The sequence below is a fragment of the Rhea pennata genome, chromosome 2 (assembly GCF_028389875.1).
Source record: "Rhea pennata isolate bPtePen1 chromosome 2, bPtePen1.pri, whole genome shotgun sequence".
NCBI lineage: Eukaryota > Metazoa > Chordata > Aves > Rheiformes > Rheidae > Rhea > Rhea pennata.
In genome coordinates, this window is record NC_084664.1 from 69,049,665 (window position 1) to 69,121,753 (window position 72,089).

Genomic DNA, 72,089 nt, shown 5'->3' on the forward strand with positions numbered 1-72,089 from the left:
CATATTTTCATTGTTAGGCAATTACAAATTCAAAGAAGTAGGTATCTCATCCTGCAATATTAATTTTGACTCATACTCGCTAGCTGTTACTGTCACAGTATTTTTCCTTCATTCAGGTGAGTCACCTATCAGGGACCACATTAATGTCTCTCTTCCCAGGGTGTGATAGTCAGCAGTGCAGCCAAGCAGCAGAATGCTACAGAGCTAATTCCTAAATCTAATTCCTAACTCGAATCTCTTCCAGATTATACAACGGAGAGAGACAACCCTCCCAATTTACCTGCTCTTCTAGGAAAAAGCAACTAGTAAGACTATTCACTATTCAAATAGAAGAGCAAGTTGAACTAGAAATGGAAGTGGCTCTCAGACTGATGTCAAATTATTGTTTCCCCTTTTCTGTCTATATTTTTGAAAGGATGTGGAGAAAGTGGAAAAATACTGTAAAATAAGAAATCTGAAGAGATCAATTAGGTTATCAAAATGAAGACTGAGAAGTGATATGAATGGAGTATCACTACAGGCAGAAAATATCAGATAATAAAGAACTTTTAAAAATCCAGTGTAGAAGTATCTAATAAAAAAAGGCAGGTAAAAACAAATTGAGATTATCTCAAGAAACAATGGATTCTCCATCTTCATACCAAAACCTCGTGTATTTCTAAGACATATGCTTTTGTCACACAGGTAATATGTCTAGAGAGAGGGTTAAGTGGATCAAATTTTAGCAATTGTGTGAAAAATGGTGAAGGAGGACCATGATCACTGTAAAGCTCCCTCTAGTTTTAAAATTTCTAAAGTTGATAGAGCTCAGAAAGTTGAAGAGAAGCTCTGCTGTTTCCAACAAGCTCAAGTGGACTCTTTCAAAAAGCAGTGTTTACATTTTAATAATATTTTCTTACTGATAATAGAGTATCTACAGGCATCCGTTACAGTATAAACCTTAGGGCAATGTAGTAGTTGTGACTTCTGTCAGGAACAAAAACATGCAATATAGACATGATATAGAACAGATTTTTGAAGATAGTTTTGCAGAGGATAAACAACAAAAATGTAAAAAGAGCTAAATTAGCACTAACAATGATACTATGATACAGATATTCTCATACATATAAGAAAACTATCTTTTTTTGATCAGCTTTGAAGACTTTTTGGACTAAAAATCTAAAGATATTTTAGATATTTTTAGTGGGAACAAAGGGAGGATGGAAACTCTTAACAATGTTAGGGAAGCATGAATAGCTTCAACAGCTCCAACAGGAGGAACACTCTAGAAACTTTACTTCTTTCAGACTGGGGGAGATCAAATAATCTCAGCTCCAAGGACTGGCAAAGGAATCTCTAGTTAAAGTCTCACAGGAGAGATTTTTCAACAATCTTGCTATCAGATGAGGAAAAGGATATGGGTAGACCTAGTGTTGGGATGACTGAGCATATGATTGAAAAATAGTGAATGTAATGCTTGTTTTTAAGAATGAAAAAAATGTGATTTAAAACAATTGTAGGCATATCTCAACATATTTCTTCCAAGAATTTTTGAAGGAATGGATGAGAAAATATAGAGATAGAAAGAAAATGATACAAAATGCAACAAAAACTCCCCAAAACAAAATCCTGTGAGACTACTCTGTTGAGAATGATATACAGATCAAAAAAAAAAAACAGATTTTGTCTGTTTGATTTACACTAGAGGACCCAAAGAAGACCATGTGGGAAATCTCAAGTAAAATGGACAAAATAGGGGTTAGCAGAGAAGTCTAAGGCAAGTAAGAAGCAAGGAGCAGGGGTGAGAAATGGCAAAAATGGGTCATTCCAATAGGGCAGGCTGAATTATTACACAGGCTCATGAACCTTGGGGTCAACCTTGGTTAATATTTAATAAGTGAACTTAACACTTAGAATAATAGAATCATAGAATCAGTAAGGTTGGAAGGGATCTCTGGAGATAATCTAGTCCAACCTCCCAACTCAGCAGGGTCACCTAAAACATGTTAGACAGGGTTGCATCCAGGCGGACCTTGAAGATCTCCAGAGAAGGAGACTCCAACCTGTTCCAGTGCTCTGTCACTCTCACAGAGGAGAAATTCCCCCTCACGTTCAGGCGGAACTTCCTGTGGTTCAGTTTGTGACTGTTGCCTCTTGTCCTGTCGCATGGGACAACTGAAGAGAGTTTGTCTCTGTCCCCCTGACACCCTCCCTTCAGGTACTTGTACACATTGATAAGATCCCCCCTCAGTCTTCTCTTCCCCAGGCTAAAGAGGCCCAGTTCTCGCAGCCGTTCCTCAGAGGGCAGATGCTCCAGCCCTCTGATCATCTTCGTAGCCCTGCGCTGGACTCTTTCCAGTAGCTCCATGTCTCTCTTGCACTGGGGAGCCTAGAACTGGACACACTACTCGAGATGTGGGCCCCCCCCCCCCCCCAGGGCTGAGCAGAGGGGCAGGATCACCTCCCTCCACCTGCTGGCAACACTCTTCCCAATGCACCCCAGGATACATTGGCCTTCTTGGCGACAAAAGCATATTCCCAGCTCATGGTCAACTTGTTGTCCATCAGGACTCCCAGGTCCTTCTCTGCAGAGCTGCTCTCCAGAAGGCCAGCCACCAGCTTGTTCTCGTGCCTAGGGTTATTCCTCCCTAGGTGCAGGACCCTTGCACTTGCCCGTGTTGAACCTCATGAGGTTGCCCTCTGCCCAACTCTCCAGCCTGTCCAGGTCTCTCTGAATGGCAGCACAGCCCTCAGGTGTGTCAGCCACTCCTCCCAGCTTGGTATCATCAGCAAACTTGCTGGGGAGGTACTCTGTCCCTTCATCCAGGTCATTGATGAAGAAGTTGAACAGATGGGACCCAGTGCTGAGCCCTGGGGGATGCCACTGACCACAGGCCTCCAACTAGACTTCACGCCACTGATGACAACCCTCTGAGCTCTGCCCTTCAGCCAGTTCTCAATCCACCTCACAGTCCACTCACCTAGCCCACACTTCCTGTGCTTGCCTAGGAGGATGTTATGGGAGACAGTGTCAAAAGCTTTGCTGAAGTCAAGGTAGACAACGTCCACTGCTCTGCCCTCATCTACCCAGCCAGTCATTCCATCATAGAAGGCTGTCAGATCGGTTAAGGCTAATTTCCCCTTGGTGAATCCATGCTGGCTACTCCTGATCACCTTCTTATCCTCCATATGTCTGGAGATGACATCCAGAATGAGCTGTTCCATCACCTTTCCAGGGATGGAGGTGAGGCTGACTGGCCTGTAATTTCCTGGGTCCTCCTTCTTGCCCTTTTTTGAAGACTGGAGTGACATTGGCTTTCTTCCAGTCCTCAGGCACCCCTCCAATTCTCCAGGACCTTTCAAAGATGATGGAGAGCAGCCTGGCAACAACATCCGCCAGCTCCCTCAGTATCCGTGGGTGCATCCCATCAGGGCCCATGGATTTGTGGATGTCAAGCTTGCCCAGAAGGTCTCTAATCCCATCCTCCTCAACCAAAGGAAAGTCTTCCTTTCTCCAGACTTTCTGCCTTGCCTCCAGGCTCTGGGACTCTTGAGGGCTGTCCTTAACAGTGAAGACTGAAGCAAACAAGGCATTCAGTAATTCTGCCTTCTCTGTATCCCTTGTCACCAGAGCCCCTGCCCCATTCAGTAGGGGGCCTACATTTTCCCTAGTCCTCCTCTTACTGCTGATGTATTTGAAGAAGCCCTTCCTTTTGTCCTTAACATCCCTTGCCAGACTCAAATCCAACTGGGCCTTAGCCTTCCTTGCAGCATCTCTACATAGTCTGACTGCATTCCTATAATTCTCCCAAGTAGCCTGTCCCCTCATCCACATTCTGTGGACTTTCTTCTTCTGTCTGAGTTTTGCCAGGAGCTCCTTGCTCACCCATGCAGGTCTCCTACCCCCTTTGCTGCACTTCTTACTCATAGGGATGCACTGCTCTTGAGCTTGGAGGAAGTGATGTTTGAATATTAGCCAGCTATCCTGGACCACCCTTCCTTCTGGGGCCTTAACCTATGATACTCTGGTATGAGAATTATTCTGATGAAACCAGCACAAGTAGCCACAATGATGGAAAGCTCCATTAGCACTAAAGACTTCTGGGATATTACAGAGAAGAAGAGTAGAGATGAAGAAGGGCTAGTGTCATTGTATTTGGCTTGGTAAGACCTTACCTGGAATGCTATAGGTAATTCTCACCCAGGCCTTGAAGAAATTAATTCAGATTAGCTCAGATAGATGCACAGAGGATATTAAGATGACTAGCAAATTAGAAAACCTGTCTTTATGCAAAGGACACTGTAGAAGGTTGAGTCGTTTATCCAGGTAGGTTGGACTCTGAAAGAGGTTATGAATGCTATATATAAATATATCGAGAATGTAAACATGACTGAGGGGGAAATAACTGTTTAAATGAAAGACCATAAATAAATATAGGCCTGAAATTGGAAGAAAGTTCCTAAACACTATTCTAGTTCTTTCAAAGAAAACTGTCAATAAAAGTGTTGCACATAAAAAAGCCCTAATTCATCTTAAAATTAAACCCAATACGCTTACCAAATCATTTTTAAGATATAGTTGTTTGTGATATCGATGGCTTGGGCTCAAAGGAGGCCCTGTTCCTGTGTTCCAGTGAATTATATTTAAGATGCTTTCTTTAGCTACATGAGCAGAGTTATGGCTACAGGGCAGCATTTATATGCACCTTCCTCTTTGTATCTAGGAATATAAACATCTGTGATTACTAAAGACAAAACAGATTGTTTTTCACAGTGGGACTAAGGCTAAAAAATAAACATTTTTTTAACTAGAAGCATGCAGTCTCTGTCATGCTTTCTGCCACTGCAGCTTATTGATTTATTTGTTTATTTTTAGAGTTATTTGTACCAGAGGACTCCTGGTTATTGTTCCACATACCTCATCACTATGGAAAAATTGGCTGCAAAGTTTAGACTGGAATAGGAAGCACGAATGTAATGCCTGACAGATGAAAAAAAGAATGAAAACAGTACAAAAATGAAGTTAGCACAGGCATGAATTTTGTAAAAGTTAATAACTTCAGGGCCACTGTGTTTGACAATTCAGTTCCTGTGTCTTGTATAGCTAGACCTCTCACACATATATCATAACAGTCTGTGGGAAAACAGCAGGATGAACTACAAACTCAGGATTATTTGTGATATAGTGTGTTTGCCCTTAATGCAGTATTTTGAGAACTTTCAAGGACCATAAATTCAGTACCAGCAGTGAAAGACTGCCTAGGAGGGTAACCAGTGCATCCTCTAGAGCTGAAAGAATAGTGGATCGAGAAACGCAGGGAGTAAATGATATCTGTTTTCTTAATGACCATGAAAACTGGGAAGAAGTCAGAAAGATCTTTAAAGAAAGCCTGAAGGAGATTCTGAATAGATTTCAAAATTTACTGGGGAGATTGTATAAATTCAAAAGAACATACTTATTGTAAGTGGAATCAAAGCTACAGAGAATGTGCCAATTCCATGGAGCATTTGAGAACTCAGAGGCCTTCTAGCCACATTAAATTCATTTGGCAAAATTGATTTCAAATGTACAAGCTTGAAACATTCAAAGGTCGGGTTTAATTCTAATGACACCAGTTTAGACTCAGAGTGAAGTCAGAGGAATACAGCATATGCCATTTGTTCTAGAGACATACACAGCTCCTAAGCATGCCTTCTGTGCTGTGGGAACAAACAGGGCTCATTCACCATGCAGGTCCTAATTTTCAATTTGTGTTTTGGTTTCCCCTTTAAGATAGTGTAGTGTGATGGTGTAGTGCCGTGATGTTCAGCATGGATTCACAAAGGGAGAATCACAAAGGGGAGATCGTGCTTAAGTGACCTGATACCCTTCTATGATGGAATGTCCAGCTAGGAAGATGAGGGAAGGACAGTGGATGTTGTATACCTTGACTTCAGCAAGGCTTTCAACACTGTCTCCCGAAACATCGTTCTAGATAAACTCAGGAAGTGTGGGCTAGGTGAGTATCCACTCATGTGGACAGAGGTGAGATGGACTGGGAACTGGCTGGATGGCAGAGCTCAGAGGGTTGTCATCAGTGGTGCAAAGTCTAGTTGGAGGCCTATAGCTAGCAGTGTCCCCCAGGGCTCAGCACTGGGTCCCATCCTGTTCAACTTCTTCATCAATGACCTGGATGAAGGGACAGAGTACCTCCCCAGCAAGTTTGCTGATGATTCCAATCTGGGATGAGTGGCTGACACACCTGAGGGCTGTGCTGCCATTCAGAGAGACCTGGACTGGCTGGAGGGCAACCTCATGAAGTTCAACACGGGCAAGTGCAGAGTCCTGCACCTAGGGAGGAATAACCCTAGGCACGAGAACAAGCTGGTGGCTGGCCTTCTGGAGAGCAGCTCTGCAGAGAAGGACCTGGGAGTCCTGATGGACAACAAGTTGACCATGAGCTGGGAATATGCTTTTGTCACCAAGAAGGCCAATGTATCCTGGGGTGCATTGGGAAGAGTGTTGCCAGCAGGTGGAGGGAGGTGATCCTGCCCCTCTGCTCAGCCCTGGGGGGGGGGGGGGGGCCCACATCTCGAGTAGTGTGTCCAGTTCTAGGCTCCCCAGTGCAAGAGAGACATGGAGCTACTGGAAAGAGTCCAGCGCAGGGCTACGAAGATGATCAGAGGGCTGGAGCATCTCCCTGCAAGGAATGGCTGCAAGAGCTCGCCTCTTTAGCCTGGGGAAGAGAAGACTGAGAGGAGATTTTAATCAATGTCTACAAATACCTTAAAGGATGGTGTCAGGAGGATGAGGCCAGACTCTTTTCAGTTGTCCCATGCGACAGGACAAGAGGCAACAGTCACAAACTGAACCACAGGAAGTTCCGCCTGAACGTGAGGGGGAATTTCTCCTCTGTGAGAGTGACAGAGCACTGGAACAGGTTGCCTAGAGAGGTTATGGAGTCTCCTTCTCTGGAGATATTCAACACCTGCCTGGATGTGATGCTGTCTAACATGCTCTAGGTGACTCTACTTGAGCAGGGAGTTTGGACTAGATTATCTCCAGAGGTCCCTTCCAACCTCAACCATTCTGTGATTCTGTGATTCTGTATAAGTGCAGAGTCCTGCACTTAGGGAGGAATAACCCCAGGCACCAGTACAGGCTGGGGGCTGACCTGCTGGAGAGCAGTGCTGCTGAGAAGGACTTGGGGGTCCTGGTGGATAACAACTGGACCACGAGCCAACAATATGCCCTTGTGGCCAAGAAGGCCAATGGTATCCTGGGATGCATTAGGTTGAGCATTGCCAGCAGGTCAAGGGAGGTGATCCTGAGCCCTGAGGAGGCCACATCTGGAGTGGTGTATCCAGTTCTGGACTTCCCAGTGCAAGGGAGACCTGGAACTACTGTAGTGAGTGCAGTAGAGGGCTAAGATGATCAAAGGACTGGAGCACCTCTCCTATGAGGAACAGCTGCAAGAGCTGGACCTGTTCAGCCTGGAGAAGAGACTGCGGGAGATCTTCTCAGTGTGTGTAAGTATCTGAATGGAGGGTGTCAAGAGGATGAGGACAGACTCTTTTCAGTGGTGCCCAGTGAAAGGATGAGAGGCAGCAGGCACAGACTGAAACACAGGAAGTTCTGTCTGAACATGAGGAAAATCTTTTTTATTGTGAGGGTGACTGAGTACTGGAGTAGGTTGCTCAGAGAGGCTGTGGAGTCTTCATCCTTGGAGATACTCTAAAGCCATCTGGCCATCTGGACCCAGCCTTGGTGACACTTGAGCAGAGCGGTTGGATTAGATAATCTTTAAAAGTCCCTTTCAACCTCAGCTGTTCTGTGTTTCTGTGTCCTTCAGGTGTCATAGGTGAAAAACTCATCCTAATTTCAGAGCTGATTTTTTATTAACTAGGGCACTGTTGTTTAGCATTCTAGAAGAAGTACCGCATCTTTACACCTTGCCTGACTTCAGAATTATGTAACAATAGCAAAAAAGTATATAGAAAAAAAGACTAATTATTTTCTCTTAATTTAGCTGCATGAGTGTCTGTTAATATTAATACATCCACACATGGACACACATATACGCACACACACAAGCCTAGTGTCCTTGGGTACTGACTTTAACACTCTGATGCCATTATAATGGTATATGCTTAGACGTCTCATACTGAGAGAGAGGATACTTCCTCTCTCACATTGTTGGAACACAGAATTGGAAAGGAGATTAAAAAAAAAAAAATCGGAACAGTGATCAGTAAGAGACGGAGTGGAATTTGACAGAGGCAATCACAAAAAACTGAGGGGAAGAAGTTTTCCTTCCAAAAAAGACAATACAGTTCTTGTATATGTAATGGATATTAAGGGGAGATAATGATTTTAGTAATGCCAAGACATAAAAACAAACTTATATTTGGTTAAACAAAAGCTATGTGTGTGGAGGAGGCGTGGGAGGAGAATGAGAGTAGAAAAAAGAAAAAAATTTGTTAGAATAATTAACTTTGATTTGATTACTTGTATTCAAGTAATCTTCCTTTTCTCAAAATCTTCTTTTTCAAGAAATGGTAGTTAATCTAACAATGCTAGTATGGGAAAAATGGAGGGATAGATAGAATGTGTGATTTTCCCATTTGAAAGTATTTTGGTGATGTTTTCCATATACATCACATTTCCAGTTTAATTTCTAGCTGAACTTGGTTAAATTGTTAGCATAATCCAAGCATGTCTTTGAGAACATCGGAATGATAGGTACTTTTAAAGGCAAGTTACTTAGTTTTTAAATACAGTAATATGAAACTCTCTATAGGCAGATATTATAAAGGGAAATAAGAGCAGAGACAAGGCCTCCTCTTTTAGCAATCATTGGCTGATGCTTTTGCTCATAATATTTGAGGGTGCTGTTCTGCTAAAGCTGAGGTCTCTTAAGAGTACTGCACTTCTCTCCACCTCAGCCTTTTGCCATGCATCCCCTTCCTCTTCTTTGCATGTGCAGGGGTGGTCCTCTTCCACAAACTGATCTGCCCAAAACTTACCCGCTGCTTTTTTAGGGTTCACCTGGATCAGCTCTGTGGACGGGCTGGTCATCCAGGTGCATTAGTGCCGACACAAGGATGGAAAGGAGGAATGTACCATCAATTCTGCACTGAGCCTAAGTCTGAGCAGCTGAAACTCCCATTGGGCTCTTCAACGGTTCAATCATTTGCTCGGGTAGCTGGTAATGTACATACAGAAACCTTTCAAGAGGAGCGCAGACAAGTCTTATACTTCAACAGTGCCCAAATCACTAAGATGTGTCATATTTGGAGAAAAGGGAGTGGAAAAATTCTTAATTTCTCCTCTTTACACTTTTCCCTTCTCTAAAATAATCAAATATTTTATATGTGTGTGTGTGTGTCTGTGTGTATATATACAAACAAATATTTATAAAAACACAGTAGTTCCACTCTCCAGGTAGGCACCCTCCGAGTAATGGAGTCATTGGTCCTTGCCAACTCCTTTTCACAGTGACTTCAGATAAAGTGAAACTACTGACTGGGAACTGGAGAAACGGAGAAAGCAGTGCTTCAACGTACAACCTAGTTCTCTTTAGAAAAGATAGTGAAAAAAAGTAGAAGATCTTCCCATTATTGCCAGGAAGGGTACTAAAAATAGTGATATCCAGCTAGTTCCCAGCAGTAGCAGAAAGATACATGAGGCTTTCAGATCCTTCATTCAGTGTCCTGCAGTTTTTAAATTATGTAGATATAGGAGAAGGTCTAGACTGATTTCTGCCATTTCTAATATACAGAGGATAAGAGGAAAAAGGTAAGAAACCAAACCATATAAATGGAAAGACTGACTGCGATGGCTTTTGGATTAAACTTCAGACATTGTTTATAGATGCAAAAAAATGTAGTTTATTTGGTGGGTGACTTTGTAAATTTAGGTCTATACTGGGTAATGTAACATTTATCATTTGTTATGTTTTGTTACACCAATTTCCCAGGCAGTGTGTAACCTATCCAAATAAAGTAATGGCCTTCGTATATTCTGTGTCCTCTGCATGCCCTGCTCTCAGAGGGTGAAATCAGGATGAGACATCCAGAACGATTGTCTGTGACTCTTCGTGTACAGTCAGAACTACCCAGCACAGCTGTGCGTTAGCACTCGTAGCAGAACGGGCTCCAATGTTTCTGCTCGACTCCGTTACTAGAACTTAGGACCATACAACACAAAATGGTAGAGTCATTGGTGTTTATTCTCAACAAAGTTATAGTGAAAACAAATCAATTACTAGTTCCGGAGCATTCATTGTGATCTAAATTGATTTTTTTGTTACTTCCTTCAGAAAAATCAGAAGAAAGGAAAACCTTATTGAATAAATGTAGATTCTAGTAAATAAATCAATGAAAGTTATGTTTCAAGTGCATGTGCATCTGCTGTAAATATCAATTTAGGGCCAAATTCTTTTGGCTTTATATAAGTGAAGCCAGTCTCTGTTAAGTTGTTTGGGCTATTTATCTCAGATTTACCTCAGAATACTTAATAAATGCAAAGCATAACCCAGTTTGAATCAGCCATTCCTACTAGGAGCTGTGAAACATGAAAAGTGAGAATTCAGTCCTCTGAGGGAAGAAAAAGGAAACTTTATTTTGTGATTGGGAAATTATATTCTTTCAAGGTGAGAATCACACCATTTCAAATAACGTAAGGTGGTGCAGGTTTTGAAGTGCACGTTCTTTCTTCTCATCGCATGGCACACTTCAAAAAGGTATCAAGTGAGTCTGTTTACTTCACATTTGTCCTCCCTCCCGATTTTTTTTTTTTTTTTTTTTTGCATAATAGATTCTTAAGTAATAAGAAGCAGCACTGCAGCTACAATTTAATGGGAAACACAATTGTTTATTGAACCAGATACCCATTATTAATTTAACAACCGAAGACAAACGCTCCTGGCAATCAGTGCAATAATTCTGTTTCCCTGATTACTTAAGGTTTGCCATTGACTTCTCTGGAAGCTTAATCCAACCCTCAGAAGGGAAAAGTGCTGCTTTTTAACACTTGGAAAGAAAGAACAACTTCCAGCCTAATTCAGTCATCCCATTTGCATTCCCCCATCATCCTTTATAGATGTATACATCTCTCATGTAGTTTGAGTAAGAAACAAAAACTATTCTTTTTTTCCATCTGTTAAGACTTAGTTAGAATGCTAAATATACGTTGTAAAGAGGCTACAAATTTTTTTGTAATGAGTTATTATAGCTCATGATAAATGAAGAAAAATTCCATCTTTCCATCTTTGTCTTAAAACTGTATTATCTACTTTTTCAAGTGAGCATTGTATCATTCAGAATGGGGAGCTACATAATGGGGCCTATAAAACCATGTAAATTTTAATGCTATTCTGGAGAGAGAGGAATTACACCAGAGATTAATTTGGCCCAATAAGACTCTAGAGGGCAGTCTTGGTATAGTAAAGCAAATAAATATTTTCGGTCAGTAGAAACCTCAACTAAATATAGACAATACAAGATGTTATAATGTCATTAAAAAGTGACAATTTTTGAAGAAGACTTGGACAAAGTTATTTAAATTTATGTCAAATATGAATACCTTGTGATATATGAGATAACAATTCACAATAATATAATTTCAAAATTCAATATATTTTTTTCATCTTGTTAAGTTGGCTATACATAGGATATAATGTGTAAGAATCAAAAGCACAAAATATTGTTTTCTTTTTTCCTGGTTTAAACAAAAGTCAACCCGTATAGTGCATTTGCATCAGCCATTCAAAACCCTACCATAAGTCCAGCAAAAGTGCTTTACATAAAGAGAGTAGAATAAAATTCAATACATAGTGCAGATGCAAATTTAATGTCAGCTTTAAAAAGATGTGTTTTACTTTATAAGTAATTAATCTTTATACACAAGTTTTGACTATTGTCGGCAGAAATCAAAATTGCGTGCCTCATAAATTTTTAATTGAGTAATTCTTAGATTAAAAAAGTGCATTAGTCACTTTGACTATGTTTAATATTTTAAAAGAAGTTGTTCTGCAAAAAAACAAATCATTGGTAATGAAAAACAATGTGCAGCTTGTAAGTACTTACTGTGCAAACTTTTGAAACATGTAACCTTTGTTTCTTTGCTAGCAAACAATATTGCAGGGATGTTTTAAAAGAGGAACTTAGGTCCTATATAACACTTTTGTCTGTATACTTCAGAACATTTAGAAGGGAACAGAGAGTCTTTATTCCCATTTTACAGTTGGGGCATTGCTTTCTCTATTGGCTACAGCAGTCATATTGAAAACTAGGAGCTTTTTATCAAAAATCGTATTTAAAACACTTTCAAAAATAGCTGTAGAAAATTATTTTTAAAATAAATAGCAATTAGTATCATCCATGCATTCCATTTATAGAGCAAAATGGGTTAAAAAGTCTTAGCAAGCAGAAGAGAGGAGCCCCAGAAGCAGGGCAGCAGAACACCTCTGGGACACCACTTTGTCCCCCAATCTGCTGTCTTTCCTGGCTGCAGAGAAAATTAGATTAAAAGTGAATGGAAGGGAGAGGGAAGGAAGAAGGTTTTTGCCATAAAACCCACAGCAGAAGTAATCAGTGTAACAAGGTTAGTCAAACGACTTTAACTTGGCCACGTACATGAAGAAGATGAAAAGATTTGAAGTGGTGTTAGACAGTGCACAAGCCATGCTGCAATCCTGTAATCTTCTGTGTAGCTGTCTGTCCTTCTCGATGTAATTATGCTTCAGAGATACCTCTGTCTTTGCCTTAGAGATTTCCAGGAGCCAAGAGTTTTACTTCTGCCCATTCCCCAAGTAGGAAGGACTTTTTTTGTCTCAGCTCTGCTTGTTCATGTTCATGCTTGAGCAAGATGGTGAAACTACCTGCTTCTCTACCCAGCTCATGAAGAAGTTCAACCAGGTGTGGTCTCAGGGCCTCTCTACAGACTGTATTTGGTAGCAAAAAGCATAGCTGCATCCATTTAAAGCATGATTAGACTAAAAGAAGCTGCATTTAAGAAAAATTATCAGCTAGATTCTGACCTCTTTTCATCTGGTAAGTAGGGCTTTCACCTAGTATGGGAAGGTGGGCTCAGTTCCTCTGGCCCAGGAAGCTTTAAAACAAAATTTTGGGGAAGTGCGCTCACCCTATTTTAGTAGGATGTCAGCTACTCTAGAAAAGAAGATTCACAGGGCTAGTAAGAGAAATAGGGAGGAACTTAGAGAAGGAAACATTGTAGGAGTGTCATGCAAACCAAACACAGAACGGAAAGTCCTAGCTATTAGACTAGATAGGAAATATTTGCTGAACAATTCTGCTTTTTCCATGGCATTATTATCATTTTTAGCATTGTAAACCTGTCTTTATCCTGTCTTAATGCAATGTGTTAAAAAAAAAAAAAAAAGTAAAAGTGATTTAGTATAAAGAAAGTCCTACTTATTTTCTACTTGTATACGCATCTTTCACCTCTACCTGAAAATAGGCAGAAAAGCTTTCTCAAGTTATGGATGGTTTTGATTTGGTATTTGAGTTTCACAATTGGATCCACAGTCTTCATGGTTAATGTTTATGCTGTCTTTTGACATCTCTGAAATTAGGATTCTTTATCTCATAAATTAGAAAAATGTGAGAAAAGTCCCTGTATAATTCCTTACCTATTGGAAAGTATCTTCAGATTCCTACTGATGTAAGGAGCCCTCATAAATATTTTCCTCTGACATCTGATTTCTTAATTTGAATTGTCATTGATTTTGGGTAACACTTGATTGACCTTAATACAAAGGGGCATAATCTTTAGAACAAAATCAAACTTGCAGACCTTTTTCTGGTGTCAATTTCCTGCAAAGTTTGCTAAAGGATAAACCATAAGTATGAAAACTTCATATAAATTTGTTTTTGAAATTCACTTATCACATAAAGCAACTAACTAATGCTTTTGTTGATTTTATTCTTTTAAAGGGAGAAGTGCTTACTAAAGGTTGATTTTTAAAACATAGTGATCTGAAAAAAATGTAAGTAAGCCTTTTACAGGAAAATTTACTCTAGTGCATAAAGAAAAACTCTATAGGAATATTTATGATTTCCAATTAGTGAAGTAATTAGAATGAAAAAAATTCAATCCAGGAAAGCAATGTGCAGTTTACTCTTCTGTTATGATACATATAATTATAATAGTGTTAATAACCCTAACTCTCACAGAAATTAAAAGGCTGAACTAGCAAAAAGCTATAGCAGAAAATATAACAGGAAGTAGAGTATATGGAAAACAATTTCCTTTAAAAAAAATACTATTCTTATTATGCAAGGGTACTAAAACAGAGCAACCCTCTTCAAAGAACAATACTATTAGTTTATAAAGATGACTGTTTTATCCAAACCATAGCTCCTTGTGTTGCTTTCAGTTCACACAGCATTTTAATATTCAATATTTACCTGAAGTTCTCAGTAGTAGAACTATCTGAGTTTCCATACTGTGAAAATTAAAATGGAAAAATAGATAAAATTCAGAAGTTGTTTTATTTTCTTCTATGAGTGAAAAAGACTCATAATAAAATAATAAATAACATAATGAAATGACTGCATTTATCATCCTCAATCTTAAAATATGGACTTAGGAATATAGACTATTTTTGCTTGTTACATACCATTGAAATTCATGTTAGAAGGAACTGACCTACTGTAGATTAAAAACACTTGGGCTAGCAGAGCTGAGAGAAGAGGACAACATAGGGCAAGGGAGAGAACTGAGAAAGAAGAGCCCAAACCCAGCACTGCCACCAAACACTTCCCATCGTGGAATCACAGCAGAAGAGTGATTGTGTCTCACCTGGAATTTGCTTGGATTTTGTTGCATCTCATTAGTCTTGGCTGGAGGGTTCTCAGTTAGAAGGTGTCAGTTGTCCCCAACCATGCCAGCTGCTCTATTAAGACATACTACCTTTCTACACCAGTGTTGCTGTTAGATCAAGATCTCACCCGAGATATACATGTAATTTGTCTTGGATATGCATATAACAACGAAGTCCATAAGAAGACTTGAGCCAAATGCAGTCTCAGTTCTTGTCCTCTACGGACGAGAAATGAAATGCCTAAATCCTGATCTTCACAGCTTGTACCTCTGTGGGTATTCTCCTATTAGCAGTCAAAAGGGGCACATTTCACAGACTTTGAGGAAAGTGAAAGAGAACACTCCAGTCATCCCCTGAAAAGAAAATAAATGCATTTAGAGACATTAATTAAGAATACACAATGTGAAGGAGCTTAATATTAAATTATATCTGAAATAATAGTAGATTTTAAAAAATATTTTTGATAGTGTAGATCACATTATCTAATAAGGCACACATCATCAGGAATAAAAACATGTTAAAGATATGACAGTATTTGGTTACACCATCCTAAAGCAGCAGATGATGTGATAAGGTTTTGTTTTGTGGGGGGTGAGAGGGCTGAATTACAAAATTTTTGAAGATGAGTTAATCTTTTGTAGTAACAAAGTTAAAGGCAAAATTGCTGATAAAAAATTTTAATATGAAACAAAATCAATATAACTAATAAAAACTGAACACAAAGCTGTTAGATCTGAAATGGTAACTGTAAATGATGATAATAATCAAATAAATTTTCCTACATGGATTGGCTATTAGACTTTTTTGCAAGAACTGGGAGACAATATTTTACAGTGTCTATAACAATTACAGGTTACCTCAATATTGATGCAACTGCAAGTAGTAATTCAAATACATGGAACAACCAGATTTCTTTAGATTTTTGGTGAAAATTATCATGTTTTGGTTCAGATTAGCATAATATATATCACATAACATACTATACGGAAAATACATATATGGTGGAGATGGTAGTGTCATGAGGGAAGGGAGAAAACTGCATTTTGGAAAGTAGCAACTCAGTAGAATTTGCACACAATTCTGAACAGACAAAGGAACTTGAACCCTGGGGCACTGCTGAGGCTGAATACAGTTTTTACAGTCTTTTGCAGATAAACATTATCCATGCCACTTAGCCCACATTCCAAACAAAGCAAAAATTGGTTAGCTGCATTAAGGTACTGTTGAGCCAAATTTAATATGCCTGGTCTTGTTAAAGGCTTTTTTGCTTGCTCTTAATAAAATACTAACTAGAGCCACTAACTAGAGCCATGTGGCTACGAGATGCATTAGAAAGTGGAGCAGAGCTTGCTCATTTTTGTCTGAAAAACAGAATGTAACCATACCAAACAGACAGCTGCTTTGATCCTGGATGGAGAGATCTACCTCTTTTTATATGTAAAAAAAGTGAGAAATACTCACTAAATTTAAAGAGGCTGCGATACTGAGACCATCCGCCAGCTAAGGGCACCTACATCCCAATACACTGAGTTGTCAAAACAACAACTGTGTGGTTCAAAAAAGTATACCACTAAGTCTAATAACTGAAGTTTCCTCAAACACCCATTCTGTAAAATCAGTGTGCCCTAAAAGATAGTCAGACTCTACCTCAGCCTTTTCCCTAATGTCAAAGACAGTTCATCAGCCCAGTGCTTGCTACAGTTGCACTTGTTTTTTGCAGCTTATTGGCTTAGAAGGCAGCCCTTCCAAATCACTAGCAGGGTCTTCAGGTAAGAACTTTGTAGCTGCACAACTGAGGTACTGAAAGTTGCTTGTGTACACTATACGAGTACACTAAATAATTTTAACTGAAGGTATGGTTGCATCAGTCTGTCCAAGAATTTCAGTAGGGAAAAATTTGTTCTCCAATTTTTTCTCCTAGTCTTTATATGAAAATCACATGAATAGAGATGTAAGCACAGTAGATTGTCTCGTCTGCTGTACATTTCTACTTCTCTAGGAAAGGGAAACCTGCTTCTTCTCCTTTCAGGAACGAAGAGAAATATTTTAGAGATCTAGGTCCTGAGTGAAAAATGGAAACAATACAGAATGCCCATGACTTCTGATATACATAAACTCAGGTATAAACATGGCCTCTAAAAATGAGTGCTTCTAGTAAAGCACTTTTACACAGCCAACTATGCTGAGAGCTTGTGCTCCCAAACATCATCAGAGAGCATTTCAGGGGAATGTTTCACCCTTGGGGTGAAACCCTACTCACAGCAATGACTCCAGGATTTCACCTTCTGAGTGGAAGAGCTAAGTCTGAAGATATTCCAGTATGAATTGAAAGAGATGTAAATCACTGTCAAGTTCACAAGGCTGACAAAGTGGTTCAGAAGTTCAGCACTTCTCTCTGAAAGTGCAAAAACTTAGGACAGGAAATACAATTTAAATCTGCAGGACTCCTCTTAGGGGTCATTAATTGTCATCCTATAGTAAAACAGCAAGCTCTGCCCAGAGCGTGTTTACAAAAACTGAAAATACACATTAGTTTTAAATTGTAGAAAACCTCACAAATATTTAGATATACTTTTTTTTTTAAGATAATGACAACTATTTAAGGAGCGTTCGTGCTTGGACAACTACAAGATGCTAAATCTGAAATGCAAGTGTTATCAGTTGGAACAAAGTTAAGAGCCTTCCAGCAGGCTCTTCTCTGTGCAAGGGGAATCTGGGTTGGCAGAGGGCTATAGAATAAAAATTTCAAGTTTAAGGAAAATGTCTCAAATAATCATTAACTGGGAAGCAGTGGCAATCCTTCTATCAAGAACATGCTGGAGGATTAGGTGTCTTTTTCTTCCTTGTCAGGATGGAAGATTATTTGCGGTTGAAAAGATTTGAGTGCTAATGGTCAGCATTATTACTTTTGTTAATCTTGATGTCGTGCAATGTTTCTTATTTAATGCTTGTTATTTGCATACCTTTATGCTGTAAAAAACAGCTACAGCCTCAACTTCCAATTATGGTGTACGACAGATAATGTGAGTGGGACTACAAGAGTGGGAGTATGCCAGTACTGATGAATTCTTTCTTTCTGCCTTCTGCTGTTAAGCAGTTGTCATCTTGTTTACTCTCTAAAATTACTAATTGCCATACTGCAATCATGTAAAAGCAAAATCAAAACATTACCCAAGCACTTCCACAAATTATTTTGCTAATGTATTCAACAAATACCGGAAATAGTGCTCAAGATATTTTAGGGTTCTAAAGTTTGGTCACTTACAATTTACTTTCAATAAGCTCACAGAGTCACAGAAGAGTTAGAGTAGTAAGCGACCTTTGGGCAACAAGTTGTCCAATTCCTTTGCTCAAGCAGGGTCACTTAGAGCAGGCTGCCCAGGGTTGTGTCCAGTCAGGTTCTGGATATCTGTCTCCAAGGGTGGAGACTCCACAGCTTCTCCAAGCTTATACACATTGATAAGATCTCCCTCAGTCTTCTCTTGTCCAGGCTGAACAGGCCCAGCTCTCGCAGCCATTCCTCACAGGAGAGATGCTCCAGCCCTTCTTCATCTTAGTAACCTTTTTTCTGGACTTGCTCCAATAGCTCCATGTCTCCCTTGTACTGGGTAGCCCAGTACTGGACATACCACTCCAGACATGGCCTCATCAGGGCTCAGTAAAGGGGAAGGATCACCTCCCTCCACCTGCTGGCAATGCTCGACCTAATGCACCCCAGGATACCATTGGTCTTCTTGGCCACAAGGGCACATTGCTGGCTCACGGTCCACTTGTCGTCCACCAGGACTCCCAAGTCCTTCTCTGCAGAGCTGCTTTGCAGCAGGTCAGCCCCCAGCCTGTACTGGTGCCTGGGGTTATTCCTCCCTAGGTGCAGGACTCTGCACTTGCCTTTGTTGAACTTCATGAGGTTGCCCTCTGCCCATCTCTCCAGCCTGTGGAGGTCCCTCTGTTATAACAAGGCTCAGCCTTTATATTCAGGGGAAGCAGCTCTTACTGGGTGATATAGTCTATGTCAAAGTGAATGAAGATGTCTGCAGAATAGGCAGTAAGGTATCCCATATAAAACAATTGATGTAAGAAGAAATTTTACTGATAAATTTTATTTTTGTAAGAGCAGTCTAATTATAAATAACAAGCTACTTCATTTTTTTTAGTTCTTGTCTCAAAATAATGGAGAAACTTTGTCAACTTAAATAATCTTTATTCTCTCTCTTATGCTTAAAAATTTTCAACCAAGTGTAAAGGAAAGGAAAGTGTGCTGAAAAAACAGAATTGTGGATTTAAAATACCAATATATTGTATACAGGAGATTTGACCTAGGAATTTTTTAAAGTATATATAAATAAAAATAAATAAATAAACAAACAAACAAATAAATAATTTGAACCTGTTCAGAAATCAGCTTTGTTCATTGACAAATATATCAGATTTTCATGAAAATTCAAAAGGGATTGCTGAAATACAAGAAAGACACTTGTGAGTATTCCTAATGACAGTGAAACAGAAAAGCTGGAGGCCCAGAATACACAGCAATTGGCATTTCAACCCTAATGACTTTAAGTGAGAGCACAAGCTGTTTGATATTCCATTAAATTAAAAAAGGAGTAACTGATATGTTAATGAGGCCAACTATTATAGACAGAAAAATCTTTCCTTTCTCTTTGTTTTTTTTAATTACTATTGTGGGATCCTGGTCAGGGAGAACATGTGTGCTTCTTTCTGCTGTATCTTGGAACCATCAGTAAGATATTATCTTCTTTTAATTCTGAAGCAATCAGTCTACAAGGCAAATGAAGATAACATCTACATTTTCTACAGTCTAATTTAAAGCATTTCAACTGACAGCTGAAATCTATGTAGCTGATTGTCTTGTTTTTTCATGTTACTGCACCAAAATTATTCTGTTTAGGTTTTAATGTTGATATTTTTAGCTTCTCTTCTGATACTTACTGTAATCTCTTTCTCCCTGTTTTTAAGTTATTGTTACATGTTGCTGTTCTTAATGTTTCTTTCTTTGGTTAACTCTTTTTACTTTTGTAAACAATACACATTGTTGTTCAGTGTGTTCTGCAAAACCTAGTTAAAGCCAAGACTCAGACAGTATTCCAAAAGAAATTGTTATTCTTTTGCATTTGATTAAAATATATCTATTTTAACTACATTCAGAAATTTCTTGTAGTTCTACTTGGGGCAGAAACTTTGTGGAATACTTTGCAGCTTAAGCATGAAAGTTGAGAATAGAATTGTTCTAGAGAAAAAAGATGCTACATAATGGGCAGAAGGGGCAAAATAAACAGAAGCTTCTGTGTGTATCCTTCGTTACATCCTGTGCCTGGGAGACATACCAGTACACACCTCTATGAGATCCACAGGTCAAGCAGGCCAAGCCATCACCTTCGTTCCCCTGCTGGAGCCCTCTGTACAGGAGACTTTGAGGAGGGTCTCTCTCGCTGCCCTTTCCTGGATCCCAGTGCCTCAGTGTGACCAGGGTTAACTGAAGGGGCTAATTCCCTCTCAGGCCAGACCCCTAGAGGAGCTCTATTGAGTGCCCACTAGTAAACCCTTGAGCACTGAGCATGGATGTTTTACCCCAGCTAGGCTATGTCACCTTCTTGGCCAAGTCCTGGGGCAGCTGTATGCTCCTTCTCTCAGGGAGGTGGGCTGTGCTCATTCTGCTGTCGAAGACAGTCTCCATGAGCTGATCAAGTGCCATGGGCTGATCAAGTGATCTCAACATGATGTATAAGATCACAAAGGAAGCATTTCAGTACAGCAGAGATCCAGGTTGGGAAATGGAATCTGCTGAGATCTGTACTTACACAGACCACAAAAAAATCATCATTTTGATGATCTGTGCTCCCTCCAGGGTCTTCTTTAATTGACATATTAGGATCATTTGTCATTTGACCTTCTATACTTTGACCAAAAGAAAGCTACTGACAGAGTGAACTATGACTACTTACATGAGCATCTCTTCAAGGACTCTGATACAACTAGCTGCTCTTTTACATCCACCTTAGGGTTTCTAAGAGACCTTTCCAGGGTGGCATTCTTCTCTCAGGACTTCCTCAGTTTCTGGAATTCTTTTTCTGTGGCCAGGTCCATTATGAACAACTTAGGCAGGAAACTGAGGATTTCAAACAATAGTAATTCAATGTGATGAAGTAGAACATTTTGGTATCAAAAACAAGAGTCTATAAAATTCCTAATAACATGTAGACTTAAACAAAAAATATTCAGCTATTCCTTTTTTCCCCCTAATGTCTAGATTTTTTCTTTATTTCAAGGGGAAGGGGTGATTTGGGAAGGAAGAAAGATAATTTCTCAACTTCAGGCAAGTGTTGTCCAGATACTTTTTGCCTCAAATGAGTTTTATTTTTCTTCTACAGTCTTAAGATTCCAAGTCAGTTGAGTTTATGAAGGAAGAGAATTCTGCATTAAGAACGCTAGTCTTTCTCTTTGCCTGAGAAAGGCTTTTAATGCTTGTGTATTGTCGACTATAAAATATGGAGCAAAAGAGTGGGAACATTTAATATACTGGAGCTGAAACTAAAACCTGGACAATGAAGCATGAAATGAAGTATGCTTTGTATCACAGAGAAACAGAATTAACAAATAGGTAAGACAGAGAAAGTATGTTAAAGAACAATCTTTATGAATAGAAGGACACTAGAATGATTGTATCTTGAAGAGGACAAAATTAAAGATGCAATGCATTTATGAAGAAACAGGTTACAGCACATATAATCATCAGAACACAAAGACGTATCAAAAAAATCTCTCTGTCCTCTGACATATTTTAAAAGTGATACATGACTGGAATGCATGAAGATTACTGAGTGCTTTAGAGATGTAGGAATTTAAAGTATTGTATAGCAATTACAAATTACATTCATTACACTGTACTGTTTAATAGCATCACATACTTACAACTTTTGAAGGAAGGATGGTCTTTTGTTTCCAGTGACAAGCTTTTGTTAAAGGAAACCATAACAAGAGAAACATAGAGACTCTACAACCTTGTAATCACACATGTCATACACAATGTATGTACTATTTTCCCTCTTTAAAGCAGAAATGTTCAGAAATAATATATAGTAGATGCTTCAAATTACGTTTTGTGTGACAGAAGTTAATTCTAAAGTAACTATTCCCTGAAAGAGAAACAGAGAAAACATTTTTACATGTCTATCATTTGTCCTTAGAGGACACAAAACAAATATGTTTTTTAAAGCTTGACACTGGTATTATTCTGTGTGGCCTCCGGCTATATGCTTTTCTCAGTTTGTAGAATTGAAGGGATAAGAAAACAGCTTTGCATTAAGAGGAACACATTGTACAGGTTAATCATAACCATGCAGAAATCAAAATGCTGCCAACAAAATAATGGTGTACCGGTGCCAAGGGAGTCACCAGGATGACTGTGAGGGAAGCTGTGGGATAATAACTGCTCCTTCGCATGTGGGGAAGTATTTCAGGCATGGGCTTCTAAATTAATTATCGATGTGGCTGAAACAGAAGTTTTTACTACTGTCGACAATAGCAAATACTCGTAAAAATTTAATTGGCTAAAAGTTATTTTCAGTGTTCCTCAATCATGAAATGCATTAATTGAGAAGAGATTTTTTCTTAAGGATGTTTAAATTTTAAAAAGAAATAAAGCAGAAAAGCAGAAGCAGGCAGGGGAATTTAACAAATGTAAAAATGCTTACAGAAGTGGGAGTCATTGCTTAGTCAATATTGTATCAATTAACCAAATTAACTGTCGTCCCTATGGAGAACTAAGTAGAATGGCATAATTTTCTAGTTTGTCTGACTCATTCACGTTATACATTCTGTGTGTACATTAGTGTATACAAGTCACACAAACTAAAAGGCAGTGCCATATATAATGTGGAAGAATTAAACAAAATAGTGGTTGTAAGGATTCAAAGTGTTCTAAAACCATTAAATATTAAATTCATCTCGTGTTATACTGGTGACAGTTGCTACTTTTGCAGGAGATGGCTAGTCTGCTTCCAGCAATGAGCTTTCTTTAGGCAGTGCCATAAGAACATGAGAAGCGCTGCTTGCATGTATCGCAAGCAAATAGCATCATAAGCCATTGGTAGAAACATTTATGGATTGTCATTTAACTAATAGAAATGTAACTGCAGAAAATAAAAAAAATGAACATGATTAAACTCTTTGTTACAATGTGTGACATCAGGCTGAGACTGACTATAACTGCAACTATAATCTTTTTAGGTAATATTCATAGCAAGTTTTTATTCAGTTGAACAGCAAAGCTGAGCCATATTTCAATAATAATTGAAATGGAAAACTACCTATGTCATTAGAGGTAGAGTTTGTAAAGTATTTTCTTTTCACCTCCTGAGTTTATTTTTATATTTTTAGCTTTGAGAATGTAACATCTCTGTATTTCTGGTAAGCTGTTGTAAATATTACGTTCAGAGAGGACAACATAAAGGATAACAACAAGCAATTTTACCACTGGAGTAACAAACTCACAAAAACACCCACTGTAACAGAGGAAGGCCACCCACTCTCCTAATTCCTCGTATCAGAGATTGTGTTGTGATGCTTCTTTTGACACTGGTATGGAAACTGTCGAGGAGCACAGGAGAAAGTGTTCAAGGCACTATTACATTCACTATGACTTTCACATCTGCTGTTTCTTGACAGAAACGCAACACTTCAGTGAGCAATGTTGCTGGCACACAGCCACATTTGGTATGGTTGTGTCGCTACTGTATATTAGATATGCTAGCTATCTGACTGAAAAATATATAAAATGGATTGTATTTAGTTATTGCAATATTAATGGGGATAGATAGGAGGCATTTCTTAAAAGCTAACAATTCTGTCATTTTCTTACTGAACTTTCTCCTTTAAAACGAAAAGAAAAAAAAACTATTAGTTGGTGAGTGCCAGCTCTTAGTTCTGAGCTGTAACTACTCATGAAAAAAGTTGTTTGAGTAAACTGTACAGGAAATAGTTTTAAATTTGTTTCAGCATAGATAAAGACATGATCTTCTGATGCGGTATTGATTTGTGACAACTATGGGTATCCAATAGGTGCTACAAAGTTCTTTCCCTTCTTAGCTTAAATTCATTTTAATTACTGCAATGTACTGCAGTAATTTTGCCAAAAGTTCCTAGACCACACAGGGCAACAAGTCCAATTGGCTTTCACCCTACTTTCACCCTTTGGGCACTTGCACATATATTCATTTGTAAGACAGTTAAAAAAAATCAAATAATGTAATAAAATAAAAGAGTAGGAAAGTCAAGAGAAAATCTTGTGTTTGTATAGTTAAGCCAATACTAATAAAGCAATCAATATCACTATAACAAGATCTAATCAACAATATTGACCCTTGAAAATAAACTACATATAGTGTGAAGTTTAGTTTTTTAGGGGCAAATTTTTCTACTGTTCTTGTGAAGAAAAGAAATGATCAAGGCTACATTATGCAGCCAGTGGAAAAAGTGTTATGCAGTATGCATTGCTGTTTAACTGAGGCTGGATTACTTATTAAAAGAAAAGTCTTTTGAAGGAGCTTATTTGTATAGAAGCTCAAGATTTGGTCTGAAAAGGCTGCTGCATGGGTTAATGTATTCACCTATAAATAAAAGCAGTGACAGCTCTCCTGTCAGTACATGCTGATGGACGGTCCTTTTTTCCAACATTACAGCCTTGTGAATGTGGGAAAATTAATTTAAGTGGTAGTTAATTTCTAATGAATTCCATTCAAGCGGTTAATATGGTCCCTTGATGTTATGGTAACCTTCATGGATCATTGCATTATGTAAATAAATTCTACTTTATGCTGGTTTATTAAAAAAAAAAAAAAAAAAAAAAAAAAAAAGGAAGACTGGTGATTCCAGTCAAGTCTTTCATATACACAAACATGCACAAAAATTCTTAAGATATCACTAAAAACAGACTGTTTAAAAGCAATGCATTAAATTTCCTACAAAGCAAAAATTTATCTTTGTAAGACACCTACTTTTTATATAATTTTGGCAAGATCATCTACTATATGGAGCTGAGAATAAGAAGACTTTAGAAAAGGAAACTCTTCCCTCAAATTTGTATTACAAATGCAGTTCAGGTGCCCTTGAGGGTCTCCCCATCCCTTAGATCGCTGTTTTGTGCAGGCATGATTCACCAGGCAGACTTCACAGCTCTCATCCACCTTGTCCCCTGTCATGGGGCAGGAGCTCTGGCAGCACCCTACTCTGCGGAGAACGTACACATTGCACCTTACCCTTCCACGGCTCTCTGTTGAAGCCATTCAGATTCATTCCACTTAGATCAATGGGGTTTAGATTGGGCCTTTGCTACATCACTGAAATTCTAAAATCTTAATCAAATACATTATGCAAAATTTCTTTTCTACCATTAAATATTGCAGTATCCAAATTCATGCACCTTTCTGATAGGTAATAAAGCTTTTTTTTTTTTTTTTTTTTTTTTTTAATGTGTCATAAATATTACTTGAAGGATATAAAAATGCCTGCTTAAGCAGGGTGATTTATCTGATTGTGTAAGCTGGATGTCTAAGAAAAGCCTGGAGTTTTTACCAATCTAGCTGGCATGTGTTGGAACTACACTTCTCTTTTCTTCATCAGGAATTGGATGTGCATTGGCTAACATTTCAAAGACGCATTGTTTTTGCTTGTGAAAACCTGCCCCCTTATATATTTCTAAATTTAGAAGACTAAAAAAAAACCCAGTAAAATACCTTTCACTCTTATTTGCTGTTTCTAAGAAAAGGAAACAAAAGTTTTTGATCAGCCTTTCAGTAGTCTTACTGCCTGATGACAGATAGCAACTAGTAAGTATGTAGGGATAACTCAAAGTTGGTCCACATAATTTACAACTCTATGTCCCAAAAGATCTAGCTCAGGATATTTTGCTCTACTGATTTTATATATTTAAAAATATTCAAAAATCAGCCATTCAAACCATGTACTAGAAGCTTGTAAGCTAAATTCAACATTGTAGGAGGTTTTTGGCATGGAGAAAAAGGGTAAGTAATGACATGAAAATAAATGGAAAATGGGATAAAATGACATATGGCACAATGTGTGTACTTTGTCAAACTAAAATATCTTTCTTTGAAATTTCTAAAAGAGGAAAATACAATAGATCTATCTGGACTTCAGTAAAACGTGACACTTCATCTATGAAGTTATTTATTTATTCACTGGAGAAAATGAGGATTAGCACAAAGAGTGGGGCTGATTTAATAAAGTGAATAGGCAATGTAGGATTAGGAAACTAACATGAAGGGGAATGGAAATATTTGGAAACATCGTACAAGAGGAACAAAATCACCCAAGAACCAAAGGAAAGTAGCCTGCTGGTTCCTTGCAAGACAAAAACCTGGGTGTAATAGTACCTCAAGGAAAAATGCAGAACCCCTGATGTAAGCTGGCCACTGTTGGTCAAAGGTAGTCCTAAAATACATAGGGTGAGGTGTATTTCCAGAAAACACAGAGGGAGATACTTAACTGTCAATATTGGTAAAACCTGAAATATCTGGGAGGCCAGAACTGTTTAAAATATTTCAGGAAAGATTAACTCAAAAGATGTATGTTGTAGCTAATAACAGCTAAGAAAGTATGAGAGGTAACATTTGCAGGGTCTTTAATTAGACCAATTAAGAGCATTGAAAAACTTGTTAAGCTTTGGGCATACATGAAAATAACTTGTATGTCCAAAGCTTTTCCATCTTTTCTAACTGTATTAGCAATCTAATAAAATATATTACCTCTCCCTACAAGTCTTATCTCACAAATTCACAAAAGTTACATAAAAGGCCTATTAGGCTGATGAGAGGAGCAGAAAAATCTGTTTTTTAGAAAAATACTATTACATGATTTATTTAGTCTAGGAAGACAAAGACTGAGAAAGGACATGATTGCTGCCTAGAAATATACATTAGAAAGGAAAATACCATAGGAAGAGAAGTGCTATTTAAGATGGAAGACAACATTAGCATAAGCACAAACAAATCCTGAAAAAAATTTAGTTGGGGAGTTAGGAAAAGATTAGGAAGAGAAGTGAAATTCTAGAGTATCTTTCCAAGACGGGTAATAGCAGCAGGAGCTGCGAGAATGAGCGAATCACACTGACTCATGAGATATCTTATATTCCAAAACTCTAAAAAAATCCCACTAATATATGTGCATGAATTAAGAACTGCTTAAATGACAGATGTCATAATGTAACTGCTAATGGAGAACCAACACAAAATTTGAATATTTTGCATTGTGGTTCCAGAGGTATTGGGAGTAGTGATACTCTGTTTTTATTAGTGAACTAGGAGTGACATACATCAAGTGCAGATAATACAAAAATGAACAAAAGGGTAATAACGAGAGTTATGGGGAGTGTTTTATGCTGCTCAACACACTCGTTCTGCTCAAAAAAAATTTGTTACATTCAAGCACAAAATCGTATATCTAATAATCAGAAATTGCAGCCACACCTGCAGAAGGGTGGGCTGCTTGGGAGGCATGCATAAAGCATTTTAGTGGTTGTAGAAAACTGACAACACACATGAACTCTTAATGCAAAGCTGTAGCAGTAATGTGATCATCAGGTGAAGAAGTGGAGAGTTGGTGAGTGTAAAACTCAGGAGCAATAACCTCAGTTTTCAGCATCATTAAAGTTGATACTGCAATATAGTTCCAGTATCCGTATTTTTTTAAATCCTATTCCTACAGGCAAGAAAAAGCCCTGACCCAGAGAGCAGAAGAGAGTGGACAGACAAGGGCATGACTGGCATGAGCTTGGTGAGGTAAGCCATCCCAGCTCTTCAGAAACCTCAGGGACCATGACACTCAGCCTACTCTTGCTTAAGTTACTGGTACAGGTATTACTGGTACAGATACTAAGGTCTAATTTAATAACCTGATGAGCTCTGATGGAATGAATATAAGTATTTAAATGGATAACTAGTCTTATTAAAGTGAATGGAACTACTTTGTCCTTAATTTGTACCTTAAAAGTCATTTGATAGTTTTCATCAGTACATATAAAGGTATATCCAACCCTTGCTCATTCAGAACGTTAGAATATGGTGACACTGAGACTATATCTAAACTACCTTTGGTGATGAAACCTGTCTCAAATCAAATGTATAGTGCTCACTGAAAACCACAGAAAGACCTTGGAATTGCAGAGAATACACTCTGAATGATGCCAGCAATGGCACTGTTGAGCTCATTTGCACTGCTAAAAAAAACACCAGAAAGCTCTTCTCTCTTTTCCCCCCTCCTTGTTGAACAGTATTTGACAGAGTTTACCATTTTACTTTTTAGTTTATCTTTTTTTAAAAACAAATTTTCAAACGTAATTTTCCTATGAAGAGTCATAGACGTATTGATATTAAGGATGGAAAATTAATCTATTTCCTTTCCCTACAAATGAAGTTTCTGTTAATTTTTCACAAAGGCATTAGCAATTACTCTTACAGTTTGCTCTCCTCTGTGCTTATTTTTATCTTTCTGCTTCAGTATGCGGCATGATGAAATAATAGGAAAAGCAACAAGACATTTCCAGGACAAAAAAATAGCTGTTATTTCAGCTGGCTCTGGCAGTGTCAGAATCTGGAAAAGTCACCTGTCAGTCAGCTAAGCTCAGTATACCTCCTTGATCCAAGCCGACACAGTTCTCCAAGTAGTACAGTTCAGAAAGATTTCTCCTTCACCTGTCATTATTAAAGAGCTGTTGTCCTCAATTCAGCTACCAATGCAGTAATTCCCATACACACAGCCCCAGACGAAGTCTGACATTCGTTAATATACATGAGCGCTAAGATTCATCCTCCAATTGACCTAAATATATATCCACCTGTTGCGTATCAGGAATCTGAAAGACAATCTCATTTCCTAAAACAGTTTTGAGGAATTAAGCAAGTTCAGTCAGGCATAACTGCAAGATATTTTTGTAACTGTATTATGTAGACAGTCACAGGAGACCCCAGTGGTCATACTCCTACCCCATCATGGGGATTTGAGAATGAATGAGGAATTGCTGGAAGGAGTAACCCAGACATAAAACCAGCAGGAAACTAGAGGCTGAAAATGTAATTGGAACATGAGTCTTATTTCAGTTTAGTGCATCAGTTCTTATTTCTAGGATATTTAGTCCGATTTTCTCCCTAAATCACCTCCATTTTTGCTGTGTTCTCCTTATTATTTCCCTCTAACTTCTGCCCACATGCTATGCAAGAGAGAGAAGTAACAGAAAAACTCCATACAAACAACAATTATGGAATACTAAAAATACCAATCTGTATTAAGACTAAATTTTTGGCCTGGAGCAATTATGTACCCTATCCTTTGGAAAAAAAAAAAAAAAAAAAAAAAAAAAAAGCTATTTAAACTACACAACATTCTGAAAGCCTTTAACACCAACAACTAGGCTCACATTAATTCACCTCCTTGTTTTTAAAGCATTGTAAATAAGCCTAAAATAAACATGCATGTCCACTATCTCTAGTCACATTCATGGTTTCACCCAAATTAGAGAAAGCTATGGACTTTCAAACATTTTCAAAACATTTTCATAACAGACATTAATTATAAAAAGGTACTTGGAAAGAAGACTAAGATTCAGTACTCCCATTTAACAGAAGCAGAAATAGAGACAAAGGCAAAATTACTTTTTCAAGATTATACTTGAATTATATAATTGATTTTTCAAGTCAATGGCAGAGCACAATTACAATTCTACAATTCAGAGCCTTCTAGTTTCTAATCCTGTAATCCTCTTTCAAAATTCTGCTAACGCTAACAAATATCCATTTTCCATAATGGCTGTGAACACTACATTATTTGAAAACTCCACCCCAGGAATCAAACTGACCATTCAGATGTGATGAATAATTTACAGCCATATCAAACAACTAAAAAATAAGTAGGCTAAGAACACTTCAGAATATACTTGAACAGGCAACACATCATTAAATGACCACTTTACATACTAAAACTTAATAGATTAAGGCTTCACATTGCTTTACAGTAATTAAAATATCACCTCTCAAAACCCACAAAAATAAGCAGTAAGTTTTTTTTAAACTGCCATTACTGAAGCTGCATGAGGTTACGTGGGCTGTAACTCATTAGCTAAATTTTTACCTCAGCCATAAACCAAGCCAAAAGCTAGAACACTGTATCTCAGTGTAATATATTTGAGTATCTGCCACTTAAATCCCTACCCGAGTTTGACAGTACTGGCTCTGTATTACAGAACTTTCAATATCAGAGTTTTTAAAGAAAGACTTATACTACATTGTAATAATGCACCACCATCTGTATTAATTTTTAATTTCCTTTAATCAAGTACAAATACAACTCCAGGTCTGAAGACTTAACTTCACTCTTACTAATTCAGCAATGAGTTGACTGTTTGTGTAAATAAGGTCCAAGAAGTTGAGGCCTTACATTTCAGTGCTGGGTATCTATGGTTTGAAATGAAGTTATGGTAATCACTCTCAAGAGAAGAATTTAACTTACACTATTTGAGAGTTAAGTGCCAGAATTGTCACCTACAATCTTTTCTGGTTTAGGTCTCCAGTGCTCAGGTGTAAGAAGTCAGCTATCTGCCACTGAAAAAGGAATTAGTGTAATTCCACAGATGTAGGAACCAGGAGGCACAGGCTTACTCATGCATACAAAGACTGAGTTTATTGTTTTCCTTTCAAGAGCCTCGCGAGAGCTTTCTGTTTCGGGAGAGACTCCGGGAACCTGAGGTGAACCGACAAGCAGGGCAAATGCGCGGCTACATCTTCCGCTGCTTGTGCCGGGGGTTGGTCTTGCAGCACACGTAGAGCCGGCCCCGCCGGCGCACAATGAAGCAGTCCTTGCAGCGCCTCTTCAGAGACGTTTTTGTCTTCAGCCCCGCCAAAGGCACCACAGCGGGCAGTGGCGGAGTGGCGAGCAGGGCCCGAGCCGCGGCGGCGGCGCGCGAGCCGCTCCACACTGGCGAGCAGAGAGGCGAGCGGAGCGGCCGGGCCACGGCAGCAGCGGCCCGAGCCAGGAGGGAGAGCATGTTCCGTGCCTGAGAGGGGACACGAAAGAGCTGAAGGCGCCGCGCCGCCCCCCGAGCGGCGCGCCGCGTCCACCCGCCCGACCCCGAGTCACTAACCACAACCGCGCTCCGTCCGTTAACGGCAGCCGTGTGTAACCCCTGAACCGGAGCCCGTCACCCCACACAGGCGCGGGTCCGACCGTCAGCAGGGGGCGAGGCCTGTTGGGAGGGCAGGTCAGCGTGTGCGCATGCGCGCGCGCTCTCCCTGCGTCACGCGGCTGCCGCGACATGGCGGCGGCCTGTGCGACCTTCAGCTGTTTGCGGACATTGAGCCGTGCGGCTCCGTCGCGCCCGGTGGCGGCTGCCAGCGTCTCCTCTCGGCGCTACGGTGTGCGGGCGTCCGATACGGGCGAGCTGGTGACTCACACGGGGCAGGTGAGGGCTGCGGCGGGAGAAGGAGGCTGCTGCTGTGTCTCGGGGTCGATTGTGTCTCGGGGCGGCCGTCGAGCTCCCTCCGCCGGCGGTGGGTGCTGGGCTGAGCGGCCTGAGCCGCCTCTGAAGGGGGACGCGTTGCGGAGGGGGCTTTTGCCGCTCCTCGCTTGTCGGAGGGCGAAAGTTCTGCTCTGGGAGACACGGAAACGGCACAAAGATATTTTGTCTTTTGTACAAAGAGATCTTGTGTTTTAGTAATGATCTGTCTCGTACGCTCATCTCAAACACTTTTAAAAGATACCATTGCAATTTTGTTGAGGTTCAAAGCCAGGATTTGAAGTTAGCTTGAAGAGATGGGAGACTGTGCAAGAAAACAATTTTTGAAAATGGTTATGCTTGACATGGTACACAAATAACTTAGTACAACTTAGTGCTTCTAGGGTGACACTGTGGCATAGAGAAACATTGCATTTAGTGTAGAAACTGAGGTTTAAAAGCTAGGAGACAGCTTTGATTTATGTATTTGTCATTGATTTTAAAGTATAGCGAGCAGTTCTGTTATTCCCACGTAAGGCTTGATGCATAGAATGGATTGTGAAGTGTGTGCGTGGTCTTTTTTTTAACTTCCTTTTAAGTGTAGGGCAAAATGCTGTGCAGTAAGGAACCTAAAAATCTTGATCTACTTTGCTTTTCCAAAAGAAGCTTGAGATGCAGTTTGATGCTTCATTCTTTGGGGTGGGGTGGGGATTTAGATAGTAATGGTTTTTCAGTGAAATATGTGGGTGGAAGCTATATTTGAACTGGAAAATAGAGCATAAGTTATTGTTAGCGCCTTCCTTCCCAGAGATCCAAATTATCTCCATATTCTTTATTAATGTCTTATAGAAGCTTAGTTGTAGCCTAAACATTAAAAGCACAATGCTGTAATCCTGGTATGTCCTTTCTCTATTTTACATCTTACGCAAGTGCCTTCTAACTTCGTTTTACCTGTTTTTTAATGTAAAAACTGAGCATTGGAACATGGGAGAATTGGGTAATATTTTGTGGAGACAGGAAAGTTGTGACTGATTGGAGCTAATGTTGGGGTGATTGCTTGACCCAAACATAGTCATAGGAAACTTAAATTTCCTGGTTTATTTCACCTTCCAGATGGCTGTGTGGAATCAGGAAACTTCATTATGACTAGTAAGTCTTCTGATTTCCTCTGTGGTGACAGCTAAGACTTAGCTTTACTGGTTTAACACCACTCCCTACCCCCTTGCTTTCTGCTTTCCTACCTCATAGATATAATCATCCTGTGCAAGAGAAACGAAAATTTTCTTATGGAGTAGCTATTTATGAGATGATAATGATATTTGAAACTGAAAACATTATTTAGATCTATTTTTTTCTATCATCTGGTCGTGATAGCACTCTAAGCTTTTATGTCTTTTTTAGTCATTATGTTTTAAATAAAATGAAACTTATTTTGTATTTCAGGTATATGATGAAGAAGATTATAGAAGAATTAGATTTGTTGGACGACAAAAGGAGGTAACTGATTTTGCTTTCCCTCAGGGGAGGAGGAATGGTTTTTGCTTTTATGCTTGATATTGATGTCTCTTGATATTGTCATCAAAATAATTACAAAAGTTGGATTAGAGTTTTGCTGTTTATTTGATTTTAGTTTGTTTTTTAGTTTTTTGATAGAGTGAAAATTCTTTCAAGACTGCATAATAGCTTCTGTGTCCTCTCCTACTTCCATTTGATGATCTTTGTTATAAGGTGGCTTCTTTTGACAGGAAACAAAGGTTACAGTAGTTTGGTAGACTTAGAGTAAAACAGAGGAAAACAAGAGGCATGCAGAGGTTTATAGGCTTTTAAAGTGCTGTGGAGGTGGGCCTGGAAGAACTAAAGCTGCATTTAAAACCTTAAATTGCAGTATAGTTTCATTGTTTCTCCTCTTTGAGCTGCGAAAGTAAGTGTGTTGTCCAAACATACTTTGATAAAGAGTGGTGTGAAATTAAGGTCAAGATTTTGTGTTACACACATAAGCATATGAGATAAGAAATCTAGTAACCTTTATTATGTAAGTATGAGCCTGCTACTCAAATTGGCAGTATTTTTTCCTTTCAATCAGTAAGTCATATACAGTGACTTACTGTGACTTTCAGCTGGAAGAATATCCATAAATAGAGAAGGGGAGAGGAAAAAATTAAGTTTCATTTTAAGTATTTAATAATTGCTGCCCAGAAAATTAAATTCAAACAGTAGGACTAACATATGATCTTAGCATATTCAACATATGTTATTGCTAAGTAATGTACTGAGGATACCAGTAGCATTTTTATTTTTTTTTAATTTTTTTCTGCATACATGTTATAATACTCCTTGAATAATGGTCATGTACCGTCTATGACTTGTGCTAGAAAGTAAGATTCAAAGTAAACCATAGTGCTGTTATGGCTGTGCTTACTTGCATAACTATCCAGTAACACTAGCTCTGTTGAGTACAAGAGTTTTGGGGGTGGGAACCAAAAGATCCCCAGTTTTCTCTCTGGTTAAGAAAAATATCATTTAAAGATGACTTAATTCAGAAGTTAAAAGTATAGTAGTGCTGTATTATTGCTGAATGTAAAGGTTTGACAGTGCTTCTCTATAGTTATGGAGACTACATTCATTTCCATTTAATGACTATTTCAGTTTAAAGGGTTTTGTTTATTTTTCACTCCAAAGTTGCAGTAATGAGGATTTAGAAGAAAAATCTGATGTACAGGAAAGAATGACTAAAAATCATCTTCACAATTTGTCTGCAAGACATAACAAATCTTTCATGGTAGGAAGAAAAAAAATGATGTAGAACCTCAATATAAATACTATCTTTGTTATTTTTTTAAAGGTATTTTGGTAAACATTTAACCCTTTTTCTAATGTTTAAACACTAGGTACTTGAAAATGCAGGATTTTTAAACTGAATTTCAGATTAATCCAAATGGTTTTTAATGGGATAAAATAAATAATTAAAGGTGCATCATTTTCCCTTTTCAGATATACAAATATGAACTGCTATATTAAACTATGTGCTTTTTTGAAGAAGTTTATTACGAAGATTGTATTTAATTTCAAAGAACATGCTTTAATAGTTGTGAATCAATACAAATATAAAATAGAATTAAGTTTTAGATGAGTTTTTATTTCATTTAAATGAAGCGCTGTCTTGTTTGGTTGTTGATTAAAACTGAGTATTTCAATTTTTTGCTTCTAGCTTTAGATAAATATTTTTGTTTTTCCAAAGTAGGAGCTAGGTGAGTTAGTGGTCAAAACTGAGATAAGCTAGGCAGACCTCTTCAGAGTTGGGTCCCTCTGACCTAGTCAGTATCTTGACCTTAGTGTCCCTCTTCCAGTGATCAAGCAATGATAGTCTAGAAGTGTGTATATTGTGGTGCTAGATTTGCAACTAACTTCTCTGGAAAATGTTTTGGGATAGTGGAAAGCACACAGAGTAATGTACTCTGTGGAGTACAATGGAGAGTAGTTAGATAAATGCACAAATTCATGTGTTCAGATTATTTATGTGAAGAAGCAACTTAATTTCACAAACATATAGATAATTATTTGAAAGTATTATGTATTTTAACTTCTGTTGTAAAATCATTAGCTACCCCTTTAAAAAGTTAGTAGAATGATTATAAACGTCTCACAGTGATATGATGTATGGATTCTTCTTAATTGAATTTGTTGTAGATTTGGATGTGATGATACACTATCCTCTAAAAGAGTAGCAAAGTTATCAAGATTTGCTATCCATTTAAAGTCATTACCTCCCTCTCACTCCACCCATCCTCTCTCCCCTGGCTCTCTGCAAGAGAAATGCCTTCACAAATTGCTCTGAAAACTCTGGATTTGTTTGACATCCATTAGGTGTTAGGCTGTCGCAGTTGCGGACGTATGAGTGTTTTAAATTCGGGCTGCTCTGTGCTCCAGTTTGATAAAACATTTTAGGCATGTGTTTAGTGCCATCTGTGTTCAGAAAAATCACATAATGAAATGTTTTGTTGAATCATGGATCTATATATCTTTTCCAGTGTGCATTTTGAAGCTTAATTTGCCTGTGCATATTTAACATTTGATCCTTATGCAAACTGCCTAGGAGATTTTTGAGGACACTTCATTTTCAGAGGCTGGGAAACATGTGCTGAAACAGTGATATGATTTAGCAAATACAAAGTAAGATTTAATGTATTCTGAAGTAATGAAATCTTAACAGCAGAGTTTAACAACATCAGTTTCAACTAAATATACTACTGTGAAGTTGGCTAGTAAGCCTGTTGCTACTAGATGGCAGTGGAGTGGTAAGTGAAATTTGGAGTCCTTCAGCATTTGGCTCTAATAATCAAACAGTGTGGATCCATCAAGGATCTGCTGGATTGTGAGAGAGAAACAAAGATGATTATTTTAACTAAATTGCATTTCCCGCCATCTGAGTGTCTCGTTAGCCTTTTAGTGTTAGTGCTAGAAGTGTGTGTATTTGTGTGTGTGTATATGTAATGGAAGCATTAAGCATAAGATGTGATATATTTTAATGAAGTTACATTTAAATTACACTGAAATAATTATATTGATTTTGAGTTTTAATAATGCTTAATTTACAACGTAGTATTGTGGCTTTCATAACATATGTGCTGTTTAACCCATGCTATATGGCAAAGAGAGGAATTCTAAATGAGAAATGATTAAATGAAAATGACACACTGTTTTAGAGCGCTATGGTGTGCCTCAGTAGTTTGCTTCTGGGAGGACTGTGCTAATTTACACCTGAGAAAGTAAGTCTTTTCCAAATGCAGTGGTTGTTTGTATGCAACTTCTGTAACTTTGTAAGAAAAGTTTTTTGGCCCTAGTTTTTCTTAGGGTGCATGTCACTCTACTGTGCCTTTATGAACAACTATTTTTGGATTTTTTTTTTTGATTCCCACTAAATTTTGAGTTCCGCCCAGATCTTATTTCCCCAGAATGAAATGAACTTCAAGTCTATAAAGCGAGATTTAATACCAGGTTTTTAGTTATGAAATTGGAACAACACCTACATGTTAAATACTAAAACAATCCTAAACTCTGTTTAGCAATGGAATATATTTCTAGTCTTTGCCTTTATGTAGGAGTTTCCAAAATGCATCTCAACTACCAGTATTAGATTTTATAGCACTATCTGTAGTCTGAAAATTGCCTTTGTCTAAAACTAGCCTGTGAAGTTGGTGACTGTCCTTTCTCTGTTACTTCTTCCATTTTTCTTCAGTGTGCCCTTCTTAGCCAGTCTTAACTTCTTTTCTAACAAATACAGCCTTCATTGCTTACTCCTTTTGGGAATATGGTCTCTGGATGCAAGTGTCCCTGGTAGCGAAGCCTGAGCCTTCACCTTGACTCTACACATAGTTTTCCTGAGCAGTTGCCGTGCCCGGCAGTCACCAGCCCGGATTATGGGGGTGTTGTCTCCTCGATTCTACTAGTCTAATTGTTTGGATAATGCGATCTGTGTGTTTTAACTGAAATCATTACTTTTTGCACCACACATACGAATGTTCAAAATTCAAAACTGGGAGATTAATGATATCTGGCAACAGCCTAAGAGAAGGAGCTATGAGAAAACTTGAGAATGGTAGCTATTAAACTATATCTGCTGCAGCCAGAATAGTGTAATCTTGCCCTTGTATAATCCTTAAAATATCACAGAAACGAATACTATATGACAGTTTCCACTTCTGCTCTACCTTTTCTGTTGTGCCAGTACAGCAGCTGGAGGAAATGGACCTGACATCAGAGCTGGTCTGGTTTAAATATAACCTTTTTCTTTCTCTCTGGATTTTTGAAGCTGAGTCAGCTGCAAGTTTGATTTTTATTGCCTAGTCTCACAGACAATGTACTGGCACAGGCAAGTAGTAGTAGGCTGAACCATATACAAGTTACAGTTGAACATTAGATAATAGGTACTTGCTTGCCCTTCTCCCCACAGATATTTTTGTGATTAAGAAATAGGACTGGATTTGGAAGAGTAGAGCTCTGTTTCTCATCTTGAAGACTCCTTTATTTAGCATAAAAGGAAGGATGTGAAATTTTGACTGTTATGAAAAATAGCAGTAAAAAACGTGGAAGTTGACTGAGATATGACTTGTGCACATAGGCCCTAAGCTATGAGGTTCTTGATGTTGTTCTTTTGCTTCAAAATGGAGAGTGAAGAAAATACTAACTTTTTTTAGCTATCAACTTTAGGTAAAGAAAGTCTTTGTGTTAATTTTTTTCAGTGCTGTACCTAAATTGTGAATGTTGGTATACTTCAATGAAAGCTTGGAGAAAGAATTCACATTACTGTGTACTAGAACTATGTAAAATAACCACTGTGTTCCTTGTGGATTCATTTAATAGACACTTAGTTATCTTACACTTTTTCCTAAGCGTCTAGTCTTCAGTCAGGTACTAGCATCTTTATGAGCCTTATGCCTCGAGCAGCAAATAGTGCCTTCTTTGGGTTTATATAATATTTTGTATTCTTTTATGTCTGAAACTGCCTTTGAAATTAGCTGGCCCTTCCTGAATTATGTTTATATTTTGGGCGGTGGAGATGATTATCTGCTCTGTGCTGACTCTGAGCTAATGGAAGATGATGACATAAATGAGTGAGGAAAACGCTCCGAGTCGGTAGGTTCTGCTTAGGTGCAAGTAGTGCTACGACAGACCTAGCGTGTCCAGAAATGGTTATGTTTGCCAGTCCATGTAGACAAGCTTTAGTAAAAAGTCCCAGTATCAATGAGACAGTGTTCAGGAAGTATGTGTAGTATGGATTCATATATTGGCAAAATTATGTTTATGGGTTTGTGGGTTTTCTTTTTCTTTCTTTCCTTCTTTTTTTTTTTTTTTTTTTTTTTTTTTTTTTTTTTTGTACTTTGAACAATTTGCCTTTTTAACTGTTGTTATGCACGAAGTTGATGTTTTTCTTTGATTTATGTGCCATGATGGAATTAGGTGCATGGTGAGAGGCTCTAAATTACCTGACCTTACTTGTCCCACTATTATTTTATCAGCAGGGAGTCTTTTGCAATTTTATCACCTAGTCATTAAGGTACAATACAGAGGCAGTGCTGATTAAATGTGTTCTGTTCTTGGTTGCTGCTTGTTCCTGCTCACCTCTTTGCTGAAACTGCGTAGGTTACATTGTAAACCTGACCACTGATGTGGACCATGTTTCAAGCTGGGGAGAATATTTTTGCAGAGTTTAACACAATGGGTTCACTGATCTGATTTATAGCATAGCCCTAAGAGCTATTAAAACTGCGGAGAGCAGAGGAAGAAACGTGTGCAGGAACCTGTTAACACAGCTGTGCTGGAACTGCTTGGGGAGGCAGTAAACAGCAATTGCTTTCTGTTTGAGCAGGGAAGATATCTCAAGAGCTTCCTCTTTCTCTTACAGGTGAACAGGAATTTTGCGATTGATTTAATAGCAGAGCAGCCTGTGAGTGAAGTTGAAAGCAGAGTGATATCATGTGATGGTGGTGGTGGAGCTTTGGGACATCCTAAAGTATATATAAACTTGGTAATATCTTTGTTCGTCATATAGAATGTTTTGCTTTCTCATTTTCGTTTGCAAGATCATCTACTTTTTGACATGTTAGTTTAATGAAGTAAAAAGTGTAACCACCTGAGATACTTTATTTGATGCATAATACAATATTAAGACTTCTACGCAGAAGAGTTGGAGAGCTTCCACTGAAGTTATCAGAAATTTTTTTGCACTTGATTTGGCTATGCTTGATAGGTCAATCAGATTTTAGGGAAAAGGAAATGAACTAGGAAGTAATATGTTAGAACAAGCAGTGCCTTGTAAGTAAAAGTAATATGCTTGCTGTGTTTTGAGATTCTTATTCTGAATATCTAAATACCACTGTGTAAATTGAGGATATGTCTGAAATTTTCTTAGGAATATGTGTTTTATTTTGAATTCTGTAAGCTCAATGTTTGCTTTTTTTTTTTTTTTCTTTTTTTTTTTTCTTTTTTTTTTTTTTTAATGTGTTTGTGTGGGGAACTCTTTCAGTCTTTGGGAATCTTTGGTAGTTTTAAGATTGAAAGCTTCCCATCATGGTCAGAGAATCACTGAAGAATAAGTTGCTCATTATTTTCCTATTTATCCTGACAGAATAACAGAATGGTTGAGGATGGAAGGGACCTCTGGAGATCATCTAGTCCAACAACCCCTGCTCAAGCAGGGTCACCTAAAGCATGTTAGAATTGCATCCAGGCAGGTTTTGAATATCTTCAGAGAAGGAGATTCTGCAGTATCTCTGGGCAACCTGTGGCAGTACTCTGTCACTCTCACAGGGAAGAAATTCTTCCTTATATTCAGGCAGAAATTCTTGTATTTCAGTTTGTACCTGTTGCCTCTTGTCCTGTCACATGGCATCACAGAAAAGAGTCTGTCCCCATGCCCTTGACATCGGCCCTTCAGATGCTTACAGAAATTGATAAGATCTCCTCTCAGTCTTCTCTTCTCCAGACTAAGCAGGCCCAACTCTTGCAGCCTTTCTTTGCAGGGAGATGCTCCAGTCCTCTGATCATCTTTGTAGCCCTGCGCTGGACTCTCTCCAGTAGCTCCATGTCTCTCTTGTACTGGGGAGCCCAGAAGTGGACAGAGTACTTGAGATGAGGCCTCCCCAGAGCTGAGGAGAGGGGCAGGATCACCTCCCTCCACCTGCTGGCAACACTCTTCCCAATGCACCCCGGGATACTATTGGCCTTCTTGGCCCTACAAGGGCACATTGCTGGCTCATGGTTAACTTGTCCTGTACCAGTACTCCCAGGTCCTTCTCTGCAGAGCTGCTCTCCAGAGGGTCAGCCCCCAGCTTGCTCTGGTGCTTAGGGTTATTCCTCCCTAGGTGCAGGACCCTGTACTTGCCCTTGTTGAACCTCATGAGGTTCCTCTCCACCCAGTTCTCCTGGTCTCTCTGAATGGCAGCACAGCCCTCAGGTGTGTCAGCCACTCCTGCCAGCTTGGTATCATCAGCAAACTTGCTGAGGAGGCACTCTGTCCCCTCATCCAGGTTCACTGATGAAGAAGTTGAACAGGATGGGACCCAGTGCTGAGCCCTGGGGGACGCCACTGACCACAGGCCTCCAACTAGACTCCACGCCACTGATGACAACCCTCTGAGCTCTGCCCTTCAGCCAGTTCTCAATCCACCTCACAGTCCACTCACCTAGCCCACACTTCCTGAGCTTGCCTAGGAGGATGTTTTGGGAGACAGTGTCAAAAGCCTTGCTGAAGTCAAGGTACACGACGTCCACTGCTCTGCCCTCATCTACCCAGCCGGTCATTCCATCATAGAAGGCTGTCAGATTGGTTAAGGCTAATTTCCCCTCGGTGAATCCATGCTGGCTACTCCTGATCACCTTCTTATCCTCCATATGTCTGGAGATGACATCCAGAATGAGCTGTTCCATCACCTTTCCAGGGATGGAGGTGAGGCTGACCAGCCTGTAGTTGCCCAGGTCCTCCTTCTTGCCCTTGAAGACTGGAGTGACACTGGCTTTCTTCCCATCCTCAGGCACCTCTCCAGTTCTCCATGACAGTAATGATACAGATTATAGTGTATTTTTAGAGAGTAAGAATATTGTAGCTGCTGATGAATTTGATAGAATCAACAGTGGTCTGCTGCTTTGTTACTCTTCTCTGTTCTCAAGCAAACCCTGAGCGCATATGACAATTAAAATCTTGCTTGCTCACCTCAACTTTCACATTTGTTTAATATACAAAGGAATTGTGGGGGAGAAATGTTGTCCTTTAGTGTCGTTGTTGTTGCAACTCCTAACTGTTAATAACAGTTCTATTTTAAAATATTAAATACTTGGTAATGATTTATTTTATATTATTCAAAGTCGAGTGGTCTGGATATACTTCATAAAACTCAGCTTTTATCTATTAGTCCTTGGAAGTTAACTTTTAAAGCTCACTGCTGATCTTTTGAATTGTTTCCTTTGGCTTGTGTTGTGTGCTTCCTGGGGAATGCTGTAGTTTGTGACTTTTAAGTTCTTTTTCTGTTAAAGATCAAGTTATGTCTGCGGTAAGGTTCTTGAATCCTAATGTCTGCAAGCAGAGAGAATAGTAATAGATCTACTTGTTTCTGCTAGTTCTAATGATTTAAATCTAGACTTGGATGAGGGAGTAGACTTGATTTTCAATTCTAATCCTGTTCACTTAATTTCAGGTTGCTAAATTATAGAAGATCTCATAGTGTCTATCTAGCTTCCTTGTCTTTTTGTCGTATTAAGATAGACTACAGAAACAGCCTCCAGTGCATCACACTTCTAAATTAAAAAACAAACAAACTTACCCTTTGGAGAAAAGAAGAACATTTTATACTGTAGCATCTGCTACTATTCTACAAATCTTTTCTTTGGGATTTTTTTTCTCAGAATTCTTCTAAATTTTCCTCCCTTCTAGAACTAACTGTCAGTTTATGTTACTGGCTAAAAATCCTGTCTGAATATAACTAGAAAATGCGAAGTTCTGTTTTATAGTAAAATAATTATGAAATAATCCTTTCAGTACAATGAAACAGATGTGACTGAACTGACTTAAGGTGTCTAGCTTGGTAAGAGTCCTTTACAGCTGGAAGAAATAATTTGGCTCAGTTTTGAAATTATGTTGAAGGATGGCATAAGCAAAAAGGGAAAGTGCATATGATAGAGAAATCAAGCATGAACCTCATATTTTCTTTGTTGCTTCGAGTGTTTCAAGTAAGATTCTGTTCTGTACTTCAGTTATATTGAGCTGTTTTAAGATGGCACGTGTAAATAAAGGAAATTTTATAATTTTTAAAAGCTGTATTCAGTATAAAATTAAACTGGCAATTTTTGTACTCTTATTTTTTTTTTTTGCAGGACAAAGATACAAAAACTGGGACATGTGGCTACTGTGGACTTCAGTTTAAACAGAAACATCACTGAAAGATCATTCCTACGTGCTCGCAGATTTCTGTGGAGATGTTAATGTTTAAGTATAAATAAACAATATATTTAAAAGCCCAAGATTAGCCATTGTGTTTAACTTAACTGTGGAAAGTCTTGTGTCTGCATCTTAAAAGCCTAGCTTGTCAAATATTTGAGAGCCAAATGGTATTAAAATGTCTGCTTTGTACTTAATATTGTTTTCATGGACCATATTGTCTCATGCTACTACTTTGTTGTTTGGCAGACTTCTTGTGGGCTTGGAGTGGCATTTGGCTGCAGCATCATTTCAGTTTTTAATAGGGTGGGTTTGTATTCTTTTCAACACTGAATTAGATGTGAATGTTTACTGGGGACTGATTATACTAGATGTTTGCCTTTTGACATTGTTCTACAATGTTAATTTGTTTGCTGCTTGGTATCTATAGCTAGATTCAAAAATAGAAGCAAAGATGATGTGATAGTCAGCATTGCAGTTCTTACAGGCATGTTTCCCAGAAGCAAAGCTGTCATCCCTGAATTAATTAGCTACCCTTCCTATACCATATTAGAAAAGATACATATACAGTGCCTCAGAATGGGACTCAGTGTGAGCATGGGAGCTACCAAAGCTGATATGATGAAGCACATCAAGGATGAGGACAGAGGCATTTGTTCTCCAGCTGGAAGGATTAAAATGTAGATATCTGATTCTTCTCAGGATTCACAGCCTTGAAACTTCTTTTGGAATTACTCTTGTAAGACTCAGGAAAATAAGGATCACTCCATTATAGGTAACTTCTGCTCTTCTAATACAGATAGTCTGACAACCAGAGGGTACACCTGTGTGTAATACCACCTAGCCTGTGTGAGGCTGGTTGAAGGACATCATCTACCTTCTTGCTTGATTTCAGTTATATAGCCACAGTATAAGCATGACTTTCAATCAGGACATGTGTATGGAGAAGGAGGTTCTTGGCTTTGTTCTTTGCTCCAGAGAGAGTTTTAATCTGTTGTCAGTAAGTGTGTTTTTAAACACTAGTGATGGAACTTTGTCTAAAGCAATAATTAGTGCTTGGCTGAAGTTTAACAGGGCAAGATGCTAAACTTGCTGTATATATTGCTTTAGTTAAATTGATTTAGCTGTATCAAACTGAACCAAATTAGGTGCACTTATAGCTACATAATTTTCTTGTGTGAATTTGTAGGTGAAGTTGAACCAATATAATTGGGCTTAAAGCAAGGTCTGAAATATCTGTAGGTGCTGTGTGTTTTGAGGCTATTGCTGTAATTGCTTATGTGCATGCACACCCCTCCTCATTTTTTCATTCATTCCACTCTGTAGGAGGCTAACCTCTCTCTCTTATCTGCTCCACTATCTCTTCCTTCCATCTATTTTTTCTTTTCCATTTCTACTGGTTTCAGTAATCATCTGACTGGCCTACAATTCGTTCTTTGAAATGATCTAGGTTTAAGAGTTAGCATGAGTTAACGCATTGTAAATTCAGTCTAAGTTACTGAGCACTGACTTTTCTATAATTCAGAGTCTGATTCATGCTAGATGATTGTTATGATCATAGTACAAAATAATTACTTGAACTTGCAGTTTCTATCTTTAAACAAAGTTGTTCGCTCAAGGAGTCTTGACTTTCTACCAGTTTGCAGAGCGTCTTGGCTGACACTGTTCTTATACAGCGATACCATCTCTGCAAAGAGGCCAGAAACATGTAAGTACTCACATGTCATCTTCAGTCCTTTGATATTCTTATAAATAATACATTTGCTCGGATTACTGCTGCTCATAATAAGTTAACAGTATTTAAATTGATGTTGCATCTGTTGAAGACCCTGACAAGTCCCACCCCCGTTCATCTCAGTTCTGGAATGCTGTTCTTGGATATTCTCCCTAAAGTACTTGTGATAAGTGGCGCTGTTGACACTAGTGAAGCAAAGATGGTTTCTCTGCTTCATTATTTGGTGATCTTCATAGGAAGACTCTAGACATGGCTACTTACTGTTTTCTACATGCACAGCCAAGATCATAGAATCATAGAATTGGTAAGATTGGAAGGGACCTCTGGAGATCATCTAGTCCAACCTCCCCTGCTCAAGCAGGGTCAGCTAGAGCATGTTGCATAGGAACGTATCCAGGTGGGCTTTGAATATCTCCAGAGAAGGAGACTCCGCAACCTCTGGGCAACCTGTGCCAGTGCTCCATCACTCTCAGTGAAGAAATTTCCCCTCACGTTCAGACGGAACTTCCTGTGGTTCAATTTTTGCCCATTGCTTCTTGTCCTGTCACATGGTGCCACAGAAAAGAGTCTGTCCCCATCCCCTTTGCATTGGCCCTTCAGATGCTTACAGAAATTGATAAGATTCCCCTCGCCCACCCCGCCAGTCTTCTCTTCTCCAGGCTAAGCAGGCCCAGCTCTTGTAGCTGTTCCTCATAGGGCAGGTGCTCCAGTCCTCTGATCATCTTTGTAGGCCTACGCTGGACTCTCCAGTAGCTCCATGTCTCTCTTGTACTGGGGAGCCCAGAAGTGGACAGAGTACTCAAGATGTGGCCTCCCCAGAGCTGAGGAGAGGGGCAGGATCACCTCCCTCCACCTGCTGGCAACACTCTTCCCAATGCACCCCGGGATACTATTGGCCTTCTTGGCCCTACAAGGGCACATTGCTGGCTCATGGTTAACTTGTCCTGTACCAGTACTCCCAGGTCCTTCTCTGCAGAGCTGCTCTCCAGAGGGTCAGCCCCCAGCTTGCTCTGGTGCTTAGGGTTATTCCTCCCTAGGTGCAGGACCCTGTACTTGCCCTTGTTGAACCTCATGAGGTTCCTCTCCACCCAGTTCTCCTGGTCTCTCTGAATGGCAGCACAGCCCTCAGGTGTGTCAGCCACTCCTGCCAGCTTGGTATCATCAGCAAACTTGCTGAGGAGGCACTCTGTCCCCTCATCCAGGTTCACTGATGAAGAAGTTGAACAGGATGGGACCCAGTGCTGAGCCCTGGGGGACGCCACTGACCACAGGCCTCCAACTAGACTCCACGCCACTGATGACAACCCTCTGAGCTCTGCCCTTCAGCCAGTTCTCAATCCACCTCACAGTCCACTCACCTAGCCCACACTTCCTGAGCTTGCCTAGGAGGATGTTTTGGGAGACAGTGTCAAAAGCCTTGCTGAAGTCAAGGTACACGACGTCCACTGCTCTGCCCTCATCTACCCAGCCGGTCATTCCATCATAGAAGGCTGTCAGATTGGTTAAGGCTAATTTCCCCTCGGTGAATCCATGCTGGCTACTCCTGATCACCTTCTTATCCTCCATATGTCTGGAGATGACATCCAGAATGAGCTGTTCCATCACCTTTCCAGGGATGGAGGTGAGGCTGACCAGCCTGTAGTTGCCCAGGTCCTCCTTCTTGCCCTTGAAGACTGGAGTGACACTGGCTTTCTTCCAGTCCTCAGGCACCTCTCCAGTTCTCCACAGCCTTTCAAAGATGATGGAGAGCAGCCTGGCAACAACATCCGCCAGCTCCCTCAGTATCCATGGGTGCGTCTCATCAGGGCCCATGGATTTGTGGATGTCAAGCTTGCCCAGAAGGTCTCTAATCCCATCCTCCTCAACCAAAGGAAAGTCTTCCTTTCTCCAGACTTTCTGCCTTGCCTCCAGGCTCTGGGATTCTTGAGGGCTGCCCTTAGCAGTGAAGACTGAAGCAAAGAAGGCATTCAGTAATTCTGCCTTCTCTGTATCCCTTGTCACCAGAGCCCCCACCCCATTCAGTAGGGGGCCTACATTTTCCCTAGTCCTCCTCTTACTGCTGATGTATTTGAAGAAGCCCTTCCTGTTGTTCTTAATATCCCTTGCAAGACTCAATTCCAACAGGCCTCCTTGCAGCATCTCTACATAGTCTGACAGCATTCCTATAATTCTCCCAAGTAGCCTGTCCCCTCATCCACATTCTGTGGACTTTCTTCTTCTGTCTGAGTTTTGCCAGGAACTCCTTGCTCACCCATGCAGGTCTCCTACCCCCTTTGCTGCACTTCTTACTCATATGGATGCACCACTCTTGAGATTGGGGAAGTGATGTTTGAATATTAGCCTGCTCTCCTGGACTCCCTTTCCTTCTGGGGCCTTAACCCATGAGATTCCTCCAAGTAGGTCTCTGAAGAGCCCAAATTCTGCTCTCCTGAAGTCCAAGGTTGCAATCCTGCTTGTTGCCTTACTTCTTTCCTGCGGGATCCTGAACTCCACCATCTCGTGGTCACTGCAGCCAAGGCTGCCCCCAACCTTCACATCTCTAACCAGTCCCTCTTTGTTGGTTAGGACAAGGTCCAGCAGGACACCCTTGCTCATAGGCTCCTCCACCACTTGTGACAAGAAGTTATCACTGATGCATTGCAGGAGCCTCCTGGACTGCTTGTGTCTTGCTGTGTAGTCCTTTCAGCAAATGTCAGTGGCCTTAACTGTGGTGGCTGTTTATCAGAAGCTCTGTGTGAAAGGACTTTGAGCCACACCATCTGCATACCTGTGGAAAAGCCAACCTTGATCTGCAGGTAAAAGAAGTGAGGAAAGCAGAAGCTCTTACTGTGGTAGTCACAAGCAAAGATATGTGAAAATAGATATATGAACACATCTGTTCCTAGAACTCATAAGTATCAAAGCAGCATTTCAGTTCTCAGTCTATTTCTCACTCAAATTCAGAGTGGAAAGCGATATGGAATAAAACTTTCAGACTTTGACGCTATCAGTCATTCAGCTGTTTTCACAGACCATTTGTGAGAGATTGGGACTATAATCTTACTCCAGTTACCAAAGTAAAACCTGTAATTTATACTTGGTCATGATGGAAATATGAAGTCTACATGTGTGTGTAGTTAGAACTTAACAACTGTGTCTTGTCCTCTAACTTCATCTAAAAAAAAATGCTATCTGATTTTAATAACTGCTTTATTAAAGCTTTGCTTGATGAGAATCATGACATATTATACTTCCAAAACATATATAGACTGCCTGTCCTTTTCCCCATATCATTTAATAGTTTTCTATCAACTTATAAAAATAATTAAAATGAATCTACAAACCAAATCCTATTTACTCACAAAAGCACAAAGTATTACCATGTCTGACTATGGCATAATATGCAAGTGCACCTTCTTAAAACTTCTTTCAATCATATAGCATCTAACTGTGCTCTGGTAGTTGCTTTAGTGGCAGACTCCTCAAAATCAGCAAACAGTGTGTCTCTTTTGTACTCTCTGACCTGCCACTAATGCTTGCACCTTTTCTGTAGTACTATCACAAGTATTGTATAAAATACAACATACTCTAATAACAGTAATAATGTTTGGTTCTCTGATGTCTACATTGCCAGCATTCTCTGATGTGTTCTCCACCATGAGTCTATGTTGATTAAGAGGTAATTAAATCTTTCTTTGGTATTTTCTGAGTATGTAGTCTAAACTTAAAACCGTTTTAGATTTTTTTTTTTCTGGCCATATAAGTTCTTCAAAGCTTGACCTTCTTACATAAAATGTTAGTTGCAAGAAAATGTTGAGTAGGATGGTCTTACATGTCCAGGAAGGAATTGTTGATGAAGAGGAGGAAAAAAATGATTAAGTAATTGATTAGAATTAGGCAAGTACTTTAATTTTTGGACTGTAGAGTGCTCCCAGAGCTTTCCCAATTTACAAATAAAAAACCCTGTTTCTCAAGTGTCAACTGCTGAAAGGAAATGTGAAATGTGATTGGAATATTAAAAACGAATCTGAGCTGGAGTATCAGTACTGTTATGGAGCCCTAAATTGTGATACAGAATGATATTATTAGCCTTTAAACAGCTCTTTATTATCTGTGGTAAAGAAGATTATATTATATTAAGAAATTTTGAGGTAATGATATGTTAATATTTCTAAATCTTACTGTATTAAATAATGTCCTGAATTTTGTGACCTGAAACATTAGGGGAATGGAACTTGTTTTTGATGCATTTTGGTAAACAACTGTAAAAGTTTCATAAGTGCTTTGAGTGGCCAGTGAGACCAAAATAAGAGCTTCTCTGGCAACCTATGAGTAAATATGGAATATGTATCAGGTAAGTACCAAGAATAGATACTTTGATTAATATAAATTTGCCTTTAATTTTAAATTTTCCCTTTTGTAGAATGAAGGCACTTGGGCAGTATAGCAATGTGATTGAGGAGTGGGATTCATCTGACATAACTGTATTCTTGAGTCCTTAGCTTGGGGAGGTTGGACACCAAAAATGAAAGTATGTCACAGAGAAGAAGTTTTTCTTCAAAAAGCATATTGTATGTGACGAGGATTCCACTGCTGTCCTGTGCAGCACAGCCCCTTGGGGAGGAAGTTTTACAAGGAGGTATTGTAAGGGCTGAAGTTGCTATGGGTGGTAGACAGTTTTTAGCAGTTGTCTTCTTGATTGCCTCTAGAGCTGTAATCTCATCAGCTGCAGCCTCCTGCAAAAGCCCTCTGTGGAGCAGCATATCTAGAGTGAGACCTGGGTCTGCTCCAAGGTCATCTTGTTTGTGCCAACCCTGAAAAATAAGCTGAATGTAATGCAGAGGAGGGATGCAGAGGCATTAGCTTGTGTATACTGTCATACCAGGCAATCACGGCTGTGAGGATTGAGAATGAACCTACTGCCTGTTTACACCTAGGATAAGATTCTTGCCAAATATTCTTGATGTATTAATTGATTTCTAAACTTTCTTCAGTTTATTTTGATTTTTGTTTCTTCTACACAGATGAATTTCTGGGGGTTGGTGAGGAGAGGGCGAGTTTCTTGAACTCCATGCCTGTGAGTCAGATCTGATGAACTTAGATGCTTTCAAATTAAGTAACTTGAGTTCCTAAATTCCTGGGTGGGAGTTAAAGTTGACCTTGTTTATATTTTAGGGAAAAAGGAAAGCGAAGGTGCTTGGGTTTTTAGGGAGGAACAGTGTTTTGGGCTGAATGTTTTTACTCTCAGCAACCATTGGCAGAAGGATTGCTGATGTTACCTGCATGAATAGGGTGTGTTGTGATGTAGTCCAGAGCTGTGATTCTCCAGTCAATAAGACTAGAGGTCAAGCCAGAGCAAATGCTTGGATTTGTTTTACTTGGCCTATACTCTTAGATCACCTTCTTGTAACCAAAGAAAAGAAGTGAAGGATCAGGAGAAAGAGTGGGACTAATGTACAACTGGGTCTTGCAATGATATGGGGTCTGGGCCATGGCTGAGATGTAGCCCTACAGAACTGGTTCCTAAATCAAAGCAATTGCTAGTGGTAGCATAGACAGAAATGGCAGTGATTTGTCTGCACATAATAAAGCTGTGAATAAAACCCTGTTCAACTTATTTTTGAGTGACTAGGGGGAAAGGGTGGATAATGAAGTGGCAAAGTTTCCCAATCAATTTAGTTGTGATAGTAAACAGGAAGTTAAGACTGCTGAATTACCAAAGGAAGACCGGGCAAAAAGCAAAACAAAAGAGAAAACAAAACAAACAACAATAAAAAAAAAAACAAAGGAAATGTGACAGAAATGTTGTGATGCATGTAAGTAAACACAGCCTTAGGTTTAGATGTAAAATTATGAGATTTGAGCTGAATCACACAAAAGTGAGACCTTCCATATTATTATGTATATCTCAGTATTGCCATATTATTAGTATTTCCATAAAAAACTTCAGCTCAAAGTTCAGTAGTCAAGAAAGCAAATCTATGTTAAGAATAATTAGGAAAGAATTAGAGAATGAAATAGAAAACAGTTTGCTTTAACCAATTGCCTCCACCTTGTATTTTCTGTACAGTTCTGGTCCTCCTATTTCAAAAAAAAAAAAAAAAAAAAAAAAAATTAGAATAGGAAAAGGCTTAGAAAAGGAAAAAACATGGATAAAAGTATGGGCATCTTTTGTACAACGAAGGACTTAGTAGGATAGGACTCTTTAGTCTCTTGGGGATATGACAGAGATATACAAAATCCTGGATGCTGTGGAAAAGTAAGATCAGGATTGACTGCTTTAAAGGCCAAATTCTAGATCTTTGCCCGAATCTGATTCTTTGGAGAGATTTAGTCAGATTAAAAAAAAAATGGTAAGGAAAATTTAATTGATTGCTCTAGAGGCAAAGAACAATTGAAATATTTTAGAACTGGAAAATGTGCCAAGAGAAGAATTGGTTTATTGTGGGAGGGCTTTGGTAGTATTGTCGGTAGCGATCTAAAAAGATGGGAGAATTGAAAGGTGTATCTGTTATATTATGTAATTGTATCATAGGAAGTCAACAAAAGAATTTCCAATAATAGACACTCAAGGAGTTGCTCTTTAGTAACTGCTAAATTTAGACATTTTTTAAACTGGCATGTCCAGATAATTAGTTTCAACAGAGCTGTCCAATGAGCTTCCTGGATCATTAATGTTGATTTTTGATAAGCTCTGAAATGCTGGAAAGAGAAGACAAAAACTGGCTAATGTGCCAACATTCAAAAAGGGTAAAAGGCATGACCTGGATAATTACATGTCTGTCAGCTTGACATCACTTCAGGGCAAAATAATAAGGGACCCAATTAATAATGAATTAAAGAAGTGTTGTATAATTAGTGCCAATCAACATGAGTTACAGGAAAAGCAGACCATGCCAAGCTGGCTTGATGTGTTTTTGATGAAATTAGAAGTAGTGGTTGATAAAACTAAAAGTGTTAATATAATACACTTAGATGTCTGGGAAGAAGAAACTCTAATACTCCCTGGGCTTTTGTTTCAAAAACAGAAGTCTGATGAAATCAAGCAGCTACAATTTACATGTACTACATGTATTAAAGGGTAGCTAATTCTTAGATATGAAAATGTCACTGTAAAATGTGAATCATCACTGAAAGGATACATTTCTGTTGCATACCTGGTGGCTTGCTTTCTCAACCTGATGGCACTTAAATTATCATCATTCAAAGGAAACCTGTAATAGTTACTACTGATTTGCTGAGGATTGAAAGGCTAAAGGACTGGTGTTTACCAAGGAGTAAATCCTTGAGGAAGAGGATTAAGCAGTGATGCTGCTCGCTGCCATTTACCCAAGGCTAGCATAGAGCTGAAGGTTTCAGTATAATGAAATGTAGAGAACAAATAAAATGCAGTCTGTGTTTGTAGAAAAAGATGTACTCTGTGAAGTGACAACTGTAACAACTCGAATTACTTTTTTAACCTGTGAGCTGCAATCTTAATGGCTTCAAGTAACACGAAACATTGACTATTACATTGTACAGGGGATTTTCACAGATAATCAGATATCTATGGTTTTCCAGATAAAATCTGTGTCTTAATAACTTTTGTGAACTTTGGAGGACTAAACAGAGATGTTCTGATTAGACATATGATTCTGAATTTAGTGTTAGCACATTTATCAGTTGAATACTGTGTGCAGTTTGAGGTCTACAGTTCGTTAGTTAATGTGGATCAATTAGAGGAGGTTCAGAGAAAGCCACGACACTAATTACAAGAGTAGAGAATGTGTTGTGTAGTCAAAGTTTTAACAAGCTTCATCTCTGCACTCCCTCATAAATGAGGTTAAGGGATTACTTGCTCAGGGTCTACCAGTACAAATCTGGGAAGAAAACTTTCATAATGGGCTCTATACATAACAGGCCAAAGAGACGCTGGTTCTGTTGAACAGCAGTGGTGTCAGAAATGTGTTCCAGCCCTTGTTCTGAAGAAGGCACATAAAGGGGTTGAACTTTGTTTTCCCACACAAATACTCCAGTTGTTTGAGGGCTGGAGGCTTCCATTGTGGTTTTGCAAAATCTGACTTTGTAGCAATGTGGAAAAAAAGACCAGATCTCAAGTCCTGATGCTTATCGTGGTGTGGAATTGTCAATATCTGGTCAGTGCTTAACAAAGCCATACAAATGAAAATAAAAATTTCACTTTAGGACACAGACAGAGAATTTGGTATCTGATCTCACTTTTTCAGTTAAGATGACAGAGCCTTGAACCCTCATTGTTTTGGGGAAGAAAATCAAATGTGCATGCATTCAGATTTTTGTCCCACCTCCCAAAGTCTACTGTAATTTTATTGTGTCAGTATGTCTTTGGTAGTGCTCCTGATATTATATCAGATGCTGGAATGAAAAGGTTTGTAGTTTTCTGAGCTTTCCTTGTCCTTTTAAAATGCTGCTCTAAGTTACTGTGGCAACTGAAGTTTTCCCTGTTTTTTGGTGAAGCAGCTAACATAGAACATCTAATCATCTGTTAGGTAAAAGAAGCCTCATGAGTAGTCACAGGATAAACTGTTTACTGCTCAGTCTGACATTTATGCCAATTACTATTAGAAGTCCTAAAATTAATATTAGCCTAAAACAATATTAGGTGAACCTGTGCATATCAGTGAAAAAAAAATATATCATCCTTAATGCTAAGGGTAATTAGAAGGATTTTAAAGTATATTTGAAACAAAAAATCCTTGGTAATTGAGTGGCCTACATTAAAGGGGGAGAAATGCTGGTAATATTCAAAAAGGGTAAAATATCTAATAAACAATGTCCTGTGATTGGAAAACATCTGTCTGACATAATATGTGATGGTGAAATATGTTCTATTCCTTAAATAAATGGAAAAGATATTAAATATATTCTTAAGATAAATTAGGCGTTTTAACTTATGGGATTACATAACATGTACTAAGCAGTTTGAAAACAATTGGCTGAAGAGCTTTCAATCTTGCTGGTATTGGCAAACCTAATCTCTTGGGACACAGGCAAGCTTTCAGAAAAGCTGATATGCTAATAGTTAAAGATGGAAAATGGTATGGCTGTTGAATGCAGCTTGCTGCTGATTTTATTATGTTATTATTTAATGAACAAAGCAATTGTTGGCTTCCTAAAGTTGCTAAAGCTGTTAACTTTATTGGGGGAATTTAGTCATTTCTATGTTTGAAGTTGTTGTGAGCTCTACAACCTGCAGTATTGCTATCAGAACAGAAACAAATATTTGGAAATAAAATGTGAGAATTGGGAGACCCAGTCTGCTGTGCTCTGCCCACTCAAGTCAAAAAGGAAGAAGCATGTGAAACTTCCTGTCTTTGATATTACCTATGCTTCATCCAAGGTCAGTATTTTGAATTAGCTGACTTCTGATGACACAGCTGGTTGTCACCTAAGAAATGTTTTGTTCTGCTTTCAGAATGGACACTAACCTTCATACCTAGTGCTCAAATTCCTGTATTGCTAAAATGGTTTCTCTTGTTAACCAATGATAGTTTCTTGGTAGGTAGCATATCAATATTTTAGGATATTTCCATTTCATTTATCTATTTATTCATTTTACATGCCATCCTCTCTTTTTCTTCCTCGTGTAACTGGATCAGATCAATGTATCTGGAACCTGAGAGGAAGCTGATGTAAATCTAGTGAAATGTATGCTCTGAATACTTCCTATATTTCTGTAAAAACTATTTTGCAGCATCTGTCTTCTTGCTTACCTTCATTTGAGGCACTTCATACAAATACCTGTTTGTATGCATGCATGCAGTAAGTGATGGTTTCTCTTTCCCCTTTAGAGTTTATTTGGCCTGCCCCAGGGCTTTGCAAGGGTCTGGGAGCTCCATAAGCGAAGTAATGCTAAGTGAAGAAGGAACTGATGTTCATCATGCAAATGATGTGGGAATACATACTGTATAAGAATATATTAGTCTGAAGCTTTCTGAAGCCTACAGCCTAGTTAAGGTTCTGTAATCTCCCCTGCTAGAAATCACCTTTTCTATGAATTGTTTCAGAGAAGGAATGGGAAAGAGTTGTAGAAAATACCCATTTAATTTCATTTTACTCTCTCCTCCAGAGACTGGTGTGCTCTCTGGACTATTACTGATTTTTTTTCTGACTAAATAATCTTTAAAAAAAAAAAAAAAGAAAAAAGAAAGCTTGAACTGGGGTCCTAGATCATTTCACATACAGGTGAGTGTCAAAGTATCTTCAAGAAGAGTCAGACTACTTTGTGTGCAGGTGTTTTCCTGGTAGGTGCATGAGTTTCTGCTATGTTTACTGGATCATGGGAAAATGTTGGCAGGAGGCTGGATAGGGTTGTGCGATTATCCTGCTCTGCCAATGCAAACTCGGTCATGATGTAATGAGCCCTGGAACCAGGCCTTTGGTTCTCTGGCGTATATGCTGATAACTGGCCTATTATTCCAGTTAGATTATGTTGTGAAAGCACAGATGGTGATTTTTGGACTCTCAACACAAAATCTTTTGTGTGTGTGTGTGTTCGTGTGTCTGCTATATGGGAAGTACAGATGCCCAGATTAGCATTGTAATTTCAGGTCTTGGTAAAGGGCATGTAATTTTTATGTGTTGTAAAGCTGAGCATTATAAAGTCCCTTTGGATCCTGCCCTAATTTTCTAAGTAAAGTCTTATGTCAAGAAAGGTGTAATCTTCTCTTTTTACTTTCTATTCTGAGTACTTGATACCAATTAAACAGTGGTACTGGAGTGCATGAAACAAAAACTATGGTAACTGGTCATTAGATGAGTATGAGCTAATTGTATTCTTAGATCTGTTTCTATTTATCTCCACTTTTTACTTCTGTACTGTCTTTATTTGCTCTTATTCACAAAATGAGGGTTTCTGTATATGGAGCTTTGTAAAATATTTTTTACAAATACATGGATGTTATTCCATGTTGGTAAATCTTAACTTAGTCGCAAAGCAAACACGGTGCTGCAGTTTGTTCATTGTGAAGGAAAGATGAAGAAGCCTTATCTCATGCAAGTAAAAGTATGTATGTGTGTGTATTAAGGAGGATGGAAAAAGTTGGATAAAAATGATTTAATACTTTTTTGAGTGGCTTGACAGTGAAGCCAAGGAAAGTCATGTTGTCAGCTTGTCGCTCCCAACACTGTGGTACTATCTGAAGCGTTTCATGTATCATTCATTACAGCAGCTAGATGCTCACTTTAGCAGTGAGCTCCTCTAGGATTGTTTGGTTAAGTGACTTAATGGCTTATTGTTAATGTTCTTTTCTTTTATCTTGAGACCTCATAAATCAAAATGACCAAAAATAATTCAAATTCTTCTTGGCAGCAGGTCACCTGTGAAATATTTTCTGTCCAACTTTATTACTTTTGAATAAAAAATGCCAAGAAAAAAATGTGTGCATGTCTTTGAGCACATACAAGACTTACAGAAGTATATATCTTCTGGGAACAATCTGTGGCTTTTTACAAAAGTTACAAAGAAAAACTATTTTAATTCATATAATCTATACCTCATTATAATCTGCTCCACCTTAAAGGTTCTAGTCTTAAAAATAAATCTTCACATAAGCCACTGGTAAGTGAAAGCAGAAATGGAAGGGAATTAGAAGCAATGGGCCTTACTGGGATAGAGAAAAAAGTAGAGAAAAGAGAGTTATTGAATATTTTGGGAAAAGAAGAGAATTCAGAAGCAGGGAATTTCTAGAAAGAATATAATTTGGAAAAAATGTCTTATATTGGTCAAAAAACATAATGCAATCAGTGGCTAAACCACCCCCAGGTTTGAGGGTGGTTATTTTTTGTTTTTTGTTTTTTTTCCCAGCTACCTTTTGGGCATGTGTGAAAATGTGCTGTATGCTAAATAGTCACTACTGAGTTTTTGCTCTTTAGTAACTATGAACTATGGGCTTGCAATGTTCAGTGGAATTTCTGTATTGCCAGTGAGCATGGACTAATACTGATGTGTCATCATGTCAAATAGGCTATGACTATTTGATATTCAGAACAAGCGAATTAGTGTCTGCCCAAATTTTTTCATACTATAGAAAATATCTATGTGTGTTACACAGAGGACTTAGGAAATATCCAATACCAGATACAAATAGAAGAACTTGGGAACTCTATTTTAAAATAAGATGCCTTCTGCCTAGAAGGATATTTTTGTATTCATTCTTCATTACATCTTTTAAACTATCTTCCCAGGAAAGATATATGAAGAGTCCAAATGCATGTTTTATGTAAATAGAAGTTGCCCAGAAAAAAGTCCCTTCTGGAATAAATTGCGGTTAGGTGCAAATACAGAGAAAGGAGCAAGTTCAAGTGTGGTTGTGGTGTCTTAGGCACTGTAATTGGGAAAATCAAAGTTATTAGTCTCTCTCTGTAACACTGTGCCAAAATTCATTACAAAAGTTTCGTACAAAAGGCAAAACATTTATAAGATGAAAAATCGCAAACATATTCTAGGTACCTTTTTTCTAGTTTGGGAATTTTTTTTGTTAGCCATGCAGAATGAAACCTATTTATTAGTGTTAGCATGCTAAAATCTCCCACATTTGTTCAGAGCGAGCACTAGAGGTGAATAAATAACAAATGTAACCTCTGTTTGGGTTGGAAAAAAAAGTCCTAATTTCTGGTCCACCTAATGTCTAGGCTAGGTGCTTGGAAATTATTTGACTGTAGCTTAATTATATACAGAGTCTAAACTGCCTCTTTTTGGCCATCGTTTGACAGTGTTTTGTAACTTAAGGGGGAGGGATACAAGCGAACAGTGCTCTTGCAGTCCAGGTCTGGATCAGATTTGAGAAACATCAGCTCCATCACTCAGTTGCCACTCTGTTAAGTGGGATAAAAAAGGTGGTGACTGGAGGTCTGCGGCCATCCCATGGCTGTTTTCCATAGCTTGCTTTAGAGAATATTGTTTGTAACGATGCCAAAGGCCTTATTGACAGTGATATATATCCTATCTCTTCTCCCTAATCTACTAGGCTAATTAGACTGTTAGAGGAGGAAGTTAGTATAATTAGGTCTTGGCAAAACAGTGTGGATTTTTTTTTAATTATCCTATTCAAGCACCTTATTAAATAATTTTTCCAGCACCTTTCCAGAGTTCAAAGTAGGGATGGTTTATAGATAATACCCTATGTTGTCTTTTTTTTTTTTTTTTTTTTTTAATGAGGAAAAAAAAATGTAGAGAGACTCTATTTGTCCTCTCTGGTCTTTTGTGATTTCTCAGGATAACTGATAACAGTTAGGAGATTCCTTTGGCCAGTTCCTTAAGCGCTCTAGGATTTATTTCCTCAGGCTGTAGTGAGTTGACCATATCTGTTTCCTTTGCAAAAAACATATAACCTGCTCTTTTTGTATTCTAGCTTGCATCTGCCTCCTTATTGAAACTGATCTCATTAAATCTATCATCAAAATTTACACGGTATAGCCACGCTTGCAAGAAATAGTTAACACCTACACCTGAGCAGACATCATCTGATGCTTTCTTGGTCTTAAATCATTTTGAGACCAGTATTTGTTCTAAGCTCATACACTATTTTTCCCCATGTAAGTTTACCTGGTTTTAGTGAAATGAAACGATATGTATTGCCACAGCCCCTCATAGGCATGCATGGCTGAGCAGGCATCTTTTGAACAGACTAGGGGAAAAGTAAAGTTGTAATGAGTGGATGAAAGTGCCATTTGGGGGCACTATAGTGATGCAGAATTTTACAGTGGAGGAGGGTTATTCTCTTATTTTTAGGTAAGACGACGACATGCACGTTCATTCCTTGGCAGGCAGCTCACTAGTTACTTTGGAGGCAGGCCCAGAAGGCTCTTCTACCAACACACTACTTTCCATTAAGTTTAGAAGTATTTTTTTTTTTTTTTTTTTTTTTTTTTTTGCTAAGTGCCTTGTTCTCTTCTTGCTTTCCCTCTCCCTCCAAACACAGGTATGGCATATGGCACACAAAAAGGCTAATCTCTGCTTCTCTAGTCCCAGGTAGATGACATGTCAAAGCTACTGGAGGCCTCTGACATGGAAACAGGTAGGTGATGTATAGGGATAATCACCACCCCCTGCCCCCCAATTTTTTCTTAAATCATGTCTCAAATCCATGTTAAAACCACATCATGAAATTTTTATTTTCCATTGAACATACTTCTTTTTAGTTAAGTGTAATCCTCTTCTTATTTCTGCAAGGTTCCTGGAATATTGCTAAGATTTTAGAGTCTTAAGTTTTGCAACAGTTCCACACTCCAGTCATATATTTTGTGGGTAAAAGATTGTTTCAGGGGTTTACATTATCCATTTTTAAAATTATTGACTACCTTGCTGTGAGAGGTAGAACAGAAGCTCCAGCTACATCTTCTGCAGTCCTGCACAATTAAAAAGAGAATAGATAGATATCATATAGTCTAGGATATCTGTTTCTTGACCTTTTAAAGGATGCTTTTGACTGTTTCTTTGAATAAATTTCACACTGCTATTGTGAATAGTAGCTTTTGATATTTTCCAAGTGGAAATGCCTTAGGCTGTAGAAGTGGCTTTTTAATTGTCCCAGGAAATTTCATTCATATGCTGCCAAGTTAAATGATAGTAAAATTGCCTTTCTTTTGAAATTGCTTTTCATTTATCTTTCTCTGGGATATCCAGTCTGTAAAAAAATGATGAACAACCAAAGAGTCCTGCTTGTGCTACTGTTGAAGCAATAACAGATGCTGCTGCAAAAACCAGAACGGCAGCCCCAGTGGCTATCCCTGAACTGGAAATGCTGAAGTGTTGCTGTGGCACAGCTTGGAAGTGTTAGCTCTTTTCTGCATGAGCTTTCTGATTTTTAACTACATGGTCATGTGCTTTTTTCTCCCCTCCGCCTTGCCCTGTCCTGTCCACGGAAACATTAATCTTGCCTCAATTAGAGTCTAGAGTAGAAAAAGCAAAGAGCTGAAAGCTGTTTTGTAAGCAGTTGTGGAACTTCTGAGTACTTCACTTTTCAGTAACACTCTCCTAATATAACCCTTTGTAAATAATTTGATGTGCCTTTATTATGTCCCTTCTTATTCATTTCTTTGCTAAGGTTAATGATTCCAGTCATTTCAATCCCTCTTCATTGAAGGACTTGTTCATGCCCTAATCATTCTCATTGCCCTTCACTGTCCCTTTCCTCCTGCAACTCTGCCAGAAATGTTTAGATGAGTTAAATTGTGCTTTACGTAAATTCCCAGATGAGGGCATCCTGATTTATAGAATGGCATTATCATTTGTTCCCATGTTATTCTCCATTCTGCTTTTGTGCATCTGAACGTAAGCAGTGATGCTAATTAGTTCAGGTGAAGTGCCATGCTGATGCTACTGGTCTGATTCTTGCTCTGAAGACGATTGCTCTGCATCTGAGTTGGGAATCTCAGCACAGTTCTCACACTGAACCAAGGAGACATACCCTGCAGGCTTCTCTGATCTTCATAAAAGGATTTTGTGTTGTCTTTGCATTTTATTCCCCTCATCTCACTCTGGGAGATTTCTTTTTTTTTAATCCATGTGTTGGTGTTGTAATAACATTTGCTAGATTTGAGATGGAAGATCTGATGCATCATCATAGATGAATGCAGAGAACAGGCTTCCAGGATTATTCTTGCTCACATTAATTTCATAATTTTTCTACTAGTCATTGGTGATATTCCTGCACCACATTTTTTCTATAGACAATCTCTTTCAGTGATTACTATATGCTATTAGAGGAATTAAACTAAGCATGCTCTTTCTTCATAGAGCAAATCTACAGTTATAATTATGACCAACCTGGGTGTCACATTATTAAAGTGAGCAGGTGATGCTGTTCATAGAATCCTCTTACTAGTTGCTTGTAGATTTGGCAAATTGTGATAATTTGAAGTGAAATTTTCCAGTGAGAAGGGAATGTCCTGTCTCTTTTGGGCTGACTGTAATCAGCCCCATTTCAGATTAAAAATAGTATTCCTTGATAGTAAAGAAAATGATTAAGTATTTGACAATAACCTTGGTACATATGATCTTCAATTTAGCATTTAGAGGATGCAGAGGGCTTTTGATCTAAGATATTGACTTTACTTTTTTCTATTACTAATACTAAAACTGCAATTTATTGTCCTGGAACTATTACCCAGTATTTCTAATAAGTGTCTCTACTTCCTTTAAAGATTCTTTCACATGAGGAAACAGCAGATGCACAAGCACTTTGGTATTTTTGAGATACATTTTAGTGTGCTGTTGCTAAGTCTAAGTAGGCCCAGCTGGAAAAAACGAAAACCAAATAACAGTAACAACTGGCATTCCAGCAGAAAATGCTGGTCAGGGAGCCCCCAAAGCATTGTGAAAACCTCAGCAAGGTCTCCAACCTGGTCAGATCAGTGGTGGTTCGCATGGGGTCCAAATGACTCTTCTGTTTGTCATGGGCTAGGGTGAAAGCCCCTTAAAACATGAGTAAGAAAAATTGGCCACCACATCTATGTTTTTTGCAGAGCCCAGTCTCATCAGCATGCCCTGAGAAAGCTGCTGGGAATGACCCGCTCTGGGGTAGTTTTGTGCAAGGCACAGACTCCGGTGCATGGGGACCTTCAAAGTAAGACAGGTTATCTGCAGGGTTTGTATTACTTCAGGGGTAGGTGATGGATGAGAAAACTGTTTCAGGGTTAAGATTTCATATTTAAGCACTTTAAACTTCTAAATCTCATTTGGGAATCAAAATCTATTTGGGCCCTGACTCTTAAGGAGTTAAATGGTGTAGAAAACAGAAATCTTAGCCCTGTGAAAAGACCACATTGTTTGTGTCTTTCAATGAAAAAAATATTTTGGGGCTATTTGTGAATGGAATAGTGTTCTAAAAGCAACGTTATCTCTGTAGAAAAAAGTACAAAGTCTTGGAGTGAAGTCCGGACCATTGAAATATGGACCCTACTTCTCAAAGGCTTTTAGCCACCTAATTTTCACTCAGCTCAGCAAGGCACTTACACAAATCCTTTCAATTATGAATATGAAAGCTAACACTCAAAAGAACCAAGGACTGGTCATCAACTTTCACCATCACTCAAGTGTCAGCTTTTAAAGATAATTAGCCATTGAAATTTCATTGATTTTAATTGCTGTTAGATACCTGGATATGTTGAAGAATCTCAGCTTTATTTAAGCACAGGTTGTTAAATAAGCAAAAATTAGTTCTTTAAAGGGCTGTCTTTCGTGTTTTCTTCATTCTGTCTTCCATCGAAAGCTGAATTCCTGCCTAAATGAATAAAAACTGAGGCAGTGTTGAATGAAAGGGCTGAACTTTGTTGAAAATGTTGGTCTAAATTTCCTTGTTGGTTGAAGCTAAGATATAAAGTGTCTTTGTATACCTCTAATACATTTACAATCATTGCAGAGCCTTTTATACCATGTGTAATTAAAATCTGATAAATTTATCTGATACTGAAGATGCTACTTACATTGCGTCTTGAACATTATATACAGAACTTTCTTAATTCAGCTGTGTCAAGCATGTTATGATCTCTAGCAATGACAGATAGCCAGAACATTCATATTTGACAGGGCCTCTTTAGTCATGCTAAACTGAGTTTGATTCCTGAGAGGTAGTATCAGTATTACTGTACTAATTTATTAGACATGGCTAGATTTAAAATTTTATTTTTGTGCAGTTATTTAAAATTTAAAATGATAATGTCGAAACTAATTAAATTTTAGCTGATCACTCTCCAAATGCATAAAAGTCTCATCAAATATGTATAAAGAGTCATTGGATCTTTTATAACAACTTAATCTTTATATAGGTGATCAGTTTTTCATATCATTGTATCCCCTAATAGATACTGGGATGTCAAAAGTTTAGTTGTGACCAAAGACAATACCACATAAAAAAAACCAGTTTAACTCAACTCAATACTACAGATACCAGACTCTTCCTTCTCTTTTATTTTGCTATTAGTGCATAATAAGGTTATACCAATGCCTATACTGTCTTCCTTTGTGAACTGGAGGCATTTTTAAAAATTTCTCTTGCAAAAGCCATGTGAGCTATGTGCTGAAAATATAAAGTGATCACATTAAGTAGACAATAACTTAAGTAATGGAATTTGTCTTTTTTCTTTTTTTCTTTTTTTTTTACCTTTACCTTTATGTCTGAGCAAATATTGTATATTTTTTGTTGCATTACATATTACTTTTTTTTTTTTTTTTTTTAACTACAAGTCATATCTCCTGGCAGTTTAATATCTTTGGGCAGAAGCACTTCTTGGGGTGTGATGACTTCTATTATAATTTTACTCCATTTTCAAACTATTATCAAGTTATTGTTACAGCCTACTAACCTGAATCTGAGGAACCACCAAAGCAAGGAGGTTGGAAGGGACCCATGGAGGTCTCAAGTTCAACCTCCCTTTCAGAGCACTCCCAATGGGAGCAAGTTGCTCCAAACTGTGTCCAGTTGGGTTTGAGTACCCCTGACCCCATAACTTGTCTGAGAACCTGCTGTGACCACCCTCACAGCAAAAATATTTTTCCTTATAGTGAATTGGACTTTCCCTTGTTCCATCTTGTGTCTGTTGCTACTTGTCCTAGAGGATGAGATTTGGACTTGACACACTTCATGGAACAAATAGGCTTGCTCAGAGTTCATTTTAAGTCAGTAATTATACATCAATGTTTAAAGTACCGAAGGTTACCCCTATACAAGCAGATCGTTATACTGACAGTGAAGGATCTCCTCTCAACCATGGATGAAGATTCCCTGCTCTGGAGTTCTGACTGGTGCTTCTTCAGAACAAAATTATCTGGTGAGATGAACTTGGGTATCTTTCATGGTCACATCATCACTTGTTCCCTTAGTCAAAACAGAGGGTCCGCATCTGTATTAAGTAGAAATGATGCATTTAGGTTGGTTAACTAAGCACTGGTCACTAATCCTGACCCAAGCTTAGCCAGGATTCCTAGTCAAGGAATGTATGAATTCAAGGAATGAGTATGTTAAAAAACAAAACAAAACAAAACAAAACAAAACAAAAAAAAAACTCTAGTCCTAAAGTTCATGAGATTTTTGAAAAGAGTGTAAATTAAGAATATCAGTACTCTGTGAATGCTAGTTTTTTGTTTTGGGATGCAAATAGTTATATTTTACTCTAGGGTCAGCCAGCTAAACAAATAATAGCCATTCTGTTTTATTAGCAATAAGCAGCACAGCAAATAGGCAGAATGTAGGGGAAGATTTGTATATCTAAGAGAGCTGCAGCTGTTTCATAATTTCCTCCAAAATGGATACAATCTTTTGTACAGACAATCTTATTTCAGGTGGAAGTAGTTTACTTCAGCTTAGTGAAAGCAATTCAGTTTAAGACATGAAATAAGCCTAGTTAGTCCTATGTGAAACCTACATAACCTTTAGCACAGTATTACCTAACTTGCTTTAAAAATCATATTTGGTGAAACCGTAGTGACAGCTCCACAGTTGCCTGTTGCAAATGTGAAGATTTATGTTGGTCCTTGTGTGACTGTCCTAAAAAGGGTCTCAAAGACTCGGTGCCCTTTCTGTCCACAATGGGAGTGCCTCTATATTTGCTTCAAATTGCTTTTCTTTGAGGAACTTGGATTGTCTGCGTTTCAAAGCTCTCTACATCTGTTCCCACAAGTCTGTCTTCTGTCTTTCTGTGTTCTCTGCCATCCCGCTCCTGCCCTTAGGTCCTTGGCAGTGGGACATAGCCTTCTGTCCCACACTTGGAAAATGCTCACAGCTAGCAGGATAATTAAGCAGCACAGAGAAAGGGACTGGCCAGCTGCAGGATGCCACTAAAAGCACATCTGCCCACTGATGGTTACCAGCTTACCAAAACAGTGCGAGGTCGGTGATACTTCCATCTATTTAATGAGTACCCCATCGATTTCTCAACTGCCCTGTTTTCTTACTAAAGCAAATGCCTTACAGATATCTACTTTATTATATCAACATCCTGTTCCCTCCATCTGTCCAACTTGTAATCTTGTTTAGTTTAACAGGATCCATTTCCCATGTTTGTTTGTTGATTGACCTTTAATTCTTGCTTAATCAACTTTTTGTCACCTTTTCTATTATTTTGCTCAGGGTCAGCTTAGACTAACAGGTCTGTAAGTATCCATACTGTGTTCCTTGCCCTTTTGACATATTCATATAACATTAACCTTCTCTTAGTCTTCAGTTGTTCAGTGATTTGTAAAAATCTTGAATGCAAGTTACTTGGAACTGCTGATTTAAATGTTTCTTGCTTTGGTACATGCTCTTTATCAACTTCATGTATTGTGGTATAATTGCATTTATTACATATATATACATATAAAATTGTGTCTATATGTATAAAACCATATATATATGCATGTACATATGTCTGTATTAAAAACATTCCAACATACAGAACAAAAAGGTGAATATTTCCACTTTGGTATGCTTGCTTTGAAAATGAATGAAAGACAAGCGAGCTGAAAATAGAAAAATTAAGAAAGAGCTCTTGGAGACTAACAGCAGCATTACATATGGGTCTGGATGTGTGTATAACCTTTACAGAGCTACTTGTGTTAAATCTGTAGTAAGACTGAAGGTTTATGAAATTGGCTCATAATAGAAGAGTTCTCTAAAGTACAATAGAAAATGATGATCAGTTTTGATTGAAGAAGGGTCACTTGTGTGAGCAGGGTCTTTCAGGACATGGTTTCCATGCCAGAAGCTCCTTTTTGTTGTTTGCTTTTTTACTTTGTTGGGTTTTTCAAGGGACGAGTCTGGAAAATCGCATTTCAGACAGAAGTGTCAGCAAAGGAGATCATAGAGCAAATTGTTAAAATTACATTTAACAATTTAACAGCCTGATTCAACAAGGGGAGCTGTTCACCCCGAAGTTTTAAAAGAAGCTGGGGAAGACACTGCTGCATCTAATTCTGGTATTTAATGTACCATCTAAGTTAACTAATGCAGTACAATCTTTGAGAAGAGCTCCAAGGACATTCAGGAGGTACTAAGGTGATCTTCTTATATACTAACAGCTGGCTAGGAAAAGAATATTAATAAGTGGCCAAATTTTGTGACAGGATACACCAAAAATCTTTGTAGCACTCAGCATATTCATGCATCATCTATGAAAGAGGGTAAGAACTAGTGTCAAGAAGTTCCCTGACAATTGAAAATAGCAAAATATAAGAGTCGCAGAAGGATCTCAAGATACAGAAATAATGCAGACAAGGGAGAAATGTGTGCAAATGGACACTGAGGTTCTGGATCATTCTCTGAAAATGCTTAGATGTTAAGTAGATAAATCTGGAAATTATTAATGAAGGAATAGGAAAGAAGATAGAGACATCATTGTGCCTACCCCTGTAAAAGTATAATGCATTTGTCTCTGGTCTGTCAGCAATTATTGTTACTCCTCACTCACCTCTGAAAAGATGTAATAAAACTAGGGAAGATAGGGAGTAGGGCATAAAAGTGTAAGGACAGCCTTAACGGGGCAGACCAAAGGCCTAGTATCCTATCTCTGATAGCTGTGAGCTGCAGATGCTTGAGAAAGATGCTGGGCTGTATGCAGCGATGCTTCACTGCTAAAGCTTTAGTAAAAAATCATCAAATTTCCCAGTAGAATAACGTGGCTGATAGAGGGAGCCCCAATGTTGTCCATAAAGACAGGCCCTCTGGTACCACACACTGTAGCCAGTTAACTATGGATAACTTGAAGTGGAAGGAGAGTAGATGGTGGAGAGTGAGGTCCATACAGCCCAGCAGGAGGATGCTGGAGGTCGGGGTGGTGAGCATCCTGGAGCAGACAGGGAGCTAAGATCCTTCATATTTTGAAAGGGACGGAGGTGATAAGGAAGAGAGGAAAGAGGAAGGGGAACTGCCCAAGTTGTCAATGTCTGTAGGATCCCAGAGGGTTAGTTTCCTGGTGAGGGATAGAGGAGCAGCTGTAGGGCTATTCACATGACTAAGGTTTGCTAGGGAAGAACACAACATTGTTGTAAGTACAGGATGGGGCAAAGCCAGATGACAGAGTGGTTGTGGCTTTCTGCTGAGAGCAACTGATATGTTGGTCACTGAATTACCCTGCTTCAGAAAGTGCTGGAGAAGAAAATGGAAATATGATTTGGTGACCGTAAAGTAAAATATGGTCTTCAAGTAGAAAGCTGTGTAAGGTAGAGTCGGTCTCAATGTATCACTTCGATTTGGTGTGTCTTTGGAGGGAGTTAGTACCAAAAATGGTACTAAAAACAAAAAATGTTAAAAAAAAAAAAAAAAAAAGGCAGCCTTACATGCCATTTTTGCATACCAGCAAGTGAAATGGAGCTGTGTTGCTCAGATGTCAGTGTCTTATTTATGAAGATATCAGTGATGCTCACAAACTGTTGAGCACAATCTCAATATCTGTCTAGAAAAATGAAGGGCTTCAACTCAAAGAAGAATCAGGAAAAAGTTCAGAAAAGATAGTAACAGAATAAACTTAACAGATGTGTAATAACGAAACTGCACAGTACATGGAAAGCCTGCTGCAGAACTTCTTTGTTAATATTGCAAAAATGAGCAAACAGTGGAACATTCAAAGCTAGAAGAAAATTATTTTCATACACAATATAAACTGAACTTGTGAAAGTGATCCATAATTGTATATCGCAGCCCGCTTTATGGAATTAAAGGTAAAATATCTTTTTCTTAAAAACTACTCACCATACAGAAATTGTTTTATTTGGAAGATGCAGATGGTTATATTTTTGCGGAGAAGGTTGTTTTTTGGCAGATAGATATATGTTCCAGAACTTTTTGTTCTGTCTTTCTTTTGCATTGTCTTTTTAGTTCTTCCCAGAACTGGTAGTTCCCTTCGTCCCTGCTAGATGGCATGGCAAGCCACCACAATAATAATAATAATGTGATAAGGTAAATGTACTAGTGTGTAATCTGCACAGAAGCATAGTAGACTGTTCATCCAACATTACTTCATTCTCTTTTTCTTAGTTCCCCCCCCCCCCATGTTTTCTTATTTGTACCTAAGACATCACAGCTATCCTTTTGGATATCCTTTTTGCAACATCAGGAGCCTGGGCATCCACTGCACAGCATTGCACTTTCTCCTGGACATCATGATCACAGGAGGAGGCTGTGGAGAACTGAAGGCAGCTGGGGAATAGAAGCCTTGTCCCTGCTAGTGCACGGTGGTGGGAAAAAGATCGTGCTGTCAGGATGTGATCGGGTATGCAAGGGCTCATGATCTGTTCCTCCCCTCTCCCTGGATGTGTGGGGACTGCACTAGCACCTGCTACAGGTCAGCCTGGCAAAGCACTTGGACACTAAAGTGAGAGGCTGCAATATTAAAGAGATCAATGTATGAAGAAGTTGTGTGAGAAAAGAAAGCCTATGCTTTCCTTTGACTAGAGTGTAATAGCAAATGCTTGTCTACCCTGGTGGAGTTAGTAATTCTGCATATATAGAGGGTGCATGAAACTAGTGAGTTTATTAGAAATAGTACTAAGTGCATCCATTCTAGCCTCATTTCTTTTTCCTAAGTAAACACACACACACAGAGCATTTGCAGCATTTGAGAAAGCATGTAGCTAGGAAGAACTCTGGAGGAAACACCTACAGAGTGTAGTAAAAACAGACTACTTGGAGCTTGTACAAATACTTCCAACAGTGTTAGTGCAGAAAATATTACAGGGAATGTGAGCAATGGATATGAAAATGTGATATTCTGTTGCAGAAAATGCCCTGGAGAGGCAGTATGTGGTATGGAGTCATAAGGATCTTTCTTTTTGTGTGAGTCTTAATGTGAAATCTTTCTGCTGTTCAAGTCAGTGGGTAAAGGCATTTATAAAGCATTCTGAAGGGGGAGGAGGGCACAGAACAAATACATTGATTATTGACAATGTCTTTCATTAGATGACTATATATAATCTCTACAGATGATCCTTTAGATAACAAGGTCTAGATCTGCAAAGAGACTGAAGTGTTTTTTGTGTTCGTTTTGATGCCTAAGTCCAGTTTTAAGAAACTAGCAAGACTGTTAAAGCAGCAGTGTTTGGTGGCCAAGGGATAGGCACAAAAGCACAGCCACAGCTAGTCTCCTTCTTCATGAAGTTCAGTAAACTCCTGCCAGGTTCATCCTCCTTCAACTCAGCCAAAGAAAGAGTCTTCAAGGGCCATCTCACAGTGACTAGAGTTATTCTCCATGCATCTGTCCTCAGATTTATTATTTTTTTTTAATTTAGAGGAAAAGCTTGAACCCAGCTCTTTATCCATACCAGAAATAGTGCTGTAACCTCTTGGCTGTTGGATATTTGGAGGGGAGGAAATGAGGGAAGGGAACTGTCTTCCTTTTTTCCTGTTAAAATGCTTCCAGTATTTACAAATAATGGCAATTCATTACAGCAGAGACAGAGATTGATGATGTGGGCATGTAATTAGGACTATCACCTGGGAAGTGGGAGAGTCAGGTCTGGTTCATGCTCCAGTGAATACTTCATTATTAACATGAGAAGGAACAACTCTGTCAAGCCTGAGCAAGCTGCACCTGTAGTTCTTCAACGGCTTCCTGCTGTGGACAGTCTCCTGGCAGGTAGAAGAAATAAGTTGTTCTCTCTGTTCCAAATTAATAGGTATCTCAAAATGGGTCTTTCACCACTGAGTGCACTCAACAGTGCATGATATTATAAAAGGACAAAGATTTCAATAGCTTTTATTTCTTTTGTGAGAATAGGTTATGTATCCTAGGCATTTAGTTCCAGAAAAGGCTGAAAATTAGCAACACCTAAAAACTTCTGAGGAATAGGACTAAGCTCTTTATCTCTCTCTGCATTTCTATCACGGCAGCTTTCTGCTGAGGTTATTGGCTTCTGGGATTTTCTTTGTAAGCTACCTAATTCTTCCCATAGGCACTTCATGTGCACCAGGTCTCCCGGAGGGACTTCCCCATATTCTGCCATGGTGGCCAGAATTTAAATGCGAGGACCTAGCTAGCCTGTATCATCGTTTCACTGAGGCTTCTGTGAACTCCTAAAAAGAAAGAAGGGAAATAAATGTAAATTCTTTTTAATCCCTTCACAGTGGAATAGCTGTGGTATCAAATTCTTTAGATTCAAGGTTTGTGGGCTTGATCTGATTCCACCGAAGTCTCAGGTAAAATTCCATTTTCCAACAGAAGCGAAGTGTAAGATGAGCTACAGCACCCTGGCACTCCAAGGAGGGCAGGCTAATGAATAGTTAAGAACAAGGATAAGATTCAGTTGCCTGAACAGAAGTATCCAAGCAGCATATTTGCCGTTAGTCCTGAAATTCTAAGCTTGCCTGGTCTTCCTCTGCTGTTTTGGACAGATGTGAATCTTCTTGCAGCCCTACGCTAGATCTGCCAGCCCCGTTCGGATGCTTTGACTACTCCAGGGCATCTCAGGTGGCATGAGGTGATTATGCTTAGGCAACTGAATGGCACCTGTCCTGTCCATCTTGCACAGTGAATACCTCCAGTGGTGCAATTCCTCTTGTCATTTTATTTTACAGCAAGACCAGTGGCTACTAAAGTGACAACAGATCTCAACTTACACAATGGTTAAAATTTTTTTATGGTTGCGGAGAAAGGAGGAAAAAATAAATCAATTTGAAAACCCTTGTCACCTACTAGCTAGTACAGTAAAACATTTTTACTGATTCAAAGCATCAGACTTTCCTTTTTGTTGAGCATAAAGAAACTTCATCATTTACAGTACAGCTTTTAAGGGGTAGTTTTTAAAGGCAGACTACATTTGAATAGGTTTGTATTGGAAAGATATCATTTCCTTTGTTATTTGTATTTTCCTTACTGGTTTTATTGATATTTTTAAATTGATTTTAGAAAGTTATGATGTAGTAAAAATGAAAAAATAGACTGTAAATTCAGTTCTACTAGGTCAAACAGGGCTGGAATGTATAAATAACTTCTCATTGGAAAAGAATAAGATTAGAGCATGAAGGCAAGGGTGGGAAGATGAAAATGGGGGAAGACAAATATTGGGGATGTTGTGTAAATGCCGTATATGTCAATAACAAACAATTTCATTCTCAAAAACCTGCAGCTTTAAATCTTGTATCATTCTGGCTTTAGTTCTTGTGTAATGATTGTGTTTTTTTAATTCCTCTGGATTGCCTTATGTTTGAAACGCTTTCTGTCCTTATTATGGTCAAAGTTGATTGCTGTTTCACTGGACCCCACAGCCTAGGATTCATGCGCTAGGAGAAGCACATCTAGCTATGAGTTAGATTTTATTATAAAAGTTTTTGTTGTAAGATGAGCACTTCCTCTCTCCTGCTTGCCCTAGAAATACATTCTGAGAATCAGAAAAAAAAACTTCATAGATCACTCTGGTACAAAAATACAAGCTGACTGGAGCTTTCATGAACAATATTCTAGAGAGTGCACAATTTTATGAATAGCTGTTATTCAGTGTTAACAAGGACTTGACGTTGATTTATTAAAAAGTTGTGGGGAACTACTGGTTACCAACTCTTGGAAATGCCACCTGGGCTGCTGGACCTACACTCCAAATCTTTCAACTGTGTCTGTTAACTGATGACCTAGTCCCGGTGCTACTGAACACAAACCTTGCTCCCCCTCTTCCCTGGATCATTTTCATTGCTTTTGTGTCTGTTTGTATCCTGAAATGTTGTGTGTTAGGTCAGCTGAACTATGAAATAGCCTTTTATGCAGGAGTTTCTTCTGGCATCATATGCCAGATATCCAAAAGGCTCTGATCTGGTCCTTAGGGAAAGAGAGTTTATTAACGACTAAGAAGACTGTTTTTTTGCTACAGAAATTTCCTGCTAGTGGAGAATCTATGCACAAGGTAGGAGCTTTTGGAAGCTCACTGACTAGTTGGCAATAGCGGCAGATTATGAATGACTGCTGGCCACTTCACTGTCAATAGAATAAAAGAGGTAGGTGAGAACTAGTAGCTGTATCATGGAAGGTTTTTGACACTAGAGTAGACGGAGGCCAATTTTGGTCATGGCCAGCTACCTACAAGCTGTGGAGCTGCTCCAGTTATGAGAAAAAGACAATCTTCTCCAAGGGACCTAAATATAAGACCCCCCCCCCCCAAAAAAAAAAAAAAAAAAAAGAGAAAAAAAGAAAGAAAATAGTGGCACCCTGTGTTTTGGATGTCTATAGATGGGCTGCGTCAATAGTGCAATTGTAACTCCAGGCCCTAGGAAGGAAGGAAGTAAAGTTTACCCCTGATTCTGTAAGATGATGAGCATTGACCATTCAACTGACTACACAAGACTTGTAGGGTCCCTGTGTCCAACATCTTGAGGAGGTATGACCAAGATAGCAGAGCAGGAGTCCACTACATTATAATGCAGGCCCCAGTAGATTGTGGGACCATTTCTGATGGTGACTATCATTAGACCACTAAAATAGCTTTTAACAAGGATGAATGAGTGATGGTGCGGATCAGAGTAAGAGCTTCTTCCTGCCTTCAGAGAAGAATGTCAGCTACCGTAGAGTATTCCCTGACACAGTTACTGGATGGAGGAACTGTAATAAACATCATGGTATTTTTGCTCATCTGACTATTGGAATCGGCTGTGTTACCTTTACTGAGAGTCTCTCTTCCAACAGCTGAGATAAAATTGTCTGACTCAGCATGAAAAATTTCAGACTGAATTGTTAACAGTTTGGCAGAACTTATTTCTGGAAAAAAAAACTTTTATAATGGGAAGTGTTTTACATCTTAAGTGAAAGCATTGACCCTTCTCTGCTTATATAATTAACATTCATATGTTATATATAAATGTTGTAACAGTTGTTAACAGTTATAATTAACAGTAATAATGGACGACAAAATCAGCTATATGCTGTAAAACTAAAATGCTGTAGAGGTCCCTAAGTCCCCGGGGTGGGGGAAGGGGGGCTGAAACATCTACTATTATTGTGTGGTGTGTTCAATAAAGCAGTAAGGGTCCTTCTGACGAGTGACAGAATCTGGAGCCAATGTGAAGATGGAATTTCTTTACAGGAGTAGCATGTGAAAGTGAGTTTTTCCCAGATAAGTGAGGCTCTCGAACTAGTGATTGGCATCAGATGGAAAGGATATTTTTTGGGGGCTTATAATAGATCATTTCAGTAATTTGGGAA

General features: G+C 38.7%; 2 protein-coding genes across 2 annotated transcripts; one reads left to right on the forward strand and one right to left on the reverse strand.

The window, feature by feature from the left end:
- Nucleotides 1–30,496: 30,496 nt before the first annotated feature.
- MRPL36 (mitochondrial ribosomal protein L36) lies at nucleotides 30,497–31,088 on the reverse strand. The gene is made up of 2 exons (XM_062569685.1): nucleotides 30,979–31,088; nucleotides 30,497–30,891 (listed from the first exon to the last, which is right to left on the reverse strand). The coding sequence occupies exon 2, from the start codon at nucleotides 30,880–30,882 to the stop codon at nucleotides 30,613–30,615; it is 270 nt and encodes an 89-aa protein (XP_062425669.1). The 5' UTR covers nucleotides 30,883–30,891; nucleotides 30,979–31,088; the 3' UTR covers nucleotides 30,497–30,612.
- Nucleotides 31,089–31,111: 23 nt separating this feature from the next.
- On the forward strand, nucleotides 31,112–42,342 carry NDUFS6 (NADH:ubiquinone oxidoreductase subunit S6). The gene is made up of 4 exons (XM_062569684.1): nucleotides 31,112–31,296; nucleotides 32,773–32,826; nucleotides 38,732–38,854; nucleotides 42,196–42,342. Exons 1-4 carry the CDS (start codon nucleotides 31,150–31,152, stop codon nucleotides 42,259–42,261), a joined length of 390 nt encoding a protein of 129 aa, XP_062425668.1. The 5' UTR covers nucleotides 31,112–31,149; the 3' UTR covers nucleotides 42,262–42,342.
- The last annotated feature ends 29,747 nt before the right edge of the window (nucleotides 42,343–72,089 follow it).

What these genes read in the sequence shown, in the direction of transcription:
- MRPL36 (XM_062569685.1), bottom strand. Translation starts at nt 30,882, where the DNA reads ATGCTCTCCCTCCTGGCTCGGGCCGCTGCTGCCGTGGCCCGGCCGCTC.
- NDUFS6 (XM_062569684.1), top strand. Translation starts at nt 31,150, where the DNA reads ATGGCGGCGGCCTGTGCGACCTTCAGCTGTTTGCGGACATTGAGCCGT. An exon ending in TGGTGACTCACACGGGGCAG is followed by an intron (nt 31,297 to 32,772) that starts GTGAGGGCTGCG and finishes TTTGTATTTCAG; the next exon opens with GTATATGATGAAGAAGATTA. An exon ending in TTGTTGGACGACAAAAGGAG is followed by an intron (nt 32,827 to 38,731) that starts GTAACTGATTTT and finishes TTTCTCTTACAG; the next exon opens with GTGAACAGGAATTTTGCGAT.